We start from the raw sequence: 72,089 nt of genomic DNA on the forward strand, positions 1-72,089 counted from the left end.
CTGAACAGCGAGTGTACCTGTCTGATTCTTGCTTTGGAGGCTTCCTCTCAGGGGTGTACTCCACCCTGTGAGGTGTGGGGTGTCAGACTGCCCCTAGTGGGGGATGTCTCCCAGTTAGGCTACTCAGGGGTCAGGGACCCACTTGAGCAGGCAGTCTGTCCCTTCTCAGATCTCAACCTCCGTGTTGGGAGATCCACTGCTCTCTTCAAAGCTGTCACAGTTGTTTGCGTCTGCAGAGGTTTCTGCTGCTTTTGTTGTTATCTGTGCCCTGTCCCCAGAGGTGGAGTCTACAGAGACAGGCAGGTTTCCTTGAGCTGCTGTGAGCTCCACCCAGTTCAAGCTTCCCAGCGGCTTTGTTTACCTACTTAAGCCTCAGCAATGGCGGGTGCCCCTCCCCCTGCCTCCCTGCTCCCTTGCCGCGATATCGCAGACTGCTGTGCTAGCAATGAGGGAGGCTCCGTGGGCGTGGGACCCTCCCGGCCAGGTGTAGGATATTATCTCCAGGTGTGCCTGTTTGCTTAAAGCGCAGTATTGGGGTGGGAGTTACCCGATTTTCCAGGTGTTGTGTGTCTCAGTTCCCCTGGCTAGGAAAAGGGATTCCCTTTCCCCTTGCGCTTCCCAGGTGAGGCGATGCCTCGCCCTGCAGCTGACCAGCACCGATTGTCCGGCACTCCCTAGTGAGATGAACCCAGTACCTCAGTTGAAAATGCAGAAATCACCGGTCTTCTGTGTCGCTTGTGCTGGGAGTTGGAGACTGGAGCTGTTCCTATTCGGCCATCTTGCTCCGCCCCAAGAGTTGCCAGTTTGAAACGCTTCATTTAATTTTGCAGTTCTAATTAAACATCTCCAGGCTAATATTCTTGAAACAAATAAGTATCTCATTTAACAAGAACTTATACGGTGCTAAAGGTTTGACGTGCATTTTCTTTTTTTTAGCCTTTTTTATTGTGAAATATGGCACACACATACAGAAATAGTTTTCAAAGCAAAAATACACAACTGGGTGAATTATCAAAAGCAAATATTGGTATACCACCACTTAAATTAAAAAAGAAATACAATATGCCTAGCATTCCAGAAATCATGCCCATCTCCCTTCCTTGCCACTAGCCCCTCTTTCCTCAAGAAAGGTAGGTAATCACTTCCCTGACATTTAAGGTTATCACTTCCCTGTTGCTTTTGATTGCCAATCACCAAATATGCATCTCCAAAGTTGAATTTTGTCTTGCATTTTGTGAATTTCAAATATATGGGATGTATGTGTTGTGTCCAGCTTTTTCTGCTCAATATTTGGAATTCATCCATCTTGCTGCATAGAGCTGTGATCCATTCATCTTCATCGCTGTTTAATATTCTGCTGCATGACAAATGGTTCACCTCTCCGCTCTATTGCTGAATAACATCTGAGCCAGTTCCAGATTACGGTTATTGTAACTCATGGTAACAGTGCTGCTCTCGGCCAGGTGCAGTGGCTCATGCCTGTAATCCCAGCACTTTGGGAGGCCGAGATGGGCAGATCACGAGGTCAGGAGATCGAGACTTTCCTGGCCAACACGGTGAAACCCCGTCTCTACTACAAATACAAAAATTAGCCAGGTGTGGTGGTGGGCGCCTGCAGTCCCAGCTATTTGGGAGGCTGAGGCAGGAGAATGGCATGAATCTGGGAGGCGGAGCTTGCAGTGAGCCTCCAGCCTGGGCAACAGAGTGAGACTCCGTCTCAAAATAATAATAATAATAATAATAGTGCTGCTCTGAACACTCTTGCACATGCCTCCTGATGCCCACAGGAATTGCCGGACCACAGGCCATGTGCAGCATCCTCCACTCCAGTAGACAAAGCTGAGACATTTTCCAAAGTGGTTGTGCCAGTTCACAGCCCCATGCTTCATACTCTCTCCAACATGGGATGTTGCCAGTTGTCCTCACATTAGCTGTCCTGTGGGTGTATATAGCCGCTCTCTGTGTTTTGCCTGGCATTTTCCATTGTCGGTGAGGTTGAACACTCCTGTGTTCCATTTCCACTTGAGTTTGCTTCTCTGAAAAGTGTCCATTTGGTTCCTTTGTTCATTCCTCCCCTGGGTTTTCTGCTCCTCCTTTATGACCCTCAGGACAATCTGGATGCCAGCCTTCTCCGATGTATGTTATAAACCATCCCTTCACTGTGAGGCCGGACTCCTCATTCTCCCAACGACGTCTCCACATGAACCAAGGCTCTGATTTTACAGTAGATCAGGTACATTTTCTTACGTCATCCTCCCCAAATTCCTGTGAAGTAGAATTATTGCCCCATCCCGAAGGTGTGGAAACTACGTTTAACGCTTACAGAAGTTAGATAATGTGCTAATAAGTGGCAGCCCTGAGATTAGCTCCCACATCTGCCTGACTCCAAAGCCCATGCACTTAATCCCCAGGCTCTATGAATAACAATTGGCTATTTGTATTTGAGTCTTGGTCACAGTCCCCGCAAGCAACCAGTGAAAGCCAGATTTGTAGATTTCTGTTCCTTTCCTAGCCACTCTCCCACCCACTGCTCCACAATGGATAGATGCACATAAACTGTGGACTGCTAATTACTACATATTTGCTTAAAAATGTGAATTCAGTCCTGGGAAAAGTCTTGAAAGAGAAATGTGATCAGGCCATACTTGGTAAAAAGTTAGCTCCTTAACCTCTTTTTTTTTTTTTTTTTTGAGACGGAGTCTCACTGTGTTGCCCAGGCTGGAGTGCAGTGGCCGGATCTCAGCTCACTGCAAGCTCCGCCTCCTGGGTTTATGACATTCTCCTGCCTCAGCTTCCCGAGTAGCTGGGACTACAGGCGCCGCCACCGCGCCCGGCTAATTTTTTGTATTTTTAGTAGAGACGGGGTTTCACGGTGTTAGCCAGGATGGTCTTGATCTCCTGACCTCGTGATCCGCCCGTCTCGGCCTCCCAAAGTGCTGGGATTACAGGCTTGAGCCACCGCGCCCGGCCCTTAACCTCTTTTATTTATTTTTTAACCAAATTTTAGCACCCAAACTCAATCTCTTGGCCTGGTCCTCCCATGCATGACTTGATAGGGGAAAGATCAAACATGGGAATTGAAGTGACCTCTCTAGGTCCCCAGATGCCCACTCAGCATCACAGGTAGAGGCACACAAGGAACCTGGCAGGAACCCTGTCCTGCACTGCACTTGGGAGCATTTCGCTGTCCCGCACATGGCTGAGCAGGCAGTTAGTAGAGACAGAGTGATGTTCACCATAGTGCATCATCCTTGTGTACAACGCGGGACAGTGGAAAACAGAGAGATGGAAAAAGAATCCACGCAAATGCCAAGCAGAGGAAAGCCACAGTGGAAATATTAATATCAGGATAACAAGAAACATTCCCCAGCCTGCCTGCCAACCACCTTGCTCAGTCTTTGGTGCCCACCCGGTGGGAGAGTTCTCGCATTCTGATATGTCGTCCAGTGGTCTTTCAAGAAAGGGCTTAAGGATAAAGGAGGGCAATGTGCCCTTCTGACTTGGTCACTTTTCTAGTGCTAGGCCATGAGAAGGCTCTGCTTTGATTTGACCTCGAGGCATTACCATTGGTTCAAGTACAAGGAGGCCTCCCTGGACACCTGTGCCTGGGAATGGACGTAACTCTTAACGAGCCATTCCCATATTTATTGGGCTGAGTGCGATGCTCTGGGGCATCAAGGAGGTGTCTGAAGAGGGAAGAATTTTCTCCCTGGGAAGAACTGTTCCATATTTTGATACGGGGGTGGGGGTGGGGTATGCCACCCAGCCAAAACCAAACAAATGCTGTTTAAAATAAGGATCTCTTGGCAGAAGTTCACAGGCAGGGTGTCTGATAGGAACCGCCACGGAGAGGTCCTTCTGAACTGCAGTTCGAGTGCCAACAGCCCCCTCTCTTGCCCACTTGCCTCTTCCTCCCCCAGGAGATCAGGGCGTGTGGAGTCAGGGATGCCAAACACCTCCATTTACTCCAGTTACTCCAGGGTGCACCGTTCCAATAAAAAACAACATTCTGAGGCTGAAAAAACAAAAGTGCCCTGAAGACCGGACCTGAGTAAACCTCAGGGGAGAAGAGCCGCCCCGCAGGAAGGCCCTATCCCGGCACTGGGACTGCAGTCCATCCACAGAGAACCCCAGCAGGACTACGAGGATAGTGTGGAGGCCAGACACACCCGAGTGCAAACAGAATGCAGAAGAGCTTGCATTCCGGTCAGGAAGGCAACAGTCCTCAGACAGGGCAACGATGGAAAGAGGACACTCTAGACGTTAATGCTAAAATGCTAATAGCTGACATTTATTGCAGACTGTTTATGTTTCCAGTGCTCTTCAAGCACTTTGCATAGGTAATCTTCACAGCAGCCCTATGAGGTAGGTGTTTTAGGAAGGAGGAAATGGAGGCTCTGAGAGGTTAAGCGACTTGTCTGAGGTCTCCAGGCACTGCCTGGCACTCTCGCCCAGAAGCCTGGAGGCCGGCGGTCCCCAGAGCCCGCCTCCTGCTCCGCACACTGACCACACTGAGCCTTTGGAGAGTCCTGATGCAGATTAGCATGCTAGTGACTCTGAGAAGTCCAGCAGAAAATATCTAAAAATGAAGTGGTTTCTATTCTGTACTCCAGAGTTCGTCACACTTAGTTGACGAGTCATGCTTGCTTTTAAATGGGGTGATCAGACCTCGGGACACAGAAGGGGGTGAGCCCAGGCCACGGTGGGCTCTCTGCACAGGCGCCTGGGAGAAGCGTTTCCTCCTGGTTGTGCGGTGGGGTGTCTCTGAGCGCTTGGGTCTCTGCGCCCGGCTCCGCTCAAGTGTCCCGATGGGAATCAGTCCCTATGGCCGATGGCGGGGCAGGAAAGATCACTAGATGCAGTCAGGGTCCGGGCGCAGAGGCCCCTGTACTGGGGCCAGTCCCAGCGAATGACCTTCCCCCCCCTCCCCCGGTATCCAGGAGTTTTAAATTACAAGAAATAGACAACTACAATGATTTAAGAAAAGAAAATTAAAAGATTTAAGAGATAAAGTTGGCTCCAAATTGCTTGGGTCCAGGGACTAAAACTCTCTGTGTCTCTCTTTCATCTCTCTTTCGCTCCCTGAGCTTTGCCTTCCTGTGCTGGCTTCATTCCTGGGTAACACTCTCCCCGGGTGACTGGCAGCAGCTCCAGGCCATCATCTTCACTGCAGACCCAGCAATCTCCTTTCCTGTAACTCCAGCCCAAGCCTGGGCCCTGGCTCTTCCTGGACTCAACTGGGTCAGGAGACCATCCCTGAGCCAATCGCTGGCACTGGGAGGCTGTGGCATTTCAATTGGCCAGGCTTGTATCAAGCACCTAGGGGTGGAGTTGCCCTGTCCTCACCGCAGGGAAGGTGCCTTGAGTTGGGTGTCTTCCTCCTCTCTGCCCATCACAGTCTGTTGTAAGGGAAAAGGGGGACTAGACACTGGTCAGGCACAACCTACAGTGTCCACAGTGCAGAGGCAGGGAGAGGTGGTTGTGAGCCAGGAGCTGTCTATTCCGTGGCTCGCCTTCCGGCACGGCAGGTTCCACATTTAGACTTTATCCAAAATAGACAATTGGACAAGCATGTGTGTATGTATACACACAGCGAAAATCCAGAAAGTCGGCCGGGCACGGTGGCTCATGCCTGTAATCCCAGCACTTTGGGAGGCCGAGGAGGGTGGATCACGAGGTCAGGAGATTGAGACCATCCTGGCTAACACGGTGAAACCCCGTCTCTACTAAAAATACAAAAAATTAGCCGGGCGTGGTGGCGGGTGCCTGTAGTCCCAGCTACTCAGGAGGCTGAGGCAGGAGAATGGCGTGAACCCGGGACTCCAGCCTGGGCGACAGAGGGAGACCGTCTCAAGAAAAAAAAGGAAATATTCTAACAGGGCACATACAACCTTTCTATGTTATCATATCTGCAATAACATTTTCAAGGAATTCTTTGTAAATTCTAGTAAAGTAGAATATGCTTAAGTTTTCTTAAGTAGAATATGCTTAAGTAACTCTGAACTTTTATTACAGTTTTATTAAAAAGGAATTGTTCAGGTAAGGCGCGGTGGCTCACACCTGTAATCCCAGCACTTTGGGAGGCGTGTGGATCAACTGAGGCCAGGAGTTCGAGAACAGCCTGGCCAACATGGCGGAAACCCTGTCTCTACTAAAAATACAAAAATTAACCAGGTGTGGTGGCGCGAGCCTGTAATCCCAGCTATTTGGGAAGCTGAGGCAGGAGAATTGCTTGAACCTGGGAGGCAGAGGCTGCAGTGAGCCGAGATGGCACCACTGCACTCCAGGCTGGGCGACAAGAGTGAAACTCCGTCTCGAAAAAAAAAAAAAAAAAAGGCCGGGCTTGGTGGCTCACGTCTATAATCCCAGCACTCTGGGAGGGCGAGGCGGGTGGATCACGAGGTCAGGAGATTGAGACCATCCTGGCTAACATGGTGACACTCCGTCTCTACTAAAAAATACAAAAAATTAGCCGGCGCAGTGGTGGGTGCCTGTAGTCCCAGCTACTTGGGAGGCTGAGGCAGGAGAATGGCCTGAATCTGGGCGGTGGAAGCTGCACTGAGCTGATCGCACCACTGCACTCCAGCCTGGGTGACAGACCGAGACTCCGTGTCAACAACAACAACAAAAAGAATTGTTCAAATAAATCATTCACATCTAAATATTATGCAACCAATAAAAAACAATGTAGATCTATATTTGTCAAAGTTAAGATGTCCACAATATATTACTGAACGGAAAAACAGTAAAGCCTCAGTTTTGAAAAATTATTTATCATTTTGAGTAGGTATGACTGGAGAGATGTTAGATAGTTTTCAAAATATTAGGAGTGTTTATTGCTGGGTGGTGGCAATGTGGTTATTTTTACACTCTTTTTCCTTTTCTGAATTTTTACCACAAGCATATGTTTTTATAATCAGAAAAAGTCAAGTTGTTTATTATTTTCAAAGCAAACTCATTATTTTCTAAGCTAATGGGAGATTCTCAGGGTGGGAGAATCCTATCTTCTTCCTTTAGAATCTGCAAGTTTTCAAGGAAAATGTTACAATTGCCCTGGAGCTCCTTCCCCTGCTATTGTTGCTGCTGCGCTGTTTTTGTTGTGATCATCCTGGGAGGCCTGGCTTTGTGCCTTGTTTGCACTTGAGCACTGCTTCAGTTCTCATGGCGTCTGGGGGAGGTGGCTCAGTGTTGCAAATAATCCTCTGATTTGCCCAACTGTCTTTGGGTGCTGCCCATCTCGGCCATCCGCATGCCTAGGACAGTAAATCTTTTCTAACCAGTATCTCTCTCCTTTTCCCTCCCCCTCACCCCATCTGTAATGTCTCCCACAGCAAAGCCTCCAAGTGCCATTGTGTCTCGTGGGCTGGGCATGTGCATTTCAGCTGTCTGCACCAAAAACAGCCTGAGGACCTGTGAACTGGTCTGGAAGAGTTCTTTTTGATTTCATCATCAAATTGCTTTGCAAAGAGGGACACTTTCTGGTTTAAATTCTTCTGTCACTAATACTGAATCATGCGTAGCTGTCCAAAAGAAGGATCTGTTGTTGCTGTTCCTTGTCAAACATAAATAAAGTTATGGTTTAAATTCAGTAAAGTTTTTTGAACAGCTGAGGTCACCTCTAAGTTGGTAGAATAATTTTGCCGTTTTTCAACCTGTGTTTCACACAAGGTTGTTAAAGGAAAAATGCTAACAACTTGGAAATGAGAAGTTTTTGGTCTCTGTGCCTCATCACTTAGGCCACATTCTTATTTTTGTACTTTCACTCACCTTGACCAGAGTAGAGGATCACACAAAGGGTATATTTTCCAAATAAAGCTGTTTGGATCATCATAGTTTTAACAAAGACAATCCCTAACATCTGTAGAGTGCATTTTCCACACTGCTGCCAGGGTTGTTTGACTAAGTCACTAAGACAAGTTCTTAGCACGTTACTTGCTTGCTTAAAAACCTTTGATGAGCCTCCATTGCCTATGTGATAAAGTCCAAACTCCTTAGCTCACCATTCAAGGGCCTTCCCCATTTAACCCCAACCTTGCCTCCCTCCACCCTCTACTGGGACAGCACAGAGGCCACTTCCTGGCTTTACACAGTTGGTTCTTTTGTCTGGGCTGTCCTTTGCCTCTATCTCAAGGCTCTGCCTCTGCCTCTCACCCTCTCTGGGAGACTTCCATGCTTCCCCCCAGAGCACCACAGTGCTCTTCTTAAAAACCTTACCAAGCAGACGCAGTTTATATCATTCTGTCTTCTCCACTAGATTCTGCACCCTCTGGGGAATCAGTTTCCAAGTCTGGCTAAGCATCTGGTCTCCTGGGCAGCATGATAAAAATACCATCCCTGAGCCCCACACAGATCAACAGAACTAGAATCTCTAGGAGCAGAGCCCAGGAATCTGTGCATTTAAAGCAGTTTTCCTGGTGATTCTGACTGGCAAGCAGGCCTTGTAACCACTGCCCAGGATGAGCGTGCATTTTCTGTGGGCAGGTGACAGCTAGGAGGGAGCAGAGAGAGAGGGAGGAGGCCGAGAGCTCAGGTGCACTGAGGGCCCGCCTTGTGCCAGGTTCTGCTCTGGGAGCTTTTATACCTGCTCATTCAATTTCAGCCACCTCAAGAAAGAGAAGATGGTATGACTATGACTCCAGATGAGGAAACCAAAGCTCAGGGGGTTCGTCTGAGGTCCCCACTAGTACACAGTGGAGCTGTTAACTGGCTCTGCTTATCTCTTGGGACTCACATTCTTCTTTCTTAGCCCATATTAAATGAATGCTAGGTAAAATACATGAATATCTGTGTTTGTGGATGCTCTGTGCCTCACTCCCCTGCATTCAGTCAACCTGCAAGATCTACCCATTCTGTCTGCTCACGTCCATTCTCTGTCATGGAGACCTGGGAAACAGCCTCCTAATCCATCTCCTACCATCTACCATCTCCCCTTAAATTCCTTCTCTCAGCTGTGGTGGAGTGATCATTGAAACTTGCAAATCTGCCAGAGCTACTCTGCTTATGGTACATTTTACTACATACAAGCTTTTCATTTTCATATAAATAAAGGTGTCTATTTCTGCCTTGATAGCTTTAAGGTTTTCAAACTTAATAATGAGTATTTAAGCAGGCCTTCCCAGCCCTCTAGACTTCTAATGTAAATGACAATCCAGGGGTTAAGTTTTATAATATATTAAGAGTTTGTACACGTTGACATGAAAGACACATCTTAGAAAAATGGGCAATAAAGCATGCATAAGAGATTCACAGATGAGAAAATTCACCTAATCTACAACCAAATGAAGGGACTCCAATTACTGATGTCACTCAACCCCCCTCAGACTACAGAAAATTTAAGCTAGCTATGACACTTAATGTTCACAGCAGCGTGGGGAGAAGCATACTCTTGTAAACTGTCTGTTCAAATGGGAATTTCTCCAGCCTTTCTGGAAAGCCTTCTAGTAGCATGTTAAAAGTAAAAATTGCAAATACCATCTTCTAATTTTCCATTCCTGGGAATCTATTTTCTAGTATCAAACCCCTGGGATAAAAGACCTCCAGACGAGAGTATTTACTACTGCATTGTTCAAATGCAAAACCCGGAAATTATGTGACTGTCTATGTCTAAAAGAAATGTTAACTTTATTACGGAACATCCACATCATGGGATAACATGGCCCCATTAAAAATGTGAATTCAAATTACATTGACCTGGGCGCATTTGTATGAGGTATGGTTGAGTGAGGAACACAATATACACAAAACAATATGATCCTTTGTAAGATGTTACCCCATGAACACATCCACACAAAGCCTTTTAGATGTACAGTGTGTGTGAGTGTGTGTGTTTATGTGTGTGTTCATATATGTTATATGAACGTGGAGAAAACTAGGTGAGGTTGTTACTGAGGCGTGAGGGTCGCTGACAGTTGGGAGTAGAGGAAAAAGGGAGGGAGTAAGTCCCAGCCACAAAGATGAGGGAGAAAAGTTTAGCAAAAATTGTAATAAACCGTATTGGCGTGCATGATATGATCATATATGTGCACCTACACAAAGTTACATACACATGTATATGTGTGTTTGAAAAAATTAACAATGCACATCTAATCAGCTTATTCCTCCGCCTGAAACCTGTCAATGGCCTGCTGTTACCCTGTGGTTAGATCCAGAGTTTCTTGTCTGGCTGCAGAGGCCCCTGCACCCCTCCCCCTCCTATAGGCTAGTCCCCTCCCCAGTCTCTGGGCTACAGACACATCTCCCCAGGGACCTCTTGTCCCCACCCTCTGTACCATCTCCTGCTCCTCTTTGGTTCTTCACACTTACTTATGCCCTCTGCCCAAGACATCCTCCCTGATGCATTTTCCTGGAAGATTCTTACCTGTTTGTGTTTCTTTATTCTATATATGTAGGGTGCACACCATGATTTTCTGATGTACACATGCATAACGAAATGACTAATACCATTTAGACTTCAGACTTCAGCTTAAGCATCCATTTCTCAGGGAGCTTTCCCTTTTCCTTGACCCCCAGATGTGGTTAGCCTTCCTGATGTTCATTCCCATGGCCCTCTGCCCTTGCCGAAGTTCTATTTCTTTTATTTCTTTTTTATTTTTTTTATTTTTTTGAGATGGAGTCTCGCTCTGTCACCCAGCCTGGAGTGCAGTGGCACTATCTAGGCTCACTGCAAACTCTGTCTCCCGGGTTTACTTAAGCTATTCTCCTGCCCCAGCCTTCTGAGTAGCTGGGACTACAGGCGCCTGCCACCACGCCTGGCTAATTTTTTGCATTTTTAGTAGAGACGGAGTTTCATCGTGTTAGCCAGGATGGTCTCCATCTCCTGACCTTGTGATCCACCCGCCTCGGCTCCCAAAGTGCTGGGATTACAGACGTGAGCCACCGGGCCTGGCCAGTTCTATTTCTTTATCAGCCTCCGTTTCTGAACTTTGTGCAGATTTTCCCAACTGTAGTTTACGGCTAATTTGTTGCATCTGAATTGAATAAGAGCCTATGGCAGGGGCCAGCACGGCACCCTGGATCTCATCACAGTGGGCAGGGTAGAACACTTCTCCAACTCTTCTTGTCACCTGTGGCTCTGTCAGCTGAAATGAAGCTCTTTAGTTTCCTGTGGAAGCAGAAGGAAGCAGTTATGCCAGCGCGCATCATCTGCGAGGGCTGGGATCCTGTCCAGCACCGTCTCAAACTATGCCCCCACTGCACCTCTGTGTGGCTCTGGCCGTCTGTGCTTCTTGGTCCCCCAGGGATCTCCGTTTACATCCCTCTGCTGCAGCCCTGCAGGGAGGAATCCGGGCAGTGGAAGCCCCATCATTACTGCCTCCATAGAAGGCCACCTGCCCTGTGATCGTGTTTGGGGCCTGAAAGGAGGCTAACGTGAGGGTGACTTTAAGTTCCAGAATGTGTCTGGACGCCTGCTGTGCCACCAGATAACTAACTCAACAAGTGTGAAGGGAGTTCACACGGGGTACTTGACCTTGAGGGCGCAGCAAGTTTATGCGCATGCTGTCATTGCAGGTTTCTAACTAAACCCGTTTATGAAGAAAAAGCAACACATTTACAGGAAGAAATAAATTAACTGAGTTCCTTTTCAAGCCATATTGTTAAATTCTTTTTATAATAATAGCTTTATTTCTGCAAGCAGTTACATTTCTGTGTTCACAAAAAGCGGGGAAAGAAGGACAAGATTTTATGACTCTTTTTCCAGGAGACCTGGGGAAGTCAAATTTTCATCAAGGTCATTGCCCTCAGTAAGCTTGGAGAAAACACTCCAAACGTCTCGAGACTTGAAACATTTCAAAATGAGAAGGAAATGTGGAAATACACTAGGCTACATGGGTCTGTGAGACCTGGGGAGTGCTAATTCCAAGAGCTTTTTTATTAAATAGCTCGAGCGTCCTATCCCACTTGCGGTCATCCTGTCCTCTGCGCGGAGGGGATTGAGCAGGATAATAACTCCCATTAGCACTGCGGGAGGTTTCACATGTAAATCCCCTAGCAAATGGAAGCACAAATAGAGAGCGTCCTGTTTAGTAAGTCAGCATAACTTGGGTGTTAGTTTTTTTCCCCTAGAAAAGTGCCCGTGGTCGCTTGCTATCTTTGAAGTCGGTGAGGCAGGCAGCGCTCAGTCCGCGGTGTTTGCAGGCTTTTGCTTCTCTTCAGGGTTGTCCAGCATCCTCAGCCTCCTCTCCAGCCTCTGCCTCCATTCTTCTCTGAGTCTGCGGAGGGGAAACCGTGCACATACTCAGTGCATTTATCTCCAGCTATGCTCGTCCACTGAACCGTGGCTTTTTCTTCTCAAAGTTATTTTTAAAAGAAACCCATTTGTGTGTTCCCCTCCCTGTGTCCGTGTGTTCTCATTGTTCAACTCCCACTTATGAATGAGAACATGTGGTGTTTGATTTTCTGTTCCTGTGTTAAGGGTAAGGAGAGCATTAGGACAAATACCTAATGCATGTGGGGCTTAAAACCTAGATGACGGGTTGATAGGTGCAGCAAACCACCATGGCACATGTATACCTATACAGTCTGCACACGTATCCTGGAACTTAAAATAAAATAATAATTTAAGAAACCCAGTGCTGCCGGGCACTGTGGCTCACGCCTGTAATCCCACCACTTTGGGAGGCCGAGGGGGGTGGATCACGAAGTCAGGAGATGGAGACCACCTTGGCTAACATGGTGAAACCCTGTCTCAACTAAAAGTACAAAAATAAAATTAGCTGGGCGTGGTGGTGGGTGCCGGTAGTCCCAGCTACTCGGGAGGCTGAGGCGGGAGAATGGCATGAACCCAGGAGGTGGCGCTTGCATGAGCCGAGATTGTGCCACTGCACTCCAGCCTGGGTGACAGAGCGAGACTCTGTCTCAAAAACAAACAAACAACGCCCCCCCCCCCCAAAAAAATGCTTTTTACAAATGAATAAAGAAAAAAATGAATAGTCACAGGGCAATGTCTGTGGATAGATGGTTTCATCCCAAATGTGATCCTTCCCAAATTGATAGGTGGATTTCATGTAATGTCAATCAAAATCCCAGCAAGAATTTTCTGTAGCTCTCAACAAGATGATTCCAACTTCTATACAGAAAAGCAAAAGTAGATTAGCCCTTAATAAGTTTGAAGAACGCTGTTGAAGGACTCACACTACTTGATTTGAAGCTTAACATAAAGTTACCATCATCAAGGCAGTGAATAAACAAATAGATGATTAGCACAGAACAGAATAGAAAGTCCAGAAATAAATACACAGTAATATGGCCAGTTGATTTTTGACAAGGGGTTAAGGCTAACTCAATGGAGAAGGGATAGGCTTTTTAACAAATGGTGCCGGAACATTATGTATCTATATCCAAACAATAGGCTTGGAATCTGCTATGGTCTGAACGTGTGTGTTTCCCCTCAAATTCATATATCTAAATCCTAACTTCCAAGGGGATGGTAATAAACTCTGCTCGATTATGGGCCCGGGACAGAATGGGAAGATTCTGGAGTCATGCTCGGAGGTCCTGGGGGTTAGATAATGCGTGCATATTACAGGAAAATCAGAATATACAGAAAAGAATTTAAAAAATTGAATTCACTTTCATCTTTCATTCTTATAAATAGCCCTACAAGGAGTATAATACTTAACAGTCTTTCCACATCCCGGTCTATTTTCCTCGGAGTGGGTCCCAGAGGTGAAATATTACCACTTAGAAGGTATAAATATTTTGAAGGCTCTGGGCACCTATTACCAGATTGGCTTTAGGAAAACTTCTTACTTACAACTGTGCTTAATTATGGGCCCAGGAAAGAATGGAAAGAATCTGGCACAAGGGCCTGTTGCTGGTTGGTGCCTGTTGCATAAACACATGAGCAAGCGGGGCCTGAAAGTTGAAATACTGTCAGAGAATGAGGCACATGGGGCCTTGAATGTACCGTCAAGACATTCACTTTGGGAGGCCGAGGCGGGCGGATCACGAGGTCAGGAGATCGAGACCATCCTGGCTAACACGGTGAAACCCCATCTCTACTAAAAATACAAAAAAGTAAATTAGCCGGGTGTGGGGCGGGCACCTGTAGTCCCAGCTACTCAGGAGGCTGAGGCAGGAGAACTGCTTGAACTCGGGAGGCGGAGGTTGCAGTGAGCCAAGGTCACGCCACTGCACTCCAGCCTGGGCGACAGAGCGAGACTCTGTCTCAAAAAAACAAAAAACAAACAAAAAAAGAAATTGATGATTTATTGAGCTTATCTGACCTTCTACTTTGATATCTACAGATTAGTAATTTTCATAATTATATTTCTGCATCATGGTTATTAAGTATTTATCCTATATTTTAATTTGTAATCCACCTCTCCAACCTGGAGAATACTGAGGTTCACAAGCTTTTTTTGTTACATATCTCTAAAAGCCTCTGTAACTAAATCTGCCTTCACATACATGACTTTTGTCACCTAGGATCTAGCTCACTAATAAGGGCTGCTGCCTGAGTGTTTCATTGAACTTGATGCACTTCTTAACCTCATGTGGGTTCATTGATTAACAAAAGGGACTGTAACTTTTACTGGGTGTGGTGGCCATGAAAATGCACCACTCAGATGTGAGGAGCAAAGCTGACTGGTGGCTGCAGCTTCTTTCCTTTTGTATTTGCCTCAGATCAATGCCAAGGCCAAACTTCTTATAGGTTGCTCTCAGACAGTGACTGGGCATGGTAGTGGTATTAATGCGGACCTGTCCCAGCAAACTGCAGAACTTCTTTAACAGGTGGCTTTGGCTCACTGACTCCCCATTACTCTGGCCAAAACTTATTAGGGCTGCCCTGCTGTCTTCCCAATCCTAATTCCTTCTTTTTCTCCTTCATGAAGGTCAGACCTGCATCACAGTCTGATGACTTTCTTTCATTTCTCTGGCTTCGTGGTGTGCTGAAGCTGGCTCATAGCAGTTCATGACAACCAATTATTAACTTTTCAGGAATTTTATAAGCTAATTATTAAATACAGACATTATTAAAAGTAAATGATATAAACTTATAATTAAATTATGTTAAAACAAGGACACTGACTATGCAAAATTCATTACTTCCTAAAGATTTTACGGCATTTTACAATGTATGCTCTTCAGGTTACTTAGGTCTATTTCACCTGTATGGTGAAAGTACTACATGATGAGATGTTACTGCCAAACACCTCTTCTGAACTTGTCTTCATCGACATCTCATTGGTAGCTTGAATAGACTGTGGTGGTAATATTTACACTATGGAAGTCAGCAAACACTATAAATCATGCATGACTTGATGTATCATTTTGTTCATTGTCTGAACTAAGGTTTGGCCCTAAGGCCAAATCTGGTCAGCCACCCATTTTGTAAATAAGGTTTTATCTTTTATTTATTTTTATTTATTTATTTATTTTGAGATGGAGTCTCACTCTGTCGCCCAGGTTGGAATGCACTGGTGCATCTCCGCTCACTGCAAGCTCCGCCTCACGGGTTCACGCCATTCTCCTGCCTCAGCCTCCCACGGGCCCGCCACCATGCCCAGCTAATTTTTTTTTTTTTTAAGTAGAGATGGGGTTTCACCGTGTTAGCCAGGATGGTGTCGATCTCCTGACCTTGTGATCCGCCTGCCTCAGCTTCCCAAAGTGCTGGGATTACAGGTGTGAGACACCGTGCCCAGCCAATAAGGTTTTATTGAAATACAGCCCTGCCCACCTATTTATATATTTTATTTACATATGGCTATAGCTGCTTTCACACAACAATGGCACAGTTGAAGAGCTGCAATGTAGATCATATGATCTAAAATGTCAAAAATATTTACTGTCTGGTTCTTTTCAGAAAATGTTTGCTGACCTTTGGTCTAGACTTAAGAAAATGATGGACAAAATCTTAACATGGATTAAATGTAGAAGTGTGTCATGTCTGTAGCTAATACATTATAAATAGCAAAAAAAAAAAAATTAGGAAATATTCTTTCAGTACTAGAAAACTATTATCTTCAATGACATGACTTTTTTTCTGAATTGGATAGTAATCAAACATTTATTTGTTGTATGATTTTTTCAAACTATGGTTGAATTGCAACTATCAGTTGGCCCAGATACAAGAGGCTGGCAAAAATGAATAAAATCACATTTCATTATTATTCTCTGAGAATCAGGTGACTATGGGATTTATAATAAAGTGCATTGTGCATTTTCTTATTGTTTATAAATTGTGTGGTATGCAGCTTTCATATCAGTCAGATTTATAAACATATGTATGTATACACACACATACGTTTTTCCTCCAGAGAGCCAGTTTTAAACATTCATCAGCACACCACAGTTTCCTTCCAATTTTTCATTCACAAGTGCGTCCTCCAATAAATCTCGTACACATCTGATCTCCTCTTGCCCTCTGCTTCTTAGAGGACCTGAATTAACACATTTGGCGTGATGCATTCATTCTAGGAAAAAAAAATTAGGAATCTGGGGTTCATAATATATTTATTCACTTTTTATAGCAGTTATACACTATTGCTAAATGGTAAAGAATCCAGGTCTCCATCTACCCAAATGTCTTTTAAATCTTGTTTTATGAATATTTAGACACTTTGCTGCTACGTTTTGGTCAATATCTTTCATTACTGTGTTGCTTCTGTTTATTTTGGGGTTCTCAGTAAACCGGTGAATAAAAATTTATATATGGTGCTTGCCTTTTGAAGTAGGGAAGGTCCACAGGAAGAAGATAATGCTTAAAACTTGGCTTACAAATTCCAATACATCAGAAGAGCCATACGACTGGCATTAAAGCTCAGAGAGCACATTTTTACCTTCAGCCTGGAAATATTGGCCTCACTTTTCAAATGGAGACAAGGTAATGTTTACTATTTCGTGTTCCAGATTCTTCTAATTTGTGGAGGAGTTGTTAATTCCTAGGAGCACAGATTGTCCTTGTTAAGTCTGGGGCTTACCTAGAGGGCAGGATGATATTTGTGAGATTCTTAAGTCATAATCATAATGTTATTCCTGGAGTGGGTGAGGACAACTGGATCCGTAATTATATTTTTCCTATCATATGCTGGGCACTAAACATATGGGTCAGTTTGGGTCCTCCAAGAAGCAGATTTGTAGGAAACGCCTGCGAAAAATCAGCAAGGGGGGAAACTGAAGCAGTCAAGAAGAGCCTTTAGATTTCAGCGCTGGTCTGACATCCGTGAAAAGAGAGTGGGGGAAGTAAGATTGAGTAGGAAGAACCCATCCTACAGCACAGTTCCGAGAAGTTTGGGCTGGGCTGGTGGGAAGTCCCTGAGCAAATGCTGCCCCCAGAGGAGCCATGTCATGCAGGAATTGCCTGGAACTAGCACCCCTGCCACCCTCAGTAATTGGCTGGGATCGGCCTGGGGGAAGTATGGCTTTGGCTCACACATAATGGCGGAGCCAGAAAGGGAGCAGCCGGCACTATCAGTCAACTGTGCTCGCAAAGCAAATGATCCTGAAGGTCCTCTGAGGGGGCACTTCTGTGGCTACCAGGCTATGCAAAGAAAAGCAATCGAATACTCCCTGTCCTCAAGGAATTTACAGTTGACCGAATTCTTGATCTGCCATTTCAGATCTCAGAACTCCAATCTTGATCTCTGTGCTTTTACTTTAGTATGAAAAGTCAGATGACGATTTTGCCTCACCTACTCCATTCTCATGGGCGGGAAGCATGCCTTGACAATTGTTTTTTCACAGTAGGGAGAGTGGGCCTGAGTCTGGTTTCCTTGTGGCCTGCAGCTCACTGGCTGCGTCTCTGGTCAAGGGACAGAGCTCAGTCTGTCCACACAGGCTGACAAGCTTTGGCATACTCATTTGACCAACTCAGTTTACCAGCTGTATTTCCTATCCTTTCAGTTTGAATGAGAAATCTAACTAAAAATTTTCTCCCTGCTTATTCTTTGTAGACTAACTCTTGTCTTATATAAAGTTTGAAATAGCGATTTCATCGGCTGGTAGATTCTGAGTCCAATATCTTATTGCCCGAAGCTGAAAACATCCTAATTGATATAATTGATAAGCAGTTTTCAGAGCAAGAAGGAGGTGAGTGGTCTTGGGATGAGGCTTGATGCACTCCCAGATTTAAAGTCTACTTGACACTGTTGAGATCTCCTAAATTATGAAGCAGTATTTTGAAGACCACACTTGTTGCCTGAAAACATTAGTTGTTCACATAAGCACTGTCCAGTTTCTTAGTGATAGCTACCGACTGGGCACTTAGGTGTCCATAAGACTTATTATCTAAACTGAGATACTTCTGAAAATAAAAGAGACTGTAGTCAATGATTATACCAAACTGATAGGTGTCCATCCAAACTGCCCCAAGCAAACCAGGAGGTACGTACGGTCAGACATCATGCCTACGCGGTGCTCGACTCGTCTCGAATGGCCTCAATCAGTTGTTTGCAAACACTTTCCAACTTCTTTGGGGGACTAACCCATCCATGTTCTGTTGCTTTTCTCTATCCAGACTTAGAGAAAGTAAAGAAGTTCCCAATTCTGGGGCCATCCACTTTGTCTTGTGATCTCACCCCGGGACCTCTGCCAGATACAGCACATGAGTTCCTAGGAAAAATGGATTCTCTCCATCCCGGGCTTCCTTCTCTGAGTCACTGAACCCACAGGTGTGTGCTTAACACACTTCACCCAGCTCTGGCACAGCATCTTGCCAGGTTAGCCCAGCAGAGGGAGAGGAGCATAAGGCATTATTGGATTTGTTCTCCTGTCAACAAAGGGGTTTGGTGGAAAATTTGGAAGTTTTGTCTCTACTGCTCACTCAGACACTTAGGACATTTCTTGATTGCACAGTGGATTAGATTTGCCTTTTATAAATGGAGGGTAGAATAAAAAAGGTGTGGGTGTTACATTTATGTGTGTATGTGTGTGTGTGTGTATGTATGTGCACACTGGAGTGTGGGCATTTGTGTACAGTGGAGTTGGGAGAGGTAGAGCCCACAGGGGTGGAATAGGGACTCATGGGTCCATGATATTCATTGGTCTGCAAGTATATGCTGGGAGATTATTATTTTGTTAAGACAGTGTTTCAAACTATTTGCTCAGATCAGCGGGGATTTAAGCAAATGTTCTGACATTTTGGTTCTGATTTAAAAATTCTAGATCTTTTGTGAAACCTGGTTCATGTGGGATGTGTATGTGTTTTCTCTGCTTCTTTTCCCAGCAAAAATAACAGTAAAACCACGAGGTTTTCATTCATTGTTTACCAAATTAAAAAGGCTTTTGAGATTTTTAATTCACAATTGATAAGCGTGATGGCTCTGGTGGGTGGCCTCAAGGCTGAAAGAGAGACCACAGGGAGCCACCTCGCTTCCCCAGCTCCTGGTGGTATCCTGGTTCTGAGTCCTGTGGCTGCTGCAATCATGTCTTCAAACACTTAGTTGGGGGAGACTGATGAAATGTTTCATGATGAGCACAAAGATTGATTCTTTCAGTCATAGAAGGTAGAGAAAACTGCTCCAAACTTTAGAAGAGGGGATCATTTCTAGGGAACATGGGAGCCTGGAGAATTAATGCATTTTGTTCTATGGACAATTTGCAATTTATTGCCATTTTTATAACTTATTTTTTACTTAAAAAATGGCACAGGATCATTATGGAAACTTTGGAAAAAATAGGAGAACACACATACACAGAAGATCTGCCATCCTATTATTCAAAAATAACCACTTTTAGTATTTTAGTGTATTTTCTTCTAATCGTTTTCCTTTACATACTATATATATATATACACACACATATATATATAAAATATATAAAAGTTTTACTATCTTGACAAAAATAAGATTATATTGCAAGTTTTGCTTTCTGGAAGGGAAGATACAGCACAGGGCTCAAGATGAGATCTGGCTTCCAGTGGGCTAGCGGGCCAGGACTGGGAGACGGAAGATGGTGGGAACCACACAACGGACTCTCTTCAGTTCCCTGAGGATCTACAGGATTGGATGCTCTAACATGAGACTCTTCTAGCATGTAGGAAGGCCTAGTTTGGCCCATTAGGCCACCAGGAGTGTGGCTGGAATGTTGGCAGAGCTCTTTGCTGGGTATGGAAGGAGGCTCCTCTCTGGGGCTTAAGGAAGGATTTTGTTTTAGAAATTAACTTTGCATTTTACACAAGTGAATTACTCATGTTTTCAGCCCAGCATGCACTAGGCAGACACAGAAACCTGGAATCACGGTGCTCTGCTGTGGAGAACACGGACTATCATTTCACCTGCGAGTGGACATCCTAGCAGACAGACAACCTGGCTAGCCTCTCCCATTTTAGGGACCGAGAACCTGGACAGGCCCAGAAGAATGGAGCTGATCCTTCTGCTCCAAGGCATTTGATGTGTGAGGGTAGGTGCTGGCCCTGGCATTCAGATTGAGGTTGACACACATGACACATCTTCCCACATAAGCAAACCTTCATCTCTCAGCAGACTCCTTGGACTAGAACAACAAGTTCATTTGCCAGCGAGAGAAAGACCACATTACCCTTCTCCCAAGAATCTTGATACATGTTATCCCAGATGAAGGATTTTTATTAAACTAGTTTTTCGCACATATACATATATTGTCGACCTAACCCTGAAATTTAGTGTAACCACATGTGCTAAAGATTGTAACAGAGAAAGGTGGCAAATAGATTGTTTTAGTTTATCAAGACATAAATAACATAAGTTCATTTTTTATATTTAAAAAGTCTTGTCCATATCTGTAAGCCGTTGATTCTCAATCAGGGATGACTTTGCCCTCCAGGTGGCCTTGTTTCTCACAATGTGTGTGGAGATCTTACAGATAGCTAATGTTTTGAGGCCAAGGATGCTGATAAACATCTTAGCACAGAACAACCCTCCACAACAAAGAATTATCTGGCCCTGAATGTCAACAGTGCTGAGGTGGAAAAACCCTGGTATACTTGCAAGACTGAATGAGTGGATGTATTGGTGATGTTTTGTATTTTCTGTGTTTTATGATGTTTTGACATCTTACAAAGTTTGCTGGCTAGGGAGAGACTGCCCCTGCTAGAACAAGGCCTATTTTAGAGATAGCAAAAGGCTTGGCCAATCTCCAGACCAACCAATCTCAAGTCTGTAGCCCTAGCCACCTCCTTGTCTAACTCTCATACACTGAGCCACTATTTCCCCTGCCCTTGATTATCCTGGGGCCAGGTACCAGGCAACTGGAAACCAGCCCTGTAGCCCAAATCCTGCCAGAATGACTCAGATTAGCCAATCCTGAATTATGCACTCTGCACTGCCTTCCTTTTTCATAGAAATCCCAATAAAGACTCTGGCTGAGAAGTTCCCACTAGCTCTTCTCCCACCTGACCAAAACCAGGGAGCTTCCCCTCTGGCCCCGTGGGACATGCAAGTGTGACCCCCTGTCTGGGACCTGTGAGTACAGTGAACTTCTTCCTTCCAAGCCTTACTCCCATTTCCTCATGAGAGCTCGCATTTCCGCCTGTCACTGCACAGTGTTCACGTTTTCATGTCCAGCATATGTACATTCCTACAGCAGTGGGTACCAAAGAGAATTCCCTACCTCCATCTTCATATCTGGCATATCTCTGGGAAATCCACTTTAAAAGTAATAATAGATAAACAATTCACATACTTTTTCAGGGCGCTTCTTTCCTGACGATCTTCCTCCAGTTCTCGGTAAAAAGTCTGTTTACTAATTTCTTTTTCCCAGAAGCTTTTGAGCTCATGACAAGTTTCACAGCAGAAGACTTCTCGACGGACGTATTGATTGTTCATCCCCTGAAACATACAAGTAAAGCACATCTCAGTTCTTTAAATAAAGCCACTTTAGCTTTGGAGTGATAGAAAGATGAACTTGCATGTAGACACTGCCATTTACACTTTTTTTTTTTTTTTTTTGGTGACTGTAGATGCGTCACACACACTTGTATTTTGAATCTGTTTCCTCAGCTGCAAATAGGAATAATAATAGTTATGCCAGAAAACATCAGGGAAAATTTTGAATTAGACAAAACCAAAAAGGATATCTGGTAACTCTTTCAAATTATCTGATTTTAAAGCTTGCCCTTTTCACTGTCTTTGAGCTATTTGACAATTTTGTAAATTATAGAAAAAGTATAGTAATGAAAATGATTCATAACAGAGAAATCCAAATAAATTTTGTGGAGTGGAATGCAATTGCTATACCTACGAATATCAATCGATTTTTTCATTGATGAGTTTTGACAATTTTCTTTGGACTCAGTTGTAATATCTTACTACTTTTTTCCTTATGTATAAGTTAAATGAAATATTTGATACATGTTCATTTTATATTTGAACGTGATTCATTATTTTAGCTTTCTTTAAAAACTATCCTCTAACAGTTACTTCCCAGTTGTGTGCATGTGTAAGATGAGCATCGTCAATAAGTGCTAAGCCTCATGCATGACAAATGGCCGACACCCAGCAAACAGTGTGCTCTTTCCATCCTTCCTCACAGAATAGCAAGTGCCTCTGCCATCTATCGAGCACCCAGCGTGTGCCGGGCATGCTTTACACACTGTCCCATCTGACGCTCACTACAGCTCTGTCTCCACTCACTGTTCAGATGAGGAAACTAGAGAGAGAATCTGCTTGTGGCCATCACTGCAAATGGAAGAGCTGGCATTTGAACCTAGGTCTGTCCCTCTTCAAAGCCAGTGCTCTTTGCTCCACAGATCCTCTTTGCTCACAAAAAGTGCCCACTGTGTTTGGAAATGGGTACGTCTGGGGCAAGCTCGTTCAGCATATGTATATACATCCTATGAAGAGACACATATGGAACCCAAAAACGTTTGCTTTTTACCTGAACGTGGCCCACTTTCCAGATCTTAGTAGCACCATCAGGCAGGTGGACACAAATGTTTGCACAACAGATTCCTCCCTGCCTGCTGGCAGCTCCTGCTCAGAGAAGCGCTTCAGCCCTGGCTGGAGACTGGAAAGGGACCTGGTCCCTTACTCCCCAGCTACAAAGTACCTCTGATCCCATGCAAGCTGGGTTTTCCCAGGGCATCCAAAGAATTGGGGGCAGCAGAGGAGTTTAGAAAACGCTTCAGAGAAGAGGCCGGGCGCGGTGGCTCATGCCTGTAATCCCAGCATTTCGGGAGGCTGAGGCGGGCAGATCACAAGGTCAGGTGATCGAGACCATCCTGGCTAACACACTGAAACCCTGTCTCTACAAAAATACAGAAAATTAGCCTGGCATGGTGGCGGGGGCCTGTAGTCCCAGCTACTCGGAAGGCTGAGGCAGGAGAATGGTGTGAACCTGGGAGGCGGAGCTTGCAATGAGCCGAGATTGTGCCACTGTACTCCAGCCTGGGTGACAGATCCAGACTCTATCTCAAAAAAAAAAAAAAAAAAAAAAAAAAAAAAAAGAAAGAAAGAAAGAAAAAGAAAAAGATTCAGAGAATAAATAACATTTGTTATTTTATATTTATGGTATAGCATAATTTATATTTCATTTATATTATACTTATGTGTATAATAGTAGAATATGATGCCCTTATCAGAGGGGCAGCAAGAGCTTCCTGCGTGAAGGGAACAGCATGTGTAAGTGTCCTGAGGTAAGAAGAAGCTTGAAACTGAAAACAGCTTTGGGTATTGAACAAAGATTTTAAGAATCCGCTTCCAGTGTTCTTCCTCCTGGACCCATCTTCCAATCACCTGCTTATTTCTGTAGTCAGGGCTGCCCTGGAGAAAACTGCTGAGCATGTGGGTGGGTGGTGGCAGCAAGGCAGGTCCAGGTGGGGACGATGGAAGGGGATGCGGGAGAGAAGAGGAGAGAACATTTTCCTCAGTACTAGCTGCTCTGCGCGTGGTTCTCACTGGTCACACACAGCTACGTGAGGGCCATTGCTTTTTTATTTAAAACATTTATATTTTGTATTAAACGTTTAAAAATAATTCTTAAATATATTTTTAAATTGACAAAAGCTGTATGTAATTGTGTACCACATGACGTTTTGAAATGTGTACACATTGTGGAATAGTTAAATCGAGCTAATTCACATCTCATTTTGCACATAAAGGAGCTGATTTTCAGAGGCATTGACAGACCGTGTCGAGGTTCCACAGCTTGAGAGTGGTGTGGCTATCAGGACCTGGAGCCTGCACTCTTCCCTCCGCTCCAGGACACTCCCTGGAAAGAGGAAGTTTGATTTAAGTGCCCTCTCCCACTTGAGGTGCTCAGTGACCTTACCCTTTCCTGTGACTGATGGATGCTGAGGTGTTTGTGACTTACAGGTGTAGAGCTTCTTGAACAGAAGCTCAGTCTTATTTCCTTTTTAATGCATTGAAGCATTTAATGGGTGTTATTCAAGTTAAATGAAATGACCCCCTTCCAAATTATCTTCTTCATATGAAGAGCCGGCCCCTTTGGAGTAGCTCAGACATTGAGGGTCTGAGCGTGGATTGCTTTTCTACTTTTTGGGTAAGGGAAACGCTCACATCCAGTCACCTTCTGCAATCTGCCAGGCTGGAGTTGTGCCCTGGAGCCTCTGGAATTTCTCTCTGAACCCTGGGGCCATCCTCCAGCCTGGCCCAAGCACACACTCCTGTCTTTCAAGGGCATATTTCTCACTTATTTTCTTTCCCAGGCTAATCATTCAGTGCACAGAATTCTAATAAATTTCTAGCCACGGGACATTGAAAGAGAAGTCACTAACCAAATACATCTGATTTTACATTTTAATTCATAGAACTAGGGTGTGGAATGCATGCCCTCCTCTAGCAATTAGGCTTCCTGTGGATTTTGTTTAGGCTCCAGGGATATCTAAGGCATCTCACTTTCCTGATGTACAAGTTCAAGATAAGAAGACAGTGCTTGCTTTTAACTGCGAGGAAAGTGTTAAATGCAGAGTTTGCAATGTAAGTATGCAAAAGGTAATGCCTTTTATGTGCATAATATTTTCACAGATTTTCTAAATTACAAAATACCCCTAAAGATTACAAGTTCATATTAGGTACCTGGTATTTAGAAAAAGGATAGCTTGGTCAAACAGGTATTGACTGAAATGTTCTTCTTTACTCAAAATTGATAATGAACATTTATTCTAAAGAGCTTCATTATGAAGACAAGAGAGGCCCGTGCAAGAACACAGCCTGCTCACATCTGCATGGCATTTTGCATCCTCTCTGTTTGGGAGGAAGGTGTGGTTTGGATGCAGAACGAGGATTTACTCTAGCAGATACTCTAGGTGCACCGTCATGAGCTGAGTTACAGAAAATAGCTGGAAGCAGATGGTGTCCACACACCCAAGGAGTAAATTAAATCAGGGTGAACCTGGGCCGGACGTGGTGGTTCACACCTGTAATCCCAGCACTTTGAGAGGCCAAGGCAGGCAGCCCACGAGGTCAGGAGATCGTGACCATCCTGGCTAACACAATGAAACTGCGTCTCTACTAAAAAAAAAAAAAAAAAAAAAAAAAAAAAAATTAGCCGGGCTTGGTGGCACATGCCTGTAATCCCAGTTACTCAGGAGGCTGAGGCAGGAGAATTGCTTGAACCTGAGAGGTGGAGGTTGCAGTGAGCCGAGATAATGCCGCTGCACTACAGCCTGGGTGACAGAGCAAGATTCGGTCTCAAAAAAAAAAAAAAAAAAAAAAAAAAAAAAAAAAAAATCAGGGTGAACCTAAAGGAAATCAGGCTATGAAGAATCTGATGCATGCAAGCTCTGCTTCTCATTCGTTGTCGACCAAAAAAAACACTTCTAGGGTCTCTGTTTTCATAGAACAGCTTCAGAGTAGTGGGCAAGTGGGCATGAGCTTTGGAAGGACTTAGGAGGGGACATGAACTCAGACACCTTTAGGGATCTGTAAACATCCCAAAGGAGTGAAGCTACCGGGAGCAGTTGCACTGGGTCTTGAAGGGCATGTGCTCTGCTTCAAGGCATGCATTCCAAAAAGGGCCAACACCACACTGACCGAAGAAAACACGGCCCTGAACTTTTTTGCTTTCGCTATGCCTTCCTCTTTCCTATGCTGTCTCACAAGGCAGCCCCTATCCTACTTCTGCACCCAAGCATGCAGATACCAGTCTGGCTGGCCAGGCTTGATACTGCTGTCATTCCAGCAGGAACTGGGGTTGGAGTTCTTCACCAAGTCGCAGCCCACCCGCTAGGGGTCATGTAGACACAGCTGTCCTGCCTGTGAAACACAGCTGCATCCCTACCTCCCTTGTCAGGCCAGGAGGCTGCATCCTGACAACCAGGGTGGAGAGAAAGCTCAGTGGAGGACTTGTCCCTGTTGTGACTTTGGGCAAGCAAGCCTTTCACTTGCTCTGAGCCCCTTTCCTTAGCCATGTAGTGGAGATGAAGTGTAGTAACATACAGTGTCTACATAAAGTGCCCCAACACAGCCCACCATTCATTCCCCAAATGCCCCTCCCCACATGCTTGCTCAGGGAACTCACAATGCATCTCCTTATCCCTGGCAAGCATCAAAAGTGCTAACTGAATTTGAACCACCACCTAAATACCGTCTCCTTGTCTTTAGTTTATACCTGATATCAAATGCTTTGCTTCTTATTGACTCAGCCCATACTGAAGGCTTATTTATCCCTGTTGCTGGGCTGTAAGAATTAGAAAGCCTTAGATCATGGGGATAAGAGGCTTCCCATCTTGTCCCAGGCCCAGTGCCGGACCATGTCCAGAGAAGCCTTTAGTAAAGCTCTTGGTGATGAGTTTCACCCTTACATCACTTAGGATGTTATATTTGTGGGCTCTGTGTGGTCAAGCCCTATAATCACATTTACTGAGTGATGCTGAACATGTTTAAGGAGTGACTGTCTTACTAAAACTGACAGTTGCCACTGTGCTGACTCTTGGGCTCAACCCCTCCATGTTATTTCACAGCCTCACTGCTTGTTTTGCTGAAAACTGCTGGTGAACCTGAACTTCAGCAGTTAGAATTATGACAATGTGCAAGATCTTCTGTAAAAGCAAGTGCATTTTGTTTGAGATGAGCTGTGCCATCTTCTTCCTTCCAGTTTTAAAAAAACTTGTTTTATATGTATTGCTCCCATTTACTGGGCTCACTGTAGCCGGTATTACCCTCTTTGAACAGAATGGATAGCAATTTTAGAAAAGCATTTTTAGGAAAACATCAAAATAAGGCAGGACACAGGAAATAAAAGATGTCTACGTTTCCCTGGGGGTATTAATGGAAAACCTAGGCGCCGACAGTTGCTCCCTCTGCCTCTGCACCTGGCCCAGGCAGAGAAAATCATTAGCTATATGCCATATGCATATGCCATATGCCAGGGTGCTGCCCCTGTTGGGGCTCTAGTGAGAGTGGAAAGGCACTACTTTCTCAAGTTGTTCTCTCTGTGTGATCGGGAAGAAGGGAAACCACCGTGATCTCCTGTGGGATGGATCGGTAAGGTTTCTATTGTCACAGAAATAAGAAATACTAAGCAATGTGCAGACACATAAACCCATTAGGTACCTGAACCCTCCTGAGTCACTGTTAAAGATCTGTAAGCTCCTATTTTTTCACATGAGCAACTTTTCAAATTCAGGTGTCTCCGTTCTGTTCTTGTGCAATTGACTTTTGTTTATAAACTCAATTTCAGAGGTGCACACTCAAGTGCCTTCTAAGTTTCCACATGCTACTTTCATCCCATGTGTATGCAGATGGAAAAGAAGAGACTTTTCAGAGGAGTGTGTATGTGCTCTTGATGTCTTTTTGTTATTGTTGTTGTTGTTGAGATGGGGTCTTGCTCTGTCACCAGGCTGGAGTGCAGTGGCTCGATCTTGGCTCACTGCAACCTCCGCCTCCCAGATTCAAGCATTTCTCCTGCCTTAGCCTCCTGAGTAGCTGGGATTACAGGTGCCCACCACCACGCCCAAGTAATTTTTGTATTTTTAGTAGAGACAGGGTTTCTCCACGTTGACCAGAGGTTTGTCTCAATCTCTTGACCTCGTGATCTGCCTGCCTCGGCCTCCCAGAGTGCTGGGATTACAGGTTGTGAGCCACTGTGCCTGGCCTTGATGTCTTTTAAATTCCCTCTAAACCTGAGATTCTCTCAGAATATAAGATCATTTATTTTTCTTAGAACCCAGATCACTGTGTTGTCTCCTATTCCCCAGGGGATCAGAAAGCAGGAGCAGCAAATTTAAATAACTGTAGTGTCCAGAAAGCCACATACTTATTATTTTTATAATAAACACTTAGGAATATTATCTGCTTCTGACTCCCACCTCTAAAATTCAGGTTTACTGCATTTATCTTTTCGTTTCCCCAGGTTTTATAAACTCATGGGTAGAGGGCAATAGTTCTCCTTTTTAAAGTATAGACAGTAGGGGGAAATGCATTGGTTTTGGCAAATGAAACTCAGCCCTGCAATGACAGGGTGTGGAAGCAAGTTCAGAAATGGAGCAGGTCTGCCCCCACTAAGTGGTCAGACAAAACTGGCCACCGTAGCTTTGCCTACTGGCTGGTGGGCTGCAGGTCTGTGGTCTCTGGTTTATTTTTATGCTCTTTATTGAGTACTTACTGAATACCTTTTATTCTTCAAAGCACTCTACATCTCACCTTCAATTCTCACAATAACTGTCTTCTTATCCTCATTTTACAGAGGAAGTACAAAGAGGCAAGCCATTGCCCGAGGGCACCTTGTTGATGGTGATGGAGCTGGGATTTAAACCACACCCAACTCCAAAGCCCGTGTCATCACCAGCAAACCACCCAGCCACGGGACAGAGAGATGGAGGCTCATGACAACAGCTGGGTACTGAGAAAGCAGGCATCCAGTTAAATCTACTGAGAGCAATGCACAAGTCACACTGCTTTCTCAAAGGAGAACTAGATTAACTTTCTCCCAAGATGATTCCCTGTGCATCACATCAAGACACACATCCCTTTTCCTCTCCACGCGTACTGTCCAAGTGTTCACGGTGGCCAGTTTCATGTGGGTCATGGTAAAGATAAACAAACAGAAACTAGACTCCTTCTGACACCAGCACCAAATGTGTTTGTTGGTTTAGCCCCCTCACCTGGAGATTCTGCCTCCACAGATGCGGGGTACTCACTGTCACTCCATTTCCACGCAGGTGGTTTTTTTCACCCACGGTGAAAATACCTTTAGGTCCAAAGTTTCTAGATCTGGGAGCTTAGATGGCTTCACCTGACTGTGGCGCGTAGGCATTTGGACAGGTTTCTCCTCCCACCCCACCTTCAGGCCCCACTGGGCTTCCTCCCGTTCCTCTTTCACTTTCTCAGATGGAAGCTGGAGTGCAATGTGGGAGTGCTCTCCTTAGTTTCTTAGTTTAGCACTTTTTCAAAACAACATTTTCTTTTTCTTTTGCTTTTTTTTTTTTTTTTTTTTGAGACAGCATCTCCCTCTGTCGCCCAGGCTGGAGCACAGTGGCTCGATCTCTGCTCACTGTAACCTCCGTCTCCAGGGTTCAAGCAATTCTCTTGCCTCAGCTTCCTGTGTAGCTGAGATTACAGGCACGCGCCACCATGCCCGGCTAATTTTTTTTTTTTTTTTAAGTAGAGACTGGGTTTCAGCATGTTGGTCAGGCTGGCCTCGAACTCCTGACCTCGTCATCCACTGCCTCGGCCTCCCAAAGTGCTGAGATTATAGACATTTTCTTTTTAACTTCCCCTCCAAAATTCCGTCAGGCTACTTGAATTTCAATCTTGAGTCCCTCTGCACAATCTCCTTATAATTAATATCCTTCAAAGCCACCTCAGATTTTGCGGACAGTATATTTGAGTCTTAGGAGGAGGCTCAGGGGAAATACAACATCGTCTGGGCAATATGAGTGAGTTCTTGGGTAGCTGGGAGTTTTAACTAAAAAAAGACTTACATGGGAGAAAGAAGTTTATACTGGATGTGTCCACAATAACAGCCCTGTTATTCCCTTGGAGCTTACCCGAATTGATTGGGGTGACACCAAGTCATGAAAGAGGGACACCACAATTATGAGAGAAGTCCCTGTGACTTTTAGTCCATATGACCTTTATGAAGCTTTCTTTTATCACATGAAAAATGCATTGTTCTGAGAATTAAATTAGACAATGGAGCATGAAAAGTACTTAACATAATATCTGCTCCATAATAAATATGGATCATCATCATCATCTATATTTCTATTAGCAACCTGCATTGCGGACAGTACCAAATGCCATCTCATTCAATCCTCAGCATATTGTGCTAGGTTTTACTATTCCTGTATTTGTGAGTGAGAAAGTGAGTCTGAGAGGTTGACTTTCCCCAAGCTCCAGAGCTAATGATGGGGAGATCCAGGAGTCCAGAACTGCTGATTTCACAGCACCCGGAATGTCTATTCATTGGGTGCTGACATCACAGAAGTGACAGTGGACAATGAATCATATCTGGCAATTGCTAATGTGATCTTAAAAATTATCTTACTTAATGATAGCAAGAGCTCTGAGAAGTAAATCTTATTGTTTTCCCTGTAACCAGACAAGAAGCCAGGGGTAGAAGGTTTAAATTCTTGTCTAAGTCACAGAACCAGTAAGCGCTGATACTGGGCTCTGAATCCACAATGTCTGATGTCAAAAGTCCTGTCATCACCTCCCACAGATTGAGCCACTTCCCTCCTTCATTTAGGGAAAAGTTCACGTGCCCTAGAAAAATAAGGACTAGAAATCATCTGTCATCATAGACTATAATTATTCTAAGATGCTCTACAAGGGCCTCGCTTGGATCCATCCAGGTCCAGTCTGCCTGCTCAATCCTGCCAGGCTGAGGGTGGGGTCAGGGAGCCTTGCTGACTAAATCAAATAGGAACCTCACCCAGGAGAGGGGTGATAGGTGCCACTCTAGGGATCAGGACGAGTAGGCTCGTAAACTTAGTCTAGTTCAAGAACTAGATTTCACCATCTGTTCAAGAACTAGATTTCAAAATGCTGTAAAGGTCAGTATTGAATCAACAGACAAAACTGGAACATGGACAATTACAGGATTGCATCAGTGTTGGAGTTCCCAAAGTTGATGAGTGTGCTGCGAGTATGTAAGAAGATGATTGTGTTCTTGGGAAGTACCACTGAAGCATTTAGAGGGGAAGGACTATGATGTGTCAACTTATCTCAAGTGATTTAGAAAAGATACGTAGATGGACAAGGCAAATGATAAGCAGGGTAAATGGTGATGATAGGTGCCCTGGCTAATGCTATACAGGAATTCTTTGAATTATTCTTTCTGTAATTTTGAAATTACTGCCAAATGAATGTTAAAAAGTAAACATTACTGGCCGGGCACGGTGGCTCACACCTGTAATCCCAGCACTTTGGGAGGCCGAGGCAGGTGGATAGTGAGGTCAGGAGATGGAGACCATCCTGGCTAACATGGTGAAACCCCGTCTCTACTAAAAATACAGAAAAATTAGCCAGGCTTGGTGGCGGGCGCCTGTAGTCCCAGCTACTCGGGAGGCTGAGGCAGGAGAATGGCGTGAACCTGGGAGGCGGAGCTTGCAGTGAGCGGAGATCGCACTGCCGCACTCCAGCCTGGGTGACAGAGCGAGACTCCGTCTCAAAAAATAAATAAATAAATAAATAAATAAAAATAAAAATAAATGAGGAAAAGAGAAAATCACCATGAGAATACCACAGTAATAATTATTGCAGGCAGAATCCATTGATCAGTGGTAAAATAAGTGGATGACATTTTATGGAGGAATAGAATGCTTGCATGACATCAAAGATATGTCTCTAAAAATTTAATAATTACTGTGGTGGTTTTAGCATACAATCACAAATTGTTTGATACTCCCTCTCTCTCTAGAAGGTGGAGTTAAGTCCCCCTCTCCTTGAGTCTGGGATGACTTGGTGACTGAGGGGAAAGTAGTCACTTTACAGTGGAAAAACAAATACCCCCTTAAATAAGTGTGGTTAAGGCTCTCAACGCTACTAAGTATTGTGGATATCATGTGTCCCTTGACATGCTGTGACACGCTGACTCTGTGATGCACTTCTAACACCAGAATGCTGTCTATTCATGAGAAAACTGAAGACTAGCTCAAATTCTGGAATATTTTACAAAATACCTGAACACTGCTCATTTACAAGTGTCAAGGTCATGGAAGATAAAGAAAGGCTGAGAAACGGTCACAGGTTGGAGAAGAATAAGGAGATATGATTGATATATATATACACCAATAAATGCAACATGGTAGCCTGGATTGGATCCTGGAACAGGAAAAACAGACAATAAGTAGCGGAAAACTGAGAGACTCCGATAAATTCTGCAGTAAATTTTATTGTACCAATGTTAATTTTATTGTTTTGATAAAGGTACCATGGCTCTGTAAGATGTTAATATTAGAGAAAGCTAGGTGACAGGTATATGGGAACACTCTGTACTATCTTTGTAACTTTCTCTAAATCTAGAATTATTTTGAAATTAAAAGTAAAAAGCACATGCATCTTCCTGACACCATGAGCAGACAGGAATTAAGGAGCCTTGTTTGCCTGAGGAACATTTTCAGTGCACACAGAGATAGTCTGTCCTGGAGCCAGCAGCCTCCTGCTGTTTAGCCCTGGGTCATGTGTCCAGGACTAGAAGTTAGGAGACCCCTGCACACACACTCTTTATAGGGCAAGTTACTTGAACTAAGTCTCTGCTTTCTCATCTGTAAAATGGAACAGTATGTACCTTCCCAATTAACCAGTTTTCAGTGGAAAAGGCTGCTGCGAACAATGTTTTGCCTGACACAATAAGTACTTAATGAAATCCTGGACTGCCTAATTTATATCCTTATGTGGATTACTGATAGGTCAGAGGTCACAAACTCGGAAGCCTGTGGAGCCCTGGTGTGTTTCGAAGTCTCTGTGGCAAATTCTCAAATGCATGGCTTGTTCCAAACAGACGCTGCCACTCAACTCCAACCCACTGTTGCCCGTGGGGCATGGTCCCAGTGTTGCCTGATATTCAAGTTTTTCAAAAGAAGCTGGAAATCTGATTTTTAAAACATTATGTAATTTCTTTATTTTTCAATGTTGATGATAATTTACAGACATTTCAAAGCACTGTGCAGAGCATCAGAATACGTCTGTTGGCTGGACTTGGCCTTTGGGTCACTAGTTTTTGAGCCCCACATGGATTAATAGAGAAAACTTCTGAGTTCCCCATGGACCACGTAGCTACTATGCCTTAGATCCTGGAGAAACATACGCTGGGCGCACTTAGAGTTGAAATAAAACAAAGTGAAAGCAACGAGAGAAAGCACCACCCCTCCCCGGTTACTGCTCAACACTGCAGGTTTATTGGTCACAACCAGGCTGTTCAATGTGATGTCCAGTCACCTAATTGTGACTAGAAGGGAACTGGGAGGTCCTTAAGCTCATTCTGCCATGCTCAGAGATGCCCATGGGTTTGCCTCCATGCCTGTTTGGGTTGGGACCAGGAGCCAAGGCAAGTCTCCGTTCTCTGGGGCTTTGACCCTATAATCTTGTCCCTTCAACTAGACCCTTAACTACCGTGGGGCAAGGACCTTACTTAATATGGGGCCCTTGGCCTGGTGCGATGGCTCAAGCCAGTAATCTCAGCACTTTGAGAGGCTGAGGCAGGCAGATCACCTGAGATCACGAGTTTGAGACCAGCCTGGCCAACGTGGTGAAACCCCATCTCTACTAAAAATACAAAAATTAGCCAGGCATGGTGGCCTATGCCTGTAATCCCAGCTACTCAGGAGGCTGAAGCAGGAGAATCGCTTGAACTCAGGAGGCAGAGCTTGCAGTGAGCCGAAATCGCACCACGGCACTGTAGCTTGGGTGGCAGAGTAAGACTCCATCTTAAAAATAAATAAATTAATTAAATACATAAAATAAAATTTCAAAAAATGGTCCTCTTCACACACTGTGCCCAGTGGACAAAGAACCCATCATCCACTCATGCCACTTGCCAGTCAAAATTCTCCAAAGAATTTAGAGCTAAAAGCAATTACTTCTCCAGAAAATCTTATATTCTGCTCCTATTAAAAGCTTTTAAAAAGGTAAGGTGGCTAAAATACAAAAATTGGCTAACATATTGTTTTTCCCCTCTGCTTCACCAAACTGCCAGCCCAGTGGCTATCTGGCTTTCCCTAATCAACGTTAATTTTTTCCTGAGCAGGAAACGGGCTATGTATGTATATTTCTTAAGCGTGGGCCCTCCCCAGGGTCTGACTTCCCAAAATAGCTGCGTTTTCAGAAACATTGTTTACTTTTAGAAATGGACTACCTGGAACGAAGGCTCATTAGTGATCTCTGTCACCCTGTTGAGTGAGAACAGAATGTGGGGTGGGTGTCCCACATTCCTGTCCCACACTGTGTGCTTTCCATCAATCAAGTGTAACTCCTCAGACATTTGAGGCGACCTAGAGAGGCAGCCAGGTCAAACGGGACAGCCCCCAGAGGACACAGTGAGGCGTCTGGAAGAGCAGCACACTCAGCACCCTCGGGGAGGTGTGGAGGGAAGTGCTCCGGGAGGCAAAGAGCAGGGGGCTCCTAGCGGCTTCGGCTTCCCTCTCTTAGGCTGCTTCTCCCTTTGCTTCCCTTTCCTTGGGATGCTCCACATATTTGGGATGCACATGTAAATTACTGCATGCCATCATTTATTCAAAGAAAATCCCAGCATAATTTGGTCAAAGAGTTACAAAGTTGTGGCCGGGCGCGGTGGCTCACACCTGCAATCCCAGCACTTTGGGAGGCCAAGGCGGGCGGATGATGAGGTCAAGAGATCGAGACCATCCTGGCTAACACAGTGAAACCCCGTCCCTACTAAAAATACAAAAAATTAGGCGGACGCCTGTAGTCCCAGCTACTGGGGAGGATGAAGCAGGAGAGTGGCGTGAACCCGGGAGGCGGAGCTTGCAGTGAGCGGAGATCGCGCCACCGCACTCCAGCCTGGGCGACAGAGCGAGACTCTGAGTGTAGTGATCTCATCCTGAAAAGTTGTTGTTTTTTTCTTTTTTTTTGAGACGGAGTCTCACTCTGACGCCCAGGCTGGAGGGCAGTGGCGCGATCTCGGCTCACTGCAAGCTCCGCCTCCCGGGTTCCCATTCTCCTGCCTCAGCCTCCCGAGTAGCTGGGACTACAGGCGCCCGCCACCGCGCCCTGCTAATTTTTTTGTATTTTTAGTGGAGAAGGGGTTTCACCGTTTTAGCCAGGATGGTCTCCTTCTCCTGACCTCGTGATCCACCTGCCTCGGCCTCCCAAAGTGCTAGGATTACAGGCGTGAGCCACAGCGCCCGGCCAAGAGTTACAAAGTTTTACACTGTTGGCAAAGATGATCCTTTAAGACTGTTTTTAAAAATGTGACTGTCGTTTTGGGCACATGGTAAAATATTTCAAAAAGCACTGAAGGATATGAAACAAAAAAGTGTTTCCTGCCTTCCTTTACTGCTGTCAGCAACACTTCCCAAAGACACCCACTGTTAATGATGTCATATTTATATTTCCATCTTATTGGAAGCATGTGTGTGTACAAAATATTGTCGTTTTTGCGAGCAGGGCCATACAATATACACTGTTTTGCATTTTGCCTTTTTCAACTAAGAAAATATTTCCTTACCAGCATACATTGTTTTTCATGACTGTGTAGTAATCTGTTTATGGATATGCCATAATTAACCATTCTAGTATGGATGGACATTTAAATTAATTCCTGCTTGGGTCTATTACAAAAAATTCCAGAGTAAATCATGTTTTGTTCACATCTGTAAGTATATCTGTAGCATAAACTCCTGGAAGTATAATTGCAGGTCAAACCCCATGTACCTTGAAATGTTCACAACATAATTCCATATTGCCCTCTGCTGTCACAGGAGTGTTGGAATGTTTGTGGACTTAGCAGAAGCTCAAAAGCATGGGCTGTCAGTGTACTCATCTCTTAGTGAAAAGACAAGCACAGTTTCAGGTCGTGGACTCAGGAGAACGTATCTGAATGGACCACCTTAAGATAGACCCTGGAAAGCAATTGGCTTTTCTAACTCAAAAAATACGTACTGTATTAATGAATGGATGAGTCATGGCAGGGCCCACAGAGAAGTAACCAATACATTTCTCAGTTCAATTTTGCATCAAAAATAAAAAGAAATAATTATCATTTACACAAATAAACATAAGCTTTAATCAGTTTCATTGCATTCTTATGCTTACAGGACAGATACATAGTTTGAGATAAGTAAAAAAAAAAAAAAAATGTTCAAAGTCCTAACTGTAGGTAGGCATTTTAAATGGTCAATTAAAATTTCTGTTTCTCCTGTTTGCTTTGAATGCTATTTGGCGTAGAGTTACCATATTAATACTAACATACAGTTATTTCTAAAATACACGTTTGATGCTTTTTATTTTATGAATTTCATTCACTTTTTTCGAAAAGCTTTTTTTTTTTTTTTTTTAAGAGTTTGGAAAAGATACGTAAGTCTCCTCATCTGTGAGTTGAGTGTTAGATCTACAGGTTCATTGAGGTCCGTCTGGCTGTAATAGGAAAAAATCATCAGCCTCTAGTTCAAGGGAATAATCTGTATCCTCAAAATTACAGGGGCTTTGTGTTTCAGTTTTTTCACCTTCAAATGAGGATATCTAGTTGCTTTGCACACATGTGAAGGGCAAATATCAATAATTAGATAGGGCTTTAGCAAAAGGAGACTGTTCTTTGATAAAGAAGCAATTCTGTTTTTCTGCATCCCCCACCCCAGCAAAAGTAGTTTTTTCTACAGTGTACATCTATTGAGAGGATTAGTTCTATTTTCAGTAAAATGTTACCAATTTGGAAAAGTCAAAATTCCAGTGGCAGTTCTTAAATGTACTTTTCTAATTAACTTATACTTAAAGAGTGCTGGAACTCACTTTTATAATAAAATTTAAATTAAATATCAATGTAATCAAATAACATTAAATTAAATATCAATGTAATCAAATAACACAAAACATAGCTTGACTTTGTGTGAGGCTCATGCACTTGAGTCCATCTGATGAGGGGCTAGGGAAGAGTCAACTGTATCACCTCAGACGAAAGGGAATTCTACAGTTGAATTTCCCAAGTCTCAGGTTAGTCGAGTAAAAACCCCAGATTAATGATTAATCCGCCCATCGTCAGCTTTCTGAGAAGCTTCCATGATCCAGCACCTACAATGAACATTTCCTTGGGACTAAATTATCCGTCAACCAACATGAGACATACCTTTATTTTGGTTAATCTCAAAAAAGCCCTGCTCTGTGAGATTGACATTAATTTCTGGCTTTCCCCACAGTCTTTAACATGAAATTTCTGCATCATTGACATTTAGGAAAAGATGGAAAAACATCAGAGATGGAAAAAAATCTACTGGCCCACCTGTTATTCCCAACTGGTACAGCGTAGGTGTTCAAGGTGAAGAGAAAATGAATTCAAGTGGTCAATAAAGCACACACATATAAGGGGTGATATCTGCTTCAATTTTCAGCCCAAGTTGCAAGATGTTCCCACACTTGACAACACAAGCTCAATGTACTGTACCTTAAAGATGAATTTGCAGGTGGACTGATACCCGGCTAGGGTGCAAAGGAGGGCAAGACTCCTGGGCCCGCTCTTGATTCCTCAGCTCCGGCTCGAGAAGGTCACAGATGCTGTCCTGAAATCGCATTGTTGCAGCCCTTATATATGTAGTGGAGGAGTTACAGAAATCCCTTAACCTTTCAAGGTCATTTGAGCCAAATTAGTACCAGAACCAGACAATATCTTTCCAGGGACATTGTAGCCTTCTCTCGTGGTGAGAGATGGCTCTAAACAAATCCCATCTCTTACTACCCCACCCATCCCAGAGAAGGCGAGCTTCTGTTTTGGCAGGTCCCACGAGAACTCTGACTTGGCCCAAACCAAGAGAGATGATTTAGAGCATGGGCTGGATTATCCATGTGCCCTATTCCCCCGTGATTTGTGAAAAGCCAGTCTCTGCACCTTGGTGTGTAAAGGGGACTGGAATGGTGGGACGAGTCACACTTGGGTGTAACATTACAGGAAGACTTAGAGAGGCATCTGGTTCTTTGGAGCCATTAATCCTTGAATGGAATCTGGTGATGACATATCACGGTCTGCTGAGTTCTCTACCAGTTGGAGCAGGAATTGACCCTGGTGAGTGTTTTCCAATAAAATGCATCCAAGTGAGATCGACTTCTCATTTTAGAGTGGCTCTTATCCCATGGTGGAAGAGCACATTTTGTCCTTAGGAAAAACATTTAGAATCCTCACTCATCTGATAACAGAAATAGCTTTGGTTTTTATCAAATCCTTTGACTATGCTACTAATTGCATACCCATTACTTGGTTCAGTGGAGTATAAATTTATAACTTACATTATACATGACAACCTCATCTAATATTGATACTCAGATTTTATCCTGCTGAAGTGATATTTAATGTTGAGTCTGTAAAAGTATTTTAATAGGCCCATTTACATTAAGCTGGATGCTTTATTTAATAGCAGAACCAAATTTTATAGATGAAATTTTTTTGGGTAAGGAAAGAGAGGAGTTAACTCTGAAACTATCATGCAGGGTCCCACCTATATAAAAGCAACAATTTAAAGAGAGAAAACTCAATAAAAACATTTGTAAGGAGTATAATAAAATCACAAAAGTGAAGTTATATACATATTTGTATATTTCCACTTAAGAAAATATACTGAAACTTGAATAATTAGCACCTAACAGACCACTAGATGTTAGTTTTCCTTCCTTCCTTCCTTCCTTCCTTCCTTCCTTCCTTCCTTCCTTCCTTCCTTCCTTCCTTCCTTCCCTCCTTCTTTCCTCTTTATTTACCTCCCTCTTTTCCTCCCTCTTTCCTCCTTTTCTTTTTCTCCTGTGAAAGTTATTTTTGCTACAAATGATGTCTCATTGTTTATTGAAGCCATTAGCAGGACTCCAAGAGAAAAGTTATCAAACTATTTCTTCTGTGGTATTACTCCACTTGGCTTACAGCAATTCTGTAAACACTTAATCTACTAAAACAGAATCTTACGCAATCAACCATTTATTCCACTTCAAAGAATGAGCATTTATGCTCTTCCTAGTTCAACTAAGTTTTTAATCTATAAGTATAGGGTTGTCCACATTTTGATCTTGACTTTATCTTTGATTTGATTGAGAAGACAGAGACCACGTAGCCAGGAAGTGGCAGAATTAGGATTTGAACCCAGGCTGTCCGACTCAAGCTCTTACTAAAGTGAGACGTTCAGCACATGTCTCTGCCCAAGCCCCAAGCACCTCCACTATTCATTCTCCGACCAATAAAAGGAGTTTACCTGAAAGAAGAGACAATAGAACATGTACTTGGGTCAGAGCCCCTGCAGGACCCTACTTTTGGGAGGAGGAGCAGAGGTTGCAAGAGCTGCCCGTGGCCCAGGCTCCCAATGGGTGAAGGAGCACAGCGGGGAACCCAGGTAAGAGAAGCCTCTCAGATCCCACGGGGGAGCTGGTTTCACGAATTTAAGCAGGGATGTCCCCCGCATAGCTTTTAGGACAAAAGCACACTTACTCAATGGAAACTATTATTACCATTATCATCAACACAGTTATTACTACCCTGAGCCTTTCTTCTTTCTCCTTATTTTGAAACAGGGAGTTTATGCCACTTCACTTTTTGAATTTTATTTTTTTTCCTTCCTGAGGTTGCCCCCCACAAAAGAAGGGGAGCCCCAGGGATTACTGAACATCTTCACACTTAGTGGTAGTGTACACACCAACTGGGCTCTGGGACCCAAAAGATTATATGCAAAGGAGAGCAAAAAAGAAACAGCACAGACAGACAAAATATCCTGTAGAAGACAATCAGGTCTGTATTTACTTAAAAATGTTATCTGCCAAACAGGCCAAGGAAAGCCTCCTCAGTGATAGGCACCACTGTATACTAGAAACCTAACCCTTCTCCTGAGTACACAGCCCTGGGAATTTCCAGCTCCAATCTACATTCACAGACGAGCCCCAGGAAGATTCCTTCTGGGAGCAGAGGGTCTGGAGGGTGAGAAGGGGGTGATAATGATACACCTGCAGGCCTGTGTGGGGAGGGAGGAAACAAGAACCAGTAAGTAGAGAGTTGGAGGTCTCTTGCTGGATATTTCATTCCAAACTTCCTGTTTTCACATCTTGCATTGCAAGATATAATACCAGTGGCCTGGACACGTGTGATATGTGGATAGCATAATAAAGGGATCCAGCCCTTTATTCCCATCATCATGGAGCTAGTCTGAGGTCCAATTCCTTTGTGTGTGTGATGACCAGTTCCAGTAGAGCTGTGAGGTATGTGTATTAAAATCTGTACCTAGGATTTGTTTTAATCAAGTGTAGTAAGACATGTAGGTGTGGAAATGACTATCATGAGGGAAGAAGTTCATATTCACAAATCCCTAGGAAGAAGAGGTACGGCCATTGTGTCCTGCAGGGCCATGCGGCAAGCACCAGGGTTGGTCAGGAAGCAGAGAGAGGCGAGAGGGGAGGGTGTGGCCCAGAGCCTGTTTTGGGGTTTTTGCGGGAAGGGATGCGTATGGTGACCTTAGGATTGACAAATTTGAATAACTTTGGTGCGCTCTGGGCCATTGGGTGATCTCTTTTGCCTGGTTCCTGGTCCTGGGTGGTTTAAGGGAAATACTGGCTTGGTGTGGAGAGTTTGGGGAAGGAGTTAGTGGGGCATGGGCTCTGGGCTGGTTGATTTGCATATCACAGGAGTGCCTGCAGTGAGTCATGTGCTATCTCCAGGAATTAGCTTGCCCTGGAGGGGCAGGTTCTCCAGGATCAGGGCTCCAAATGCCAGTGTATACAGAATATGGAAAATAAGACATTAGAGTTGATGCGGTCTGGATAACAGCTGGTTAGGCCCTCCTGGCTGGCACCTCACTGTCATGCTAGCTCTGTCTAAGGCAAAGTGTGCCAGCCCTGCCCCCCAACCGGCTGTGTCCTGGATGCAACTGGCCACTGTGAATGGTCAGGGGAAGCCGGCCATAGCAGTGTCTAGATAAACCGCCACCTGAGCAGAGTCTGACTCTGACTCTGAGACCCTCCTGTCCTCTTCTCAGGCACCCTCCCAACCTTCATTTCTGTTTCCTCTGGCCTCCTCCTGATGGCCGTGCCTTCCCAGGTGGAGACACCTGGGGCCTCTTTTCTCTCTCAGTCACTAAATCCTGCTGATGGTGTCAGCTGGGTGACACAGATGTCTAGGGGTTCTAGTTAGGCCCCTGGCTCTGCCTGGGCTTGTAACCTTGTGGAACTTTCTCACATGTGCATAGGTGCATTGGTTTTTCTTAGAAGGTTCATAATTTTCCTTAAATCCTCAAAGGGCTCTGTGACTCTAAGAGGTGTACTATTAACAACAACAGTAATGATAACAGCGAGCTACTCTTGCATATGTCCTGTGTTCCAAACACTACTTTAAGCCCTTTGTAAGTATTAACTCTTCTCATCCTCACACAACCTTCTGAGGCACAGCAAGGCTAAGGAACCTGCTGTCACACAGATCAGCAGTGTGGCTGCAGACCTGGGAGCAGCAACTATGGCCCTCAGGCCAAATCTGGCCCACTGTCCTTTTTGAAATATGAATCAATCGCCCAGGTGCCATGGCTCACGCCTCTAATCCCAGCACTTTGGGAGGCCGAGGTGGGCGGATCACAAGGTCAAGAGATCAAGACCATCCTGGCCAACATGGTGAAACCCTGTCTCTACAAAAAATATAAAAATTAGCTGGATGTGGTGGCACACGCCTGTAGTCCCAGCTACTCGGGAGGCTGAGGCAGGAGAATCGCTTGAACCCGGGAGACGGAGGTTGCAGTGAGCAGAGATCGAGCCATTGCATTCCAGCTTGGAGACAGAACGAGACTCCATCTCAAAAAAAAAAAAAAATTAATTAACCAATTAATTTTACTGTTACAAGATACACATAACATAAAATTCAGCACTTTATCCATTTCAACGTGTACAATTCAGTGGTGTTTGGTATATTCACAATGTTGTGTAACTGTCATCACTATATGATTCCCCAACAATTCCATCATCCCCAAAGGAAGCCCTGCACCCGTTAAACAGTCAGCCCCCATTCCCTTCTCCCCCCAGTCCCCAGCAATCACTAATCTGCCTTCTGTCTATGGATTTACCTGTTCTGGATATTTCATATACGTGGAATCATAAAATATGTGACCTTTAGTTTCTGGCTTATTTTGCTTAGCAGAATATTTTCAAGGTTCATTCATGTTGTGGCATATATGGGAGCATCATTCTTTTGGTAATTAAAAATATAAAGTGACTGTGATCTGTTAAAATAAGTTTAGCCTAAAGCTATCTCCTTACTTATTTCAGATTGGACCTAAATATTTCTTCGTATACAGTGAACTGTTTACTAACCGGATGTGTGAACAGACTGTGAACTACTCTTGTACCAATCGCTGTGTTTTGGCAAATCACAGGCAGCCAACTGTTCAAACCATGTTCAAATAAGGCAAACACCAAGCTGTAACCCATCCAGCTGTTTCTGTACTTCACTTCCTGTTTCTGTCCATAAATCCTCTTTGACCACGCACAGCACCACAGCTGCTCTGAACCTATTCTGGTTCAGAGGGGCGTGTAGGGAGTGGTGGGGGAGCTGCGCGATCTGTGAATCAGTCTTTGCTCAGTTAAACTATATTAAATTTAATTTGCCTAAAGTTTTTTCTTTTAACAGGTTCATACAAGTGAGTGGCCCTGAAGCTTAGTGTCAGTAGTTCCTCACTAAACAGTTTCTGATGCAATTATTTCTGTAGGACCAACTCCCCAAAGTGGAATTGCTGCGTCAATGCGCGTGGCCCCTCACATTTTGGGCAATGACATCAGATGGCCCACCAGAAAGGCCAGAGCCCGTTATTCTTTCACTCTTTTGTAATTAAGGAAACTATTTTTCAGAGGGTAACTTGGCAATATGTACCAATATTTTACATAGCAAGTTAACACTGGAGTCTTATCTCTGGCAATTGATTATTTTAATTATTTTACATAGTAATTAAATTTTTTTACATAATAATTAAAATTATTTATTTTAATTATTTTACATAGCAAGTTAACATTGGAGTCTCATCTCCAGCAATTAATCCTACAGAACTGATCAATAAGTGGGTATGGATATAGGTCTAAGTGTGGTCAGAACAGCATTGTTCATTACAGCAAAGAATTGGAAACCAATCAATGTCTAACGACAGGACATTGGTGAAAGGAATTATGCAGACTTGTGTTGATATACAATTATACAATGTGTTGATATAGAAAGATCAGACATGTCAAGTGGGCCTGGAGCTAAGGGGTATTTTTTTTTTATTTATTTTTATTTTTTGAGACGGAGTCTTGCTCTGTCGCCCAGGCAGACAGACGGGTTTTCACCATGTTAGCCAGGATCGTCTCCATCTCCTGACCTCGTGATCCGCCTGCCAAAGTGCTGGGATTACAGGCTTGAACCACTGCGACTGTCCGCTAAGGGGTATGTTGAAGGCCATAAAACATTTCAAAGCCTAATGCTTGTAGCTCCACAACTCCCAGCTGCCTCTGAGTCTCACTGACAGTGACTTTCTCCTTTCCCTACCAGATGAGACCTAGGAAGATGGTGATAGAAAACAGATTTCATAGTATTAACTTGAGGGTTCTATTTGGCGCTCAGACGCTCCCAGTGGTTTGGCCCAGCTCTAGGGCTGGAAAGACACAGGATCAGCCCCTTCTGTGAGTAAGAACCATTCGGCTTCTTATTCCTATTACCTTACTTATTCCCATCACCCTTACACAGACTTTAGGGCAACAACATGATAGAATTATTACATTAGGACCGGAAGAGGCTTAGAGATTACCAAATAAAACTTCTTATTTTGGGGGGATTTTGAATGTTCACAACATAAAGAAGTGATAAATATTGAAGGTGATAGATATGCTAATTGCCCTGATTTGATCATTACACATTGTATACATGTGTAATATCACTCTACATCCCATAAATATGTGCAATTATTACTTCTCAACTAAAAATAAAAGAAAACAAGTCGTGGAATATTCATGTGTATATGAGTTGTATGAACTTGCCTTGGTGAAATGAACATATTTTATATGCACATCAATATGAATGATATATATACATTATATATGTATATATGAAATGTGTATATGTGTATAAAAATTGAAAGTTAATGTTTCTATTCCAAGTTTGTTAATGATGATTATCTCAAAAGTATGGGCAAATAGGAGAATTTTAATCTTTTCTTTGTAAAAAAGTGTATTGCTTTTTCTTTTGTTAGGCATATATTGCTTTTGTGATTGGAAAAAAATAAAGAGAAAGAGGGAAAAAAGTCCATAGCTTTGACCCTAGAAAGAAATAAATGAAAAATGCTACCACATTAGGCTGTGAACATATGAGTTAATAAAAGATTTTTAGAGAGATGATAGTGTACAATTTTCAGTTATATTTCATATCTCTGAAGGCATGTAAGATAAAATAGGGGCAAATGAGATATTCCCGGATGTCTGGACCCCATCAACCCAAGGACTGGCTGGATGTCAGTGACGCTGGGGTAAGGAAGGTTGTCAGGGTTGGACGAATGCGTGGTTCCCGGGGCCATGAAGCCACTAGAAGGCAGCGTTGGTCTGCTACATTCTGGGGCACAAATAGCCTGGTGTTTGTAGAGGTGGAGAACTAACGTCCACCAAATGAAGTAACAGCCTATTCAAATGGACTCAGCAGCTTGTGGGAGGAAGATCAAGCTGAGCAAACCCATTCAGTGACCCTGCCAAAGGTTGTCCCAACTTCAGCCCGCTGCTGCTATCGCCCCCAGCTTCCAAGCTAGGTGAGAGCTGCGTGCTTGTTGTGAAAATTCATTTTCAATGCAAATCCCAACCATTCCTTTCTAACTACGGCTACTGCTAGTCAATTCTGACATAGACATAAGGAAGCCGCCTGTCCATGGGACACGTGGCCAGCTACCAGAGTCTGAGACTGTGCAAAAGAGTAACAACAAGACCGCTCGAGGAGACACAACTGCAGAAAAAATCTGGCATTTACAAAGCATGATTTCTGGAATCGTAAAGAAATTAGTATACAATCGAAAAAAGGAGCGTGGTAACTGAGGAGGTCCAAAGAGCTGTTCTGGAGGATGAAACCAAGTCATGATAGGAAGGAAAGCGTGAGCGAAAATTTATATCCTGTGATACCATGTGAATAGTGGGAGAGTCAGAAGGTGAAGAAGCCGGGCGCGGTGGCTCACGCTTGTAATCCCAGCACTTTGGGAGGCCGAGGCGGGCGGATCACGAGGTCAGGAGATCGAGACCATCCTGGCTAACCCGGTGAAACCCTGTCTCTACTAAAAAATACAAAAAACTAGCCGGGAAAGGTGGCGGGCGCCTGTAGTCCCAGCTACTCGGGAGGCTGAGGCAGGAGAATGGCGTGAACCCGGGAGGCGGAGCTTGCAGTGAGCTGAGATCCGGCCACTGCACTCCAGCCTGGGCGGCAAAGGGAGACTCCGTCTCAAAAAAAAAAAAAAAAAAAAAAAAAAAAAAAAAAAAAAAAAAGGTGAGGAAGGAACAGATGGAAGAAAAATGATTGTTCAGCATCTATTAGGAGCAACATTTTCTTTTTTATTTTTCTTGAGGCGGAGTCTCGCTCTGTCGCCCAGGCGGAAGTGCAATGGTGCGATCTCCGCTCACTGCAAGCTCCACCTCCCGGGTTCACGCCATTCTCCTGCCGCAGCCTCCCGAGTAGCTGGGACTACAGGCGCCCACAACCGCGCCCGGATAATTTTTTTGTATTTTCAATAGAGACGGGGTTTCATCGTGGATGGTCTCAATCTCCTGACCTCGTGATCCGCCCGCCTTGGCCTCCCAAAATGCTGGGATTACAGGCGTGAGCCACCGTGCCCGGCCAGGAGCAACTTTTTCTAACCTAAGAAAATTTTGATTTAGATTGAATAAAACCACTGATCCCCAGGGCAGAATTAATGAAAAACAAAACCAAAGGAACTCCCCTGGAAATATCCTGGTGAAATTTCTGAATCATAAGGACGAAGGAAAAAAATGGCTAAGATTCGGAAGAGAAAGAACAGGTTACTTAGAAGATAAAAGAAATCAGGCTAGACTTTTAGCTCACTGAGGGAAATGAACCAGGATCCAGAATTCCTATGCCTGTCAAGGCAAAAGATGCACACTCCTGGACATGTAGATCCTCAGAGTGTGCATATCCATTGACCTACCTGAAGAAAATCGTAAATGAAATCTCGTAAATAAATGGCTTTTAAATCAGGAAAGTGTTCTCAAGCAGGACAAGATGAAGAGGATGGGAAGTGATGGTTGAGAAATGGATCTTGTAAGATGGCTAATAATGATGACAAATAGGGATTATTAATCAGAGGTGACATACTCTAAGGGAAAATTGAATAGAAGCAGGGAAATGAAAACCATAAATTACCTGGATTTGAAAGAAGAGTGTTTGTGGGAGGGAGAGATGCTGAAGAAAAGAAGGCGGTCTCAGGTCTGGTCTTGGAGAAGAGGGGAGGTGGTCCAGTCTTAACTGGAACTGCTGCCTGGTGGAGTGGATATCGGGGATGAAGTATTTAGGATTTCATTTTTATTAAACAAACGTTTTCTCTGTAGACCTGCATTGTGCTGGGCACTGTGCTGGGTTCTGGGGATGCAGAATCTCTGTCCCCAACATTAACATGGGGAGTTATGAAATTGTGTTCTTTAGTTAAAATTTATTTATTTTTAGACCAGATGCGGTGCCTCATGCCTGTAATCCCAGCACTTTGGGAGGCCAAGGGGAGGCGGATCACTTGAGGTGAGGAGTTCAAGACCAGCCTGGTCAATATGGTGAAACCCTGACTCTACTAAAAATACAAAAATTAGCCGGGCGTGGTGGCCAGTACCTGTAATCCAAGCCTGTAATCTCCTGCCTCGGGAGGCTGAGGCAGGAGAATCGCTTAAACTCAGGAGGAAGAAGTTGCAGTGAGCCGATACCATGCCACTGTGCTCCAGCCTGGGTGACAGAGTGAGACTTTGTCTCAAAAATAACTAACTAAATAAATACTATTTATTTTTAGAGACAGAGTCTCACTCTGTTGCCCAGACTGGTGTGCAGTGGCACAATCAGAGCTCACTGCAGCCTCAACCTACTTGGCTCAAATGATTCTTTCACCTCAGCCTCCCAAGTAGCTAGGACTACAGGGGCATACCACCACGGCAGGCTAATTTTTTTAAACTAGTTTTTTTTGTAGAGATGAGGTCTTGATACATTGCCCAGCCTGGTCTCTGACTCCTAGCCTCAAGCAATCCTCCCCGCTCAGCCTCCCAAAGTGCTGGAATTACAGGTGTGAGCCACCACACCCCACCTGCCTGACACCATGTTCTTGTTTGTTTAGTAACTAGCTTGGGCTAATCTCTGGTGTCTTTCTTTTTTATGGTGTGTGACTGCTAATGCCTAGGCTCAGTTTTTAATTTTCATTCTTGCTTTTATTTTTAAGCCTGGCTTTCTAGGGGTTGCCCTTCTGTCTGCTTAGCTTAGTGGGCAACCAACGATAGGTCACTGTTTGTGCTCAAACATCTTGAGCCAGTAAGTCTTCCGCTGTTTGTTGATGGAACGTTGTGTGGTTGAAGAATGCATTCAAAATTTAAGCAGTCCACAAATGTTCTCTGGATTTTGATTTTTGCCACATTCCTCACGTCTCTTTTGGGTATCCACATGGCCTCAGCGTGAGCCATGGATAAGTGCACAGCTAGTATTCTTTCTGGTTTCCTGCTCAGGGAGCCAGCTATGTACATGCCTCCAGACCGTCATAGACTGTCTGAGCTCGCCAAAGTCCCCTGTGGCTGGCGCGTTCCTGGATCTCACTGTTAATTTCTTCCTAGTCTGCCATTCTTCTGTTTTGAATTTTCTGAGCTCCACTTGAAATCAAAGGAGTGCCCTCTGGCAGCAAAGTTGCCAGTTTCCACCAAACGCTCTGCCAGGGTAGAGCTGAAGATCACAGACTCCCACTGTTCTCTCCTTCAATTTAGTGGTTTTTCTTGAATAAATGCTTCTCAATTTGATCGATGTTGTTGGCTGATTTTCAGGCTCCTCAAATGATACTTTTTTGACAATTTTGTCAAATTTCATTATTGTTTTTTGGGGAGAGGATTTGATGAGCTCCTGACTCCACTGTTTGGGCAGTCCCCACTTTACTATTTTTTTTTAAAGACACCCAAGGTGATTCCAGTGTGTAGCCTTGACAGAGAACAACCATATTTTAAAGAGAGAGCAACTGCAATCACTTGGCCATCCACGGTGGGCAGCTCTGAGAAAGAACAGTTCACATTCAGGACCCGTCTGCCCCTGGGAAGGTCAAATAACCTTACCTTAAGTTAGTCCTGATAATATTTCTATGAATAGAAATATCCTTATTAAACTTATCCCTGAAGAAATGACTCATGTTCCTAAGTAGAAATTGTAATTATTTGTCAAGCCTTTACTGAACACTTCCTATGAGATGGGTACTGAGCTCAGCAATGCACAGGCATTATTTAATGTCACCCTCACAATGACCCTAGGATCTGCATGCCACCATTTCCATTTCTTTCCTCTTCATAGTTGAGAATATTGATGCTTACCTCACAGAGCCTCATTCCTTAGATCTGACCCCAATGCCGTTAACACAGCTGCTTGACTGTAGATGAAACAAGGACTCAGTCCTGGCTACACAGAATACTTGGGGAGCTTTTAAAATTCACATTCCTGTTTCCCATCCCCAGACAAATTGAATGATCATCTCTAGGAGAAAGGGGTCCAGGAAAAGAAAGATTTTAAAAGCTTCCCTGATGTTTCTAAAGGGCATCCCCTGATGAGACCCACTGCCCAGTAACAATGTGGGCTAAACTAAGCAATGCAAAAAAGTCATAATTTCAATTAACTAAACCTCTACACACAAGGTCCTGAGTGAGAAGGAAGCTAGTGGCTGGGTGTATGTAAGTCATGACTCATGGTAAGAACTGGGGAAGGATGGTCACAACACACTCCACCATCCTCACCATCCCTTCAGTGGGGTCATTGGGCTGACGGGCACAGAAGCAAGATGGCCCTTTAAAAAAAATTATGGAATACTATGCAGCCATAAAAAAAGATGAGTTCATGTCCTTTGCAGGAACATGGATGAAGCTGGAAACCGTCATTCTCAGCAAACTATCACAAGAATAGAAAACCAAACACCTCATGTTCTCACTCATAAGTGGGAGTTGAATAATGAGAACACATGGACACAGGGAGGGGAACATCACACACTAGGGGCTGTCAGGGGGTGGGGACTAGGGGAGGGATAGCATTAGGAGAAATACCTAATGTAGATGACTGGTTGATGGGTGCAGCAAACCACCATGGCATGTGTATACCTATGTAACAAACCTGCATGTTCTGTACATGTATCCCAGAACTTAAAGTATAATAAAAAAGAATTAAAAAAAATTTTTGACTGGGTGTGGTGGCTCACGCCTGTAATCCCAGCACTTTGGGAGGCCGAGGCAGGAGGATCACAAGGTCAGGAGATGAAGACCATCCTGGCTAACAGGATGAAACCCTGTCTCTACTAAAAATACAAAAAAATTATCCAGGCGTGGTGGCAGGCGCCTGTAGTCCCAGCTACTCAGGAGGCTGAGGCAGGAGGATGACACGAACCCGGGAAACGGAGTTTGCAGTGAGCCGAGATCGTGGGGCTGCACTCCAGCCTGGGCGATAGAGTGAGACTCCGTCTCAAAAAAAAAAATTAAAGTATTATTATTTTTAAATTTTTCCATAAGTTATTGGGATACTGGTGGTATCTGGTCACATGAGTAAGTTATTTAGTGATGATTTGTGAGATTTTGCTGCACATATCACCTGAGCAGTATACACTGCACCCTATTTGTAGTCTTTTATCCCTCGACCCCCTCCTACTCTTCCCCTCGAGTCCCCAGAGTCCATTGTATCATTCTTATGCCTTTGAGAAGCGCGATAGCGCTTGATAGGCACTTGAAACTGCTTGTGAAAGATTGTGCTGATTTATACCCTCTGCACCCAGCCAGCGAAGCAGAGGCAGATTGCTTTGAGACCGGCCCTGCCGCCCTGGGGTCTGGAGCAGCTGTTAGCAGGGTTGCTGACTTCAGGTCTTTTGGGGCCCATCGATCCCAGCCCTGGATCTTGCTGAGGGGTGGAAGCCTTGGGGTTTGTTCACACATTTCTTAGTGCAAAACCTTGATCTCTGCTATGCCGGAACTCTGACTGCTTCTTGCTGTGGGGGAAAAACGGGCTACAGAGAATGCCTTCTCCGCTGTGCAGAGCTTTGTTGTGCTCCGACTTTACTGTATTTGAGGGCAATACAGCTTCAGGAGCTAGGGAATCAGAGGTTCAGCCGGCTGCAACCCCATGGACCATCCCAGTAGGAGAAGCTTTGGGTAATGTCTGGAAGAGCAGGGGAGGGAGTGTTTTCCAACATGCTCTATTTAAAGATCCCGCCTTCTCTCCCCAGGGCCAGCACTGCTGGTCCTACCCAGGACGAAAGGGCGGTGGGCAGGAATGCTCCTGCTGACCAGCCGCCTGGTGGAAAGGCCTCATCCCAGCCAGGGAGCTGCCTGGCAGTTCTCAGCTCTTACCGAAGCCGGCATAGGGAAGTCCCAACCTTGCTTCTCATGCTGTGCATCTGGTGCTCCTCTCTGGCTGGCTTACTCAGCACTGTGAGGGGTCTGGCTTCTCCAGCGCTGCCTCACAGAGGGAAGGAATTAATGAACGTCTATCACGGGTGCATTGGCCAAGGCTGATCCTCGTGTTTTGAATCCTCATGAATTCTACGCTGGCTCTTCACATTTGGGGTTTGTGCCTGACGTGTGACTCCTTTCCCCTAGCTTCACGAAAGACGGTACCAAATGATCCTCTGCGGTCACCCTGGCCTGAAGTGTCCAAGATACCCTGCACTGGACCATAGAAGCTGAATGTGTAGCCTGAGCTTCTCTCTAACCACAGCCCTGCGGGAGGACTCTATCCACGAAACCAGAGGGAAACCTGTGGGCTTCCCTGAGCAGCACCTTCTCTCTGGTTTACAGACAGGAAATGGAGGTAACGTGGGTGTGGAGGAAACAGCCGCTGTCTGTGGAGGCTTGGCCCTGCCTAGGAGGGGAGCGTGAGCTCCTGGTCCTTTTGACTTAACAGTGACTGACACACAAGCGCCTCACTCAGGTGTAGAATTTACACCAGAGGCCCGGCGCGGTGGCTCAGGCCTGTAATCCCAGCACTTTCGGAGGCCAAGACGGGCGGATCACCAGGTCAGGAGATCGAGACCATCCTGGCTAACCCGGTGAAACCCCATCTCTACTAAAAAATACAAAAAACTAGCCGGGCGAGGTGGCGGCGACTGTAGTCCCAGCTACTCGGGAGGCTGAGACAGGAGAATGGCGGGAACCCGGGAGGCGGAGCTTGCAGTGAGCTGAGATCCGGCCACAGCACTCCAGCCTGGGCGACAGAGCGAGACTCCGTCTAAAAAAAAAAAAAAAAAAAAAAAAAAAGAGAAAGAATTTACACCAGCATTCTCAGGTTAGGGAGTGTCAGTAATAATCATGATGGTAATAACTTCAAAACTAAAACGAATGCATTCAGTAGTGAAGGCTCCACGTGGGCAAGGACTTTATTAACTACTTAGCAGGTGCTCTGTAAATGTGTGTTAAATGGGCAAATAATAAAATAATGGCCATGGCATGAGTTTGTCAGATAATGATAGACAATCCCAGGGAGGTCCTTGGAGCACAGGTGCTATGCAGCCAGCCTGGAAATGGTGCAGAGACCTACACACACCTCCAGAGTTGCCATCCCTGTGGCTTCAGGCTCCATGCACACAGACCCCACAGCTCCTGAGGACACTGGCATTAGTTCTGGGACCAACACATCTCCATGTCGTACTCCAGAAAGGCCCACGACCTCCCTCTCTCATCTCCCCAACATACGGTGCTCATGGTCCTGGCTGGTGATGTGGGCTGGGCAGACTAGAAACTGCCCAAGGACACAGGGCCCGCTCCTGCTGGCACCTTCGAGGACCCAGTCAGTGATGCTGTGACCAAGAATAGCCATGCCCATCCCCTTGCTGCCTCCTGTCCATCAGCTCTAAATTGCCATGAGATCTTAGAGGCTACAATCTTATGGTCTTGGAGCCTGATAGTGTTAATAGTATTGCTCAGTTAAATCTCATTTGTTTATTTAGAGATTAAAAGATAAACTACCAGGGAAACCAGCTGGTCACAATGTGAGCCTTAATAAACCCTGTAGGAAGAATTTTAAAGCTTACAGTCAGAGACCTCCCTTCCTCCCTCCCTCCCTTCCTTCCTTCCTTCCTTCCTCCCTTCCTTCCTTACTTCCTTACTTCCTTCTTTCTTCCCATCCTCCCTCCCTTCCTTCTTTACTTCCTTCTGTGTGATTTCAACTCCAAAAATTGTGGTTTAACAAAATGTTTAATGCAAGTGTTTTTTTTTGTTTTGTTTTATTTTTTTGAGACGGAGTCTCGCTCTGTCACCCAGGCTGGAGTGCAGTGGCACGATCTCGGCTCACTGCAAGCTCCGCCTCCCGGGTTCATGCCATTCTCCTGCCTCAGCCTCCTGAGTAGCTGGGACTACAGGCGCCCGCCACCACGCCCGGATAACTTTTTGTATTTTTAGTAGAGATGGGGTTTCACCATGTTGGCCAGGATGGTCTTGATCTCTTGACATTGTGATCTGCCCGCCTCGGCCTCCCAAAGTGCTGAGATTACAGGCATGAACCACTGAGCCCGGCCTAATGCAAGTGTTTTAAAGGGGTAGTTTCATCAGGAAAAAGAGCATTGCTGGGGACTGTGACGTGTAACAGATGCCAAGAAACTATCTCTCATTTGAAAGTGTGTTACAACCAAACAGGAATCTGCTATTATGATTGTTTTGCCGGGTTTTTTTGGTTTTGTTTTGTTTTGTTTGTTTTGGTTTGGTTTGGTTTTTTTGAGAGAGTCTCGCTCTGTCACCCAGGCTGGAGTGCAGTGGCACGATCTTGGCTCACTGCAAGCTCTACCTCCCGGGTTCACGCCATTCTCCTGCCTCAACCTCTCGAGTAACTGGGACTACAGGCACCTGCCACCACGCCCGGCTAATTTTTGTATTTTTAGTAGAGACGGGGTTTCACTGTGTTAGTCAGGATGGTCTCGATCTCCTGACCTTGTGATCCGCCCGCCTCGGCCTTCCAAAGTACTGGGATTACAGGCGTGAGCCACTGCGCTCGGCCGTTTTGCGTGTTTTTTAAAAAATTACAATTTAATCACAATATTAGCCTGACCCACAGGAAAAAAACCCATTTGGGAACAAATAAAATGTTTCTCCCATGAAATAAAAACTCCTCTTTTTCCCCTAAATGCTTTTAGGCAATATTCTCTTCTTTATAGTTTATATCCATTTGAAAATAATGACAAAATATTGTCTATTCATTTTCTCATTTTTTTTTTTAAAACCCATAAACCTTTCAGTTCCTGAGCTTGGACGAGACTGACTGTCTTTCATGGGACAACTTCCCCAGGCTGCACTGGGACCCTCTGCACACAAGGGACAGTGTCCAGCTCCCAGGTCTCGGAAGAGGGCGACTTTCTAGCCCCAGCTCCCATTCATATCAGTGACCCAGATAGGGGGTTTCTGCTGGAGCTTTTGGGCCATAGTATTGCTGATTTTTCCTTCATCATCTTTGCCTTTCTTTTCTTGTTGGCTTTAAAAAAATTATTGAGCCTGAAAATGATTGAGGACCACAATATTTTAAGAATATGTAATACCACCACAAAAATCTAAATAAAATATCTCTTACAGTTTCCCAGTGGGTCTTCTATAATGGTAAATTCATGATAAACAGAAGCCTGGAAAATAAAAATTTTTATTATTTTTTTATGACTGAAGTTCACAACCTAAAATAAATATATTAGCAGCAGTTCACATAGACATAAAACTTATCTTCAAAAAATATTAAAACTAATGGATGAGCATACTCCACTCATCACTTGTCAGTTCTATTTAACATTGAAAGTGTTAGAAATATTTATCAATGAGATAGAAGAAAATTACACATTTTCTTTAGTTCAGAGGAACACTGATGAGTGTGTTGCAATCCAGTCGTACAATTGCACGTGGCCCCCACTAGCTGCATGATCTCTGTTCTTCAGCTGACATGGCGGCTCCAGGACATGTTACCACAGCCACTGCGGTATGAGATATATTTTTTTCCTTTCATCAGTGCATTTGAGGAAAGATTTCCAAGACAGTTGCATCCAAACATTTCTTGTATCTGAAGGTCTCTTTGCCCTACACTCTGGGGTCAAGGCATCAAGAAACAAGAGGGAAAAGGCCAGGAGCCCAGACACAAGCTGCTGTCTGCCTGTACTGTGGGATGCAGCTGAGCACCACCATCCACAGACCTGGGCCCAGGCCTGCTCTGCACCCAAACACCTCGTTTGTAATTTGTAATAGGATTATAGGATGTCAACATAATAAGGAAGGATTTTGTGAAGGTCATGATTTATTTCCTTTAATCTTTCTATTCCTAAAATAGAAGAAATTTAATAAAAGCCACCCAATAGTTTTTCCTCTCCAGGCAACCACTTTCTCCCCACACAAACACAGCCTTTGCTTGGCTTGCAATCTGTAGCTCAGGTTATTCCTAGTCACTGGATACTGGATGTCATCAGTTAGCTGGAGTTAACTGGAAGTAAGTGAGTGTCGGGAGCGAGGCAGGGACAGATGACACAGGAACCCTGAGCTGTGTCAGCAGTCACAGGAGCTATGACTGCTCAGCTGTGTCTGAAAGCTTCTGGGCACTGCCGTCCCCACTGCTTACATCACCTTAGGCTCCTCTGGAGCTGAGGTTGTCTTGGTTTCAGAAATACAGATTCCTTAAAGAACAGTTCTGGTAGAAGGTGTGAGGGAGCCAGAGGAAAAGGTGGAACCCACAGTTATTGGGGTGTATGCAGGAAGCTGGAATATGAGGAAGGGTGGAGCAATCTGAAGGGAGTCATGGGAAGACGGGAACCTTTTGAAGTCTTTTTCATCTAAAATGCAGTCTTTGGCAATCAGGTGTTTCTCGCTTGTCTTGAAATCTGCAACTGAAGTGGATGTGCATTGGCTCTTACCTGCCTTGGTGGAAATCAGCAGTTTAAAAATAATACTTTGACCCATGTTCATAGCGGCACTATTCACCATAGCTGAAAGGTGGAAGCCAATCCAGTCTCCAACTCCATATGGGTGAATGGATAAACAAAATGTGGTGTCTACATACAGTGTATCCCTCGAGAGCTCACAGCTCTTAGTCATGTAGTGGGGGAAAAACCCATTAGAATGAATTTATAAGAATTAAACATTGGCGTTAAAAACCAAAGGAAAGTAAATTGCATTGTATGAAAGGAAAATGGAAATCTAATACAGAACATATCAAATTAGATATGTTATTTTTTCAGAAATTTTCACCAGAAGGTAGGAAACAGGGAACACATTGCAGAGAACCTGCCATTCAGATGACTGGGACTGCAGTTGATCTGCTGTGTTCCTAATTCGTGGTATGACCTTGTAAGTTTCTGCAGTGTTTTGGGGGCATTCTGGTTCCTCTCATCTAAAACCAGAGGTTTGAAGAGGAAGCAATCCAAGGTGCACAGTCTGCAGGAGCTTGGTGGCCCCATGTGATCCTCAAGCATCAAAGAGTTGGGAGTGAAACCAAAGGCGTGGAAATTCCAGATTGAATCTCCTCAGTCATACTGTCCAGGGGTCTGAAATACATGGAGGGATAATGAAAAAGACTTAGAATTTATTGTGATGCCTGTTAAAACCTGCAACACTGACCAGCCAAAGCCTCGTGACGTTAATCAATAATCAAAAGATCAGAATTTTTGGTGTCTAAAAATATTCTATCAAATTTGTGAATCAAGATTAGAGGAGAGGTAGAAAGTAGGCTCTTAGGAATCCTTAGGCATGATTTGAAGCTTTTAATGCGTTTTTTATTTAATTGCCAGATTTTTCTTCTTGAAATATTTCTTGGCTGGGTGCCATGGCTCACGCCTGTAATCCCAGCACTTTGGGAGGTTGAGGTGGGTGGGTCTGTTGGGCCCAGGAGTTCGAGACCAGCCTGAGCAACATGATGAGACTCCAGCTCTACCAAAAAAAAAAAAAAAAAGTTTACAAAAATTAGTGAGGTACAATGGCATGCACCTGTAGTCCCAGCCGCTTGAGAAGCTGAAGTGGGAGGCTCACCTGAGAAACTGGGAGGTTGAGGCTGCAGTGAGCTGTGGTCACACCACTGCACTCCAGCTTCCGCAACAGAGTGAGATCCTATCTCAAAAAAAGAGGAAATATTTATTCTATCCTATTTTTTTAAAAAAGGGATGTGGAACATCAGTACTGAGCTCTTGGGATACTATGTTGAGCTAAAAGATGGGATCTTTGCCCTCATGGAGTTTATGTTTTAGTGAGAAAGACAGACAGACAGATACACAAATTGAAGTAACATTTAGTGTGTCAAGTGATACGATGAGACCTTTTTGCAAGAGGGGGACTAGCATGTGGGTGTGTGGGAGAGTGATGCTTAATCGTGGGAGGCCTTCTGGAGGAGTTGAAGTCTAAAACTAAGACATGAAAGTGAAGGACTAGGGCAGGAAGGAGGGTCCCTGCCTGGCAGTTTTCACTCTCCAAGGAGAGATGAGAACATGCAGCCCTGGAAGCTCTGAGGGAAGATGGGTGTGGTGAGCAGCTGAAATTGAGTCCAGTAGAGAAGCTGTCAAGGGAGCTGGCCCTCCCTAAAGGGTCCTGTTGGTCAGGTTAGAGCTGTGGGTCTTGCATCCTAGGCACGGAAAGGAGTGACTGACAGGTTGTCAGGCAACTGGCAGGGGCGCAGGTCTCCTGGAAAGGACAGTCAACTCTGTACTTGCCACAGGTCTGTTGTTACAAAGAATGGATTCATACACTCAAGATCTTTACAATGCAAAAGGGAAGCTATGCACAAACAGGTAATTTCAGGGCTGAGTTAGAAACAAAGTCATCTGGGATTGTGAAAGAGACAGATAAGGCTTCCCCTTGTGTGTGTGCATGAGCCACAGCTAGTATGCACAAGCCTTCTCCCTGCACCTGCTCTGTAGTGATGGTGGTGATGGCAGTGATGATGATGATGATGAATGTGATAATAAGGAGGAAGAAGAGGGAGTGAGAGAGGAGGAAGGCTTTATGAGCCTATTCTGGGGAAGTAACACCCAGTAGGAATTTCTCTAGCTCGGTGGTTCTCAAAATGTGCTCCCTGGAACCACAGCATCTGTATCAGCCGGGTACTTATTGGAAATTTAAATTTCTGGGTCCCATCCTAAATGTACTGAATAAGACATTCTAGGGATGGGCCCAGCAATCCATGTTTTCACAAGCGCTCTGGGTGATTTGATGCATGCTACACTTGAGGGACATTGCTCTGCTTGGTATTTATGTGTACCCTCCTAGTTGCCATTCTTTTAACCGACTGCTTAATATTTCATTCAACAGATACATCATATTTATTCTACTAGGTCCATATTAGCCAACATCTGAGTTATGTGCACCTATTGAAGTATACTTTTTTTTTTTTTGAGACACAGTCTCGCTGTGTCACCAGGCTGGAGTGTAGTGGCGTGATATCGGCTCACTGCGACCTCCACTTCCCGGGTTCAAGCCATTCTCCTGCCTCAGCCTTCCGAGTAGCTGGGACTGTGGGTGTGTGCCACCATGCCCAGCTAATTTTTCTATTTTTAGTAGGGACGGAGTTTCACCATGTTGGCCAGGATGGTCTCAATCCCCTGACCTTGTGGTCTGCCCACCTTGGCCTCCCAAAGTGCTGGGATTACAGGCGTGAGTCACTGTGCCCCGCCTGAAGTTTACTTTATAAGCAGTGAAATGCACACATCTTATGTATACAGTTTGACGAGTCTGACAAACACATATACCCATGTAACCCACACTCTTGTTAATCCATTACCACAGAAAGACAACGAATGCCAGAAACACAAAATTACCATATGATTCTTGACAACAGTTTGCCTAATGTATACCCTGACTGCCAGTGTATAGGAGGGTTCATTTCTCATATCCATGCGAACTCTGGTTATCACTAAAGACTTTCATTTTTGTTAATATCATATTTGAAATAAATAATATCTTGTTGATACTTTGATTGACATTTGTCAGTATAATTAGTTGTTTTCCCCATATGTTTATTCTTTCTTTGAATTTCTCTTTTAATGACTTGGCCAGATGATCTGGTGAACTTCAATATAGAATTAACTTTCACTCTGCCCAGATGCCATTTCCTTGAGGAATCCCCTTCCTGATACTTCTTTCACTCTCCTCTCTCCCATGGACTAAGAGAGCTTATCTGCACTTCTTTTTGCCCCTTTTCACTGTACTTTTCAACTAGATTACAAAGCATTTCCTCGTGTTCATTGCTTTTCTCCTCCTCTGTCCCCTGGAAAACTCCAGCCTTCTAAATCTCCAGCAGTTTGTGGCACTTTTTGGCCTCCTTTTGCCTAAGTATAAATTCACCTGTAGTATTTGGGAGAAATTGAAAAAAAAAATGTAACAGAGCTAATAATAATATACCAATGTATCAATGCTTTCAGTACTACATAGTCAATGAGAAGAGTATGGGATCTGAAAAAACCTCCGAGAGCCAAAAGAACCAACAAAATCCCTTTGCCCTTCCTCTCTGCTGAGCTCAGCCCACTCACCGAGGAAATAAAGGCAAAGTCCCACCAAAATATTCAAAGCTACTGTTGATATTTTGGAAGTTGATTGATTTTTTTAAGCAGCTATCATATACAAGTGATGTGCATTGACACATTTTCTAATCATCATTCCTGCTGCTGATCCTAGTCTCTGGCTGGGCTCTTTGGCCTGTTTGAAGAAGCAGAGCCCTGTCAGTTGGGGAAGGTCTGATTTTTTACTTATAGGCGTGGTGACAATTTAGAACTCTTTCTCATCCAGATACATTCTTTCCTTTTAAATTCAACAAATATTCGCTAATTAGTTACTAGATGCTAAACACAGAGGAGACCATAAAGATCTCTAAGGCTGTCCTGTCCTCTGTGATAGGTCAAAAACACAATAGCTCATGGTAAAGCGAGCAGGTAAAATTGGCGATTCAGTTCAGCTTTTAACAGGACCTGTGGAATATTATTGGTGGGGAGGCAGGAGAGCTTCCTGGTTAAATGCATGGGCCCAAGAGCCATATTACTTGGGTTGGAATCTTAAATTATGTTCTTAGGCAAATTAATTGATCTCTCCATCCCTCAGTTTCCTCACCTGTGAAATGAGAATAATAGTTTGTATAGCATGTTGTGAGGGGTTAGTAAGATAATATTTATAAAGTGTTCGAAACACTGCCTGATATATAGCAGCTGTATAATAGAGGTTTTTTTTTGTTGTTGTTTTTGTTTTTTTTTTAATTGTCATCACTTTTGGCAGAAGAGTAGCAGCTCTGAAGTTGAGTCCACCCTGGTCTCAGGTGGGCACTGGCCAGTGAATTATGTGGCCTGAATGTCTGTCCTCAGCATTCCCACTGCAATCATAAAGCAAATCACTTGTAACGGTGGTCCTTAGCCTTGGCTGCAGACTAGATTCATCCGAGAGTTTTAAAAAATTCCAACGTCCAGACTGCTTCCCAGGCCTACTAAACTGGAATCAGAGGAGGCAGAACTCAGACATCAGTGGTGTTTTTAAAAGCTTCCTTGTAATTCCAACACATGGCCAAGATGGTGAATCATTGCCTGAATTTCTTTGTTCCTTCGGGAAAATGGGGAATTGAGCTTAACGAATGGTTGTATATAACTGCACTCTCATCAACAGCATTGACACTAACGATGAAGCTGTAGCTTCGCAGGCCCGGTCCCAGATCTACTGCAGATTCCGCAGTTTAACAAATGCCCAGGTGATTTGTATGCATATTAAAGTTTGGGAATTCTAGGAAGTTCTTTGGTATTCATGGGTTCTCTCAGGTTAAACAGAAAAAATGCAGGTCCTTTCCTTCTACTGCAGAAGTAGTAGCTATTAACATCCTGTGCAATGGAAATGTTTTAGTGGTGTGTTACGTTTTTGAAGTTAATAAGATATGTAAGCTGCAGGAGGTAAAAAGGCCACCGAATGTAGAGTTAGGACACTCAACCTGAGGTCTCAAAACCGTCTGAAGCAGCTCAGTGATACTGGGCAAGCCACTTAACCTTTCTGAGCCTCTGCTTCTCCAAACATCTGTTAATACCTGCTAGAGACTAGAACCTGCGCTAGGCGCTGTGTACAAAACAAACAAAAACTACACACACACCCAAGCCACAGCAAATAAGGCTGTTAAGGATGTTACAACAGTTATAAATGATTGTTATACGTGATAGAAAGACAAAGTAAAAGGACTTTAGAAGCCAAAAGGAGAGAGATGACTTCTGCCTGGGCTTCACAAAGGATGTGAACTTGGATTCTATATTAATGAGGAGATGGTTTTTGGAAACAGTGAAAATTACATGAGCAAGGGCCGGGCACAGTGGCTCATGCCTATAATCCCAGCACTTTGGGAGGCCAAGGCGGGCAGATCATAAGGTCAGGAGATCGAGACCATCCTGGTGATCATGCTGAAACCCCGTCTCTACTAAAAAATACAAAAGTTAGCCAGGTGTGGTGGCGGGCACCTGTAGACCCAGCTACTTGGGAGACTGAGGCAGGAGAATGGCTTGAACCTGGGAGGCAGAGGTTGCAGTGAGCTGAGATCGCGCCACTGCACTCCAGCTGACAGAGTGAGACTCCCACTCAAAAAAAAAAAAAAATGACATGAGCAGAGGCAAGAGTGTAAACAGGTTGAGGGCATGTTTGAGGCAGTGGAGTAATAGATTTTAACTGGAAATTAGGATGTTGGGAATAAAAAGGGTGACAAAGTCATTCACTCCATATTCTTATTATTGAATATCAGCTCTGTATCAGATCTTTTTCCAGGTGCTCTCCTGTAGCTGTGAAAACACAAACCAACATTCTAGTCAGGAGAGGCAGATTGTAAACAGCATAAATAAGTAAATATTATAGTATAAGAGAAGCAGAATCGAATTGAAGAGCATCTCTGGCAGAAAGAACAGCAAATGCAGACCCTTGGGGCAGGAGCAGGCTGTTCTGTTCACAGAAAGAAGGTGGTCAACGGCTAGAATGAAGTTCAAGCACCGGAGAACTTCCACTGAGCTCATCAGAGAGGCTCAGTTGTGTTGAGCCTTAAAGACCATTATGGGTTTTGGCTTTTATTCTGAATGAGAAGAGGAGCTGTTGGAGGGTTGTTGAGCAGAAGAGTGGCGCGATCTGACTTAAGTATAAATGGATCATTCTGGCTGCTGTGTTAAGAAAAGATTTTAAGGAGGCCACCTGGACATAGAGAAACTGCTCAGGAGGCTGGTGGAATAATCCAGGTAATGAATACTGGTGAATTGGAAGGGGTCAAATTTTGTGTATATTCTGAAGGACTGATCAGGATTTGTTCCATGTAAGAAAAGGAGTAATCTAAAGTTGAATCGAAGAGTTTTAGTGTGGGCCTTGGGAAGAAGGGAGCTATCATCTGCAGAGGTGGGAAACACGACACGTGGGCTGGAAGACTGGTTCAGCTTTGGAAATGTTATGTTCAAGTATCTATTGGGGATCCAAGTGGATGTCGAGTGGGAATCATGTCTGAAGATATAAATTCTGGGAGTCTTCAGTGTTTAGAATGTATTTAAAGACTTAAAGGTAGATGTATAGGTAGAGAAAAGAAGACTGAGGACTGAGCCCTGGGGGTTCCAATGCTAAGAGGTCAGGAAGATGAGCAACCGACAAAAAAGACTGAAGACGTGTCCAGTGAGGACGCCAGCAAACCAGGAGCTCTGGTGTCCAGGAAGCCAAATGAACAAAATGCTTTGGGAAGAATCATCTAAGTCACATGCTGCTGACTGGCCAGCTAAGATGAGGCCCGAGATTGGACCACTGGATTCAGCAACATGGCGGCCGTTGTTACCTCAATATGAACCATTTCATTGGGACCTGAGCGGGAAAGCCTGGTTGCTGTGGGTTTAAGAGAGGGTGGGAAGACAGGAATTGTAGGCACAAACAACAGACCATACTTTTGAGGAATTTTGTTGTAAAGGAGAGAGGGAAATTGGAACCGTATGTGGAGAGGGAACTGGGATTCTATCCCTGTCTGGGCTCATTTGGGATGTTCAGGGCACATGGGCAGGGGAGTGGGAAGTTGGAGTAGGGAAGCAGCATTCTTTATAAGGAGGATTTACCACACCAGCTCTCATTTTCGGTGATGGTGCTCAATCCTACAGGGAAGCTTTGGGAATAGAACACCCCCAACGCCTGCCATGTTGTCTCAGCAGAGGGAAATTGGAGATGTGGTGTTTGTCTACCAACGCCTGTCAGCTGTTGGTTGGCGGGTGTTCCAGGGAATGTGAATTGACTGGCACTTTTGGCCTGCTGTGGGTGGGTTGGGGCAAAATTGAGGCAAAGAAAGAAAGCCTTTGGCTGCAGAATAGTTGCTGACAGGTGGAAGTGGGGTCCATGTGTGCTGAAGAGGTAAGGGCAGAGGGCAAACATCATCTGTTCCAATCCCAGTGAAACTTTTCAAAAAATAATCAGAAAAATGAAAGGCATCTTTGTTGATGGCAATGATTGTGTGTGTGTGTGTGTGTGTGTGTGTGTGTCTGTGTATGTGTATGTGTGTGTCTGTGTTTGTGGTTAGGGGATAAGGAGGAGAGAGAGGCAGAAATTGCTAGAATAATATATAGTCATGCATCACTTAACAACAGAGACATATTCTGAGAAATGCATTGTTAGGCGATTTCTTCATTGTGGGAACATCACAGAGTAGACTTACACAAACCTGGATGACATAGCCTACTATACGCCTAGGCTGTATGGTACAGCCTATTGCTCCTAGGTTATAAATCTGTCTAGCATATTGAATATTATAGGCAATTATAACACAGTAGTAAGTACTTGTGCATCTAAACATAGAAAAGATACAATAAATATAAAGGATAATTATCTTATGGGACCATTGTCATATATGAAGTCCATTTTTGACTGAAATGTTGTTATGCAGTGGATGACTATACTGGAGTAGGCAAGAAAAAAATGGGAACTAGGGCACAGGGGCAGGGCTGGCTTTAGACTGCAGCAGGGGGACTCCACCTGCAGTGACTAGCAGGAAGGCAGCACATGTGGGTGCAGATGGGAAGTGGGGAATGTGTGCACATCCTCTTCTGATTACTTCAGTGTGCTGAGTGATTAGGACGTAAGGCCCTGAGCTGAATGTGAGAATGGGTAGGAGGAGTTGGAGGATTGCAGAGAGAGGAGAGATGATAAAATGCCCGTCTAGCAGAGGGGCCAGTGAGTGCACTCGGGTCAGGTAGTGTGATTCCTGGGCAGTCGGAAGAGACCACCTTCTAGGAATATCACCTGTGACCAGGTTGCAGAGGCCCCTGGGTAGCTAATGACAAGGTAACGTGCTGTTTTCTGTGCTAGGAGCCACCAAATGCTGTAGTGGAACAGGGAAGTGAGTGATCGGAGTCAGGGACCTGAGTCTGGTGTTAGGGATAGTGGGAACTAGCCGGATGTGAAGGTAGAAATCAAAGCTGCTTTCCTGTTAGCCTGACAAGAGATGATGAACTTTTGGACTGGAAATTAGTAAAGAGCAGATGGATGGGAAATTGGGCTTGGCACAGTCTCAGGGCTGCAAGGGCAGGGAAACATTACTGCTTCGTCTTCTCGTTAGTTGCTTGTGCTTGCCTTATGAGAGTTATCTTCAATCCTCAGTTTCTTTTCAACCATCTCTTTAAGCTTACTTGTTCACGTTCATATTTAGTTAAACTAAATAATAAGATGCATTAATCCACTTAATTGGGCACAGGCCAACTATGTTAAAATGCTGAGTGAACAACTGGTGGAATTCCATTCTTCGGAAAACCAGAGTCCTTCCAACATATAAAGCCAGTGTCAATCCTAATATATTAAATATTAGTAAAGTAAAATTAACATCTCATTTTTTGATAAAAACAAATTCAACTAGAAGTTCTAATATGTTGTTCCTAGAATGCATTGGATTGAAAACCTCGTGCTGCTGGAGGGTCCCTGGTTTAGATCAGTTGTCCTCAAACTGGGATATGCCTCCCCTGGGGATATGCAGAGGCTTTTCATGGGAGACACAGGAACAGATCATTTGCAGGAAATTAACTTCCTTGTCCTCAATTTCTGCAGGTGGTAAAATTGGTACCTTTTAATAGTCACCTGCAAAAGAAGGTACTTCTGGTTGAAGGTTCTCCTTTCCTACTCCACTTTCCTAATCCCCGTGAGCTCATCCAGAGTCTTCCTGTGTAACATTGCCCCAGCCTACAAAATCTTCCTGGCAACCAAAGGAAATTTAGTGCAGTCACCATGCACTTCATTGAGATGTGTTCCCAATAAATACTTACTTTTTATGTTTAAAGATTGCTAATTGCAATGTAGATTGTGTTTATGTTGTTCAGACCAGTTGATTATGGTCTAATCATACATGTAATATTAATGTAATCCAGAAGGAAAGTTCTTAACACTTAGAGCCCATGGTCATAGAAAATAAAATCAATACACTTCAACTTGTGTCTACTTTATATATTTGTTGCAGAACAGTATGATAGGGCTATAAATAAAAGACTTTCAAGCATAAAAGTAAATTACATTAATGTTAAATGCCATGTAGGAAATGGAACAAAAACACAATTTCAGATCAATAGGGTGACTAGAGTTAATATTAACCAATCGTACATTTCAAAATAGCTACAATAGAATAATCTAAATGTCCCTATCATAAAGAAAAGACAAATATTTAATGATGGATATCCAAATTACTTTGATTTGATTAGAGGAATGTATTAAATTATCACAGAAAATTCATAGAGCTATTATGTATCAGTAAAAAAGAACTGGTATTTTAATTGTTGGAGGGCTTGTTCATACCTTTTTTAAAAATAGATGAAGGTAAACGTGAACTCCATATGGTATTTATGTTTAATTGGATACATTTAAAAGAGTGATATATAGTTTATTTATTAACGTCAATATGACCAGGAGAAATTATATTCCTTGTAACTATTTTAATTTGTAATGGAACTTTTCAGACATTAACTTAAAACCATGTGAAAGAGGTTATAGCTGTTGGAAATTCTCTCAGAGAATACCCAAACCTCTGAACTAGACTACGCTTCCAGAAAGTTTCTAGGTAGGTGACAGAAGATAAACCCAAAAGGAATTCCAGGGTGCAGAGAGACTTTTTATTTTTGGCCTAGGTTTAGATATGTATAAATACGTCTATATATGTATAGGCTTGAGAATGCTTCCATACTCAGGGAAGAGAACAGATGTCCTCGTATTTATACTTGACTTTTTCAGATCACAAGTCCCAAATTTAGGCCGAGAAAAATCTTACTTCATCTCATTCCACAGATCTGAAGCCACCTCCATGAATAATGGAATTCACTGTGTCCACCAAGCATCAGTGCCATCCAACAAGATACCTTTATTTTAGTTTGGAAAATGCTGAACACAGTTGGCTGTCGTGGGAACTTTAAAACTCTGTTAATTACTGTGTTTCACCTGAATTCAGAGGATTCCTCACCCATCTGCTCCTTCCCATTTCACAGTTAAAGCTTTCTTCATGTTGTGTCAGCTAGATGGAGGGGAGAGGGTGGGAGGAGAACAGAGAAATCTCTGCTCTCTTGTCTTGAAGAACATTATTGTGCAGACGTGTTACCAAAGAAAGACACAATTAGGCTTCTCCAGACTTAAATCTGCAAGGAGACTGCAAGTGCACATTTAGAAGTAGTTTCAACTAGGATTAAAAAAGTGAGTTTTTGGCTGGGCTTGGTGGCTCACACCTGTAATCCCAGCACTTTGGGAGGCCGAGGTGGGCGGATCACTAGGTCAGGAGATCGAGACCATCCTGGCTAACAGGGTAAAACCCCGTCTCTACTAAAAATACAAAAAAAATTAGCCGGGCGTGGTGGCGGCGCCTGTAGTCCCAGCTCCTCAGGAGGCTGAGGCAGGAGAAAGGCGGGAACCCGGAAGGCGGAGCTTGCAGTGAGCTGAGATCGCGCCACTGCACTCCAGCCTGGAAGACAGCACGACTCCGTCTCCAAAAAAAAAAAAAAAAAAAAAAAAAAAAGAAAAGTGAGTTTTCTGGCGCTATCTCAGGTCCGAAGAAATCATAATACCCACTTATATGAGCTTCTGGCTTGTTGAGTTTTCAGCTCTGTTGTAAGAGGTTGCTCTTATTAACGAGACTCTATTCTTTTTTTTTTTTTTGAGACGGAGTCTCCCTCTGCCGCCCAGGCTGGAGTGCAGTGGCGCGATCTCGGCTCACTGCAAGCTCCGCCCCCCGGGTTCCCGCCATTCTCCTGCCTCAGCCTCCCGAGCAGCTGGGACTACAGGCGCCGCCACCTCGCCCGGCTAGTTTTTTTGTATTTTTAGTAGAGACGGGGTTTCACCGTGTTAGCCAGGATGGTCTCGATCTCCTGACCTCGTGATCCGCCCACCTCGGCCTCCCAAAGTGCTGGGATTACAGGGGTGAGCCACCGCTCCCGGCCAACGAGACTCTATTCTATTCAAGGATTAGTTTTTGGTTAAAATTTAGATCACTTCAGCAAATGCTACGGGAGACGGCCACATAGCCTTGAGGAATTTACAATTTGAGGAAAAAATAGGTGCATAGACAAATCATTTCCTAAGTCATAAATATTTTATTTTTGTGATATATCTGTACTTATTGAGGATCTGATCTGTTTCAGACACTTCGGCATAGCACAGAAGATCTAAGATAAAATGCCATCCTGATTTAACACATGAGATTCCCACCTGGCCTCCACTTCCATGGCTCACCAGGTAATTTGAGGTTCTCCTTCCCTCCATTAGGGAGCCCGCGTGTAATATGGACGCCCTGGCATGCAGAATGTTAGGATCATGCGTATCATCTCCCACCAGATAATTCCTGAATAAAAGTCATAATTATTACAATGAGAACATTAGTTTCTGTGGGTTTGTTTCCTATGTTAATGTATTGGAAACTGATGGACACCTGGACAGTGGGTTGAAAGGGGTTTGTTGAAATAAATCAAAACCTTAAGCTTGCTCTGATCGTCCTTTCATTTTGAAATAATTTTATGTTCCTTCAGTTGTATATAGTCTTAACTTGTTCTGCTCAGAATTGATCTGTGAAATAGATATCAACGTTAAAAATTATAATTGGTGATAAGGAATGTAAATTCAACTGAATTAAATAAGATTATTTATGAGGGAGAAATTAGAGAAGTGACTGAACATTGACTAAAAATGAGGGTCTCCCATCAAATGGAAAGTCTGGTCTAGTTATCACCAGGGCACTATGACTGCACATTTGTTCCCTAAGGCGAGGCATTTTATTTGTACCAGGAGTGATTTAATCAACACAACTCTAACGGCACTATTTCACATGTTGCGTTTCCTAATGCAATTTTATTAAATTGGATACAAGGGAAAATTTCATATTTAGTTATTATGATGATGAACTATAAAGAGAAGAAAATATATCTGTTTTAATGAATTCCCATGAATAAAAACAAACAAATCAATCTATATTCTTTCTTAACTTTTAAAATTTGAGATTTCAGTGTTAATAAAGGAAAGACATAATTTGTATCTCCCTGGGATATTTGTTAATAGGAGAGGGTGGGTGGAGGGAAGTGTGACCCAAAACAGTATAAATCTATCTTAGTTACTCTTCGTAAAATTGCCATTTTTCTCCATATGATTCCCGCTGTTGGAAATGACTCATGGCTTCACAGTGTTTACATGATACCGCATGGACTTCTCGGTCTGGCATCTGAGACTCATCTTTCCCGTCTTGTCTCCAGGACTTGGAGACAGGCTCCGGCTCACTGACGTCTTTCATTTTCTGATGTTCCTACCCCGTGTTTCCTACCCTGGATGCACAGTCTGGTCATGCCATGCTCCTGAGATGCTGTGGTGGAAGTGCTGATTGCGTGGGCGGGGGTTGAGTCAGATCACACTTGGAGGAACATCATGCAGGTGCTGCCCGCTAGATGGAGCAGGGGGCCCTGGCTGGTGGGAACGGAGGTTGCCAGCGCCAGGAAAGAACTTCCCTGAATCTGAGGAATGAGGAAACACCCATGTAATAATAAACAGCTGCTTAGCATGTGACTTGCAGGAAATAGTGTCCAGAGAAACTCTTATTTTTTGTTTGGCTTTCAAGCCCAAGCCTGAGATGTCCTATAAGCAGCATTCCCAGCCTCAGTGTCATTGATATTTTAGGTTGGATAATTGTGTTGGGAGGTCCTGTGCATTGTAGGATCTTTACCCTATAAGCAGCATTCCCAGCCTCAGTGTCATTGATATTTTAGGTTGGATAATTGTGCTGGGGGGTCCTGTGCATTGTAGGATGTTTGTCCTATAAGCAGCATTCCCAGCCTCAGTGTCATTGATATTTTAGGTTGGATAATTGTGCTGGGAGGTCCTGTGCGTTGTAGGATGTTTGTCCTATAAGCAGCATCCCCCAGCCTCAGTGTCATTGATATTTTAGGTTGGATAATTGTGTTGGGAGGTCCTGTGCATTGTAGGATCTTTACCCTATAAGCAGCATTCCCAGCCTCAGTGTCATTGATATTTTAGGTTGGATAATTGTGCTGGGGGGTCCTGTGCATTGTAGGATGTTTGTCCTATAAGCAGCATTCCCAGCCTCAGTGTCATTGATATTTTAGGTTGGATAATTGTGCTGGGAGGTCCTGTGCGTTGTAGGATGTTTGTCCTATAAGCAGCATCCCCCAGCCTCAGTGTCATCAATATTTTAGGTTGGATAATTATGCTGGGGGTTCCTGTGTGTTGTAGGATGTTTTGCAGCACCCCTCACCTCTGCTCATATGCTAGGAGCGACACTCCTTCCTTTGACATGTGGCAACCCAAACATTGCTCCATGTTCCCAAGGAGGCAACATCACCCCTGCTCGGGAACCTCTGCTCTACACTAATTTTCTTCAAGTCACATAAGCATAGGTAATTCGAGAATTATGTTTTCTTTCTTTGACATTTTCTAACAAACAATTGCATCTTGTTCTTCATCACACCGAGCCATAACTGGACCTTGACGTGTCCAGACCTTCCCTACTCCTTGGAACTGACAACCTCATGGAACTCACTAGACTTAGAGGCCCAATGCCGTTGGCCTGGGGAAGAGTGTCCAGCTCTTCCCCTTCCTCCTGTAGGAAAGGGAAGAAGATAAATGAGCTGGGTGTGGAAGCCAACAGATTTACACTATTTCTGGGAGAGGGACTCTGTATTAATTCATTGGAAAAATGAGTGCCTTTTGTGCAAGGAGCGATGGCAAGGCCCATGCTTAGAATACATCACAGCCTTACTGTGACACAATGGGTAAGACACAATACATTTTGCCCCCATATCAATGACTTTGTCATCCTTATGAAATATGCCTGTCAATGGTACTTAACTGGATGGCCATGAGATGTTGTTTCCCAAGATATCTGTAGAATGTACTGACTTACGTGGGCATTAAATTGCTCTGCCAGGATTCTCATATGACTACATGACACGCTTTTACGGAGTTTGTCATCAAAGCACTGGGCCATTCTGTTGTTATTCATCCAACTTCGGTTTCCTTCTCATTATTCTTTTATGAGATTTCACAATTGATTGATGCTTATTGGAATACATTTTGGCTGAATTTCTCTTCCATATGTTTCACTTACTCATTGAGGGGAAACATCATATATTGTTTTTATAGCCTATAATGCACCATTTATATTTAATATTTTTGTAATTAAAATATTCATTGAAACATTTAAAATTCTGACTTAGTCATCATATTTTTAAATAGTGTAGATGTAGTAATATCTGTAGTTCAGTATAGACACCATATATTTCTCATTGGTCTGTTGGATCCACGCTGATTTATCAAAGGGAGGGTTTCTTTTTCTTTTCGAAAGAAATATGGTTCGGTGCTAAATTGTTGTAAATGTCTTTCTTTTGTGAAGCTCAAATCTGCCTTCTGGAATTATTCTCTGGTCCATTCTGTTATTCTCTTTTAATGCAGTGACACACAGATATGCCTTCTTCCTCCATTTGAACATCTCACAATTACTCAAAGCCAGCTCTTAAGTTGCTGCTCAATTTGAGGTCTTCACTCGTATCTAATCCCTCTAGTTTCTTTGACTATTCTTTAGGTTAAATGATATTCAGATGCCCAACTCTGCCTGCTGAAATCACACCAATTCTCCCAGATGCAGTGAAAATGCTGTTTATCTCCCTCCATGGGCTCCTCCTTGGTCCCCACAGCAGAAATTCCTCTCTTTTTCTTTGTGTTCCCACAGGGACTTGTACTTGGTTATAATCTTGTCTGCGTTCTCCCTGTGTGCTCTGTGTACCTGTCCGCTCTCCCCTCCCAGTCATGCCCTGTGGCTCCATCGTGCAAGGGGACCTTTGTTTCCAGAGTGACATCAATACAGTTGACTTATTCTCTGGAAATAGCAAATTCATGAGTCAATGAGAGGACAGAAGTAGAGCAGGATAAGCATGTACTATGTGCTGAATAGATTTTTCTAAATAAGCTTTTAGCTTGTAGAATAGTTTTAGGTTTACAGAAAAGTTGTAAAGATAGTACAGAGAGTATGCATCTACCTTGTACCCATTTTCCTCTTTTATTATCTGGTATTGACATGGTACATTTGCCATAATTAATGATCCAACATTGAAACGTCATTGAAGTCTATACTTTATTCAGATTTCCTTAGTTTTTACCTAATGTCCTTTTTCTGCTCCAAGATCTTTTCCAGGATACTTCTTCACATTTAAGACTCTTCTTGGCTGTGTTTCTCAGACATTCCTTGGTTTTGATGACTGTCATGGTTTTGCGGAGTACTGGTCAGGAATTTTGTAGGGCGTACCTCTATTGGAATTTGTCTGAGGTTTTTCTCATTATTAAATGAGGGTTATGGATTTTGGGGAGGAAGACCTCAGAGTAAAGCACCATTCTCATCCCATCCTGTTTACACCCTGTCAACAGGACTTCAGCACTATGGATGGTAACCTTAGTGACGTTAACCTGGCTGACGTGGCATTGGCAGATTTCTCCCCTATAATGTTACTATTTTTTCCCCTCTCCTTACTGTGCTTTCAGAAGGATGCTATTTTGAAGAACTCACCCTTAAGGAATGGGAATTATGCTTGTCCTTTTTGAGGGTACACATCTATACAAACCATTTGGAATTCTTCTGAATGGAACACTTGCCTGTTCTTCCCCATTTATTTATTTACTCAATCATTTATGGGTATGGACTTACAGCTATTTATCTTATACTTTGTCTTATCAAATAGATTTTTGTTAAGTTGAATTGTTGAGTTGGTTTTCCTATTCAACATCCTCTCTAGGTTTGTGAGGAGTTTACCCAAATCTCCACAACTGCTTCAAACTCATAGGAAAAAAAATTATGCTGATGTTTCATCAGTTCGAAAGAGGGAGATATATATATATACACACACACACACACACACACACACACATATATGTATATATGTCTTTATGAAGACACACATGTCTGTGTGTGTGGTGTATGTGTCTTCATAAAGTTTGTAAGGTATGCCAGGCATTACAGAATTATTGATAGTCCCTGACACTCCCTCTGTTCTCCCCTGCTCCTCCCCTTCTCAGTGAGTCAGAACTCCCAAATTTAGCTCCCCTGGGCAAAGATTCTGGATTTCTTATTCCTAAATATTGACATTAAATTGTGTCCTAGATGGCTGGGCGTGGTGGCTCACGCCTGTAATCCCAGCACTTTGAGAAGTCGAGGCGGGTGGATCACAAGGTCAGGAGATCAAGACCATCCTGGCTAACATGGTGAAACCCCGTATTTACTAAAAATACAAAAAAAAATTAGCAGGGCGTGGTGGCGGGTGCCTGTAGTCCCAGCTACTTGGGAGGCTGAGGCAGAAGAATAGCTGGGAGGTGGAGGTTGCAGTGAGCCAGATCACGCTACTGCACTCCAGCCTGGGTGACAGAGTGAGACTCCATCTCAAAAAAAATAAAATAAATAAAAAATAATTGTGTCCTAGA

General features: G+C 43.9%; 1 protein-coding gene across 2 annotated transcripts; it reads right to left on the minus strand.

Annotated features, from left to right (window-relative positions):
* Positions 1 to 11,599: 11,599 nt before the first annotated feature.
* Positions 11,600 to 49,569, minus strand: LOC139358285 (family with sequence similarity 240 member B). Of its 2 annotated transcripts, XM_071078857.1 has the most exons (4): positions 49,512 to 49,569; positions 45,175 to 45,268; positions 21,601 to 21,746; positions 11,600 to 12,209 (listed from the first exon to the last, which is right to left on the minus strand). In XM_071078857.1, the coding sequence occupies exons 3-4, from the start codon at positions 21,741 to 21,743 to the stop codon at positions 12,116 to 12,118; spliced, it is 237 nt and encodes a 78-aa protein (XP_070934958.1). In that variant the 5' UTR covers positions 21,744 to 21,746; positions 45,175 to 45,268; positions 49,512 to 49,569; the 3' UTR covers positions 11,600 to 12,115. The 2 variants fall into 2 exon arrangements, with proteins under 2 accessions (XP_070934958.1, XP_070934959.1); XM_071078858.1 differs by lacking the exons at positions 45,175 to 45,268; positions 49,512 to 49,569 and adding an exon at positions 37,438 to 37,554.
* Between the last annotated feature and the right edge of the window lie 22,520 nt (positions 49,570 to 72,089).

The sequence above is a fragment of the Macaca nemestrina genome, chromosome 14 (genome assembly GCF_043159975.1).
Source record: "Macaca nemestrina isolate mMacNem1 chromosome 14, mMacNem.hap1, whole genome shotgun sequence".
NCBI classification, from domain to species: domain Eukaryota; kingdom Metazoa; phylum Chordata; class Mammalia; order Primates; family Cercopithecidae; genus Macaca; species Macaca nemestrina.

What these genes read in the sequence shown, in the direction of transcription:
- LOC139358285 (XM_071078857.1), bottom strand. Translation starts at nt 21,743, where the DNA reads ATGAACAATCAATACGTCCGTCGAGAAGTCTTCTGCTGTGAAACTTGT. An exon ending in GAAAGAAGCGCCCTGAAAAA is followed by an intron (nt 12,210 to 21,600) that starts GTATGTGAATTG and finishes TCCCCTCCGCAG; the next exon opens with ACTCAGAGAAGAATGGAGGC.